This window comes from Hevea brasiliensis, chromosome 14 (genome assembly GCF_030052815.1).
Source record: "Hevea brasiliensis isolate MT/VB/25A 57/8 chromosome 14, ASM3005281v1, whole genome shotgun sequence".
In the NCBI taxonomy this organism is placed as follows: domain Eukaryota; kingdom Viridiplantae; phylum Streptophyta; class Magnoliopsida; order Malpighiales; family Euphorbiaceae; genus Hevea; species Hevea brasiliensis.
In genome coordinates this window covers 28,178,270-28,250,358 of record NC_079506.1, presented here as the reverse complement: position 1 = coordinate 28,250,358, position 72,089 = coordinate 28,178,270, and the positions used below count along the sequence as shown (strand labels likewise).

Below are 72,089 nucleotides of genomic sequence, written 5' to 3'. Positions count from 1 at the left end.
AAAACTGAAGAGAGAGATCTTCAGATTACAAAACCTTTTGAGACAATTTCTCTTCTGTCTCAAAAATCCTTACAAAAATACCGTGAAAAACAATACAAATACATCCACATAGGTTTAGTCCAAGTTGGAATTAAACCGCTTACAAAAGAAGGGTTGAACACCTCAATCCTAGCAGTTCTTAGAGATACTAGGTTCATAAACTTCCAGGACTCCTTGCTTAGTTCAGTCGAGTCTAGCCTGTGCAATGGACCAATATCTTTTGATTGCTATCCAAATTTTACTGTTTCCTTAAGTGACAGTAACATTACAAAATCTCTTGTTTTACAAATTAAAACTCACAATTACAAAATGCTTGAAGGATCTATTCCTCTTGCACTGATTTACAAAATTCATTACAAAGCTATGATTTCTGCTTTTGCAACAAAACATAAGTTTCAAAGCAAAAGAGGAGAAACTTTGCTTTTACAAACTGATCTTACAAAATCCAATACTGTAATCCCTAGATCTATCTAATGGAAGGACATAACCCTACCAGAAGAATGGATTTTAGAAGGTGCAGTGGAACCAGAATCTTCAAAATTAGTTGAGCCAAACGTTCAACTTAGGCAAGTAACCCAGTATGACGATGGAAGAGTCAGCCTTAGCTTTAACAGAAGCCTTAGGTTTTCAGATGATTCCTCAACTTCCAGGACTGTTGACATAGGAAGAGTGTCTCGTATACCTTCTGTCATTTGTTTGCCTATTACAAAACCAATTGAAATTCAAAATATGGAGCCTAGGTATTCTACCTCAGATTTACCTAGCTCTTCTAGGTTCTCTACTCCAGAAATACCTAGATCCACTTTACAAAACGTGAATTACTCTACAAATGTTCCACACCCAGTTTATACAAATTTACAAAACGAGTCTGTTCTGGATGAAACCCAAACAGAGTCAGAACCTACTTCTCCTACCTTTTCAGCCATTACAAAAAATGTAAACCATGAACTTAATGTGCTTGAAAAAGAATTTGAAGTAGACAGACAGTATTTGCATGATGATTTTTATTCTCCTAAAAATCATAAAAAGCAAATATGGTTTTTCAAAAATTTCACTGGTCGAAGGGAAGAAATTCAAAAGAAATATTATGACTTTGTACACCAACACAGAGTTCATATTCTTTTCTTTGATTGGTTTGAGATGTATGCTAAAGAGCACAACATTTCATATCCGTTTTCAAAAATTCCAAAAACTTTCAAAAAATCAGTTCCAGTTTCAAAACCTTCTCCAATTACAAAACCTAAACAACAGGAGCCAGAAGATAATCGATCAGAGTTCATTGCAGCTCTAAAAGATCTTCTAAAGAAAGCAGAAGAAAAATTGTCTGCTAAGCAAACAGAAAGAAAGCATGCATTAATCACATTCATTAGAAACAAAGTTCCTGAATGGGAAATTTCAGATGGTAGAAAAATACAGTCTGAACATCCTCCTCTTAGGATAGTAAAAATTCCCCACTTGGAACAAACAGTAGAAGCAGCCCCTTACAAAATTCCAAATGAAAGTGATTCTGTGAACATAAAAAACATTGTTTTACAGAATAACTTTACAAATGCCCATTTGCATACCATTGGTAAGCAATTACAAAAAATGGAACAAAACCAACAGGCTACAGTTTCCCAAGTTTCAAAAAATAGTCAAAAAGATTTACAAAATAACAACAATTCTGAGTTCATTCAGGCTTTGAAAGACATGAAGACTAGGCTAGAAGCTTCGACTTCTACTCCAGTAGCACCTGAAACACCTCAAACTTCCCAAAGGAGTGTCAATATAATTGAGGAAGATTCAGATTCAGATGTCCAAAGCCAGGAAAACCAGCCCATCCAAACTGAAGAAATTCAGTCTTCAAAACCCTTACAAATCAACAGACTTTATTGGCCGCGGGTAACAACACCCCTTCCAATAACAGCTCCAGACTTAGGCATAGAAAATAGATCTGAAATCCTAACCCAGTCTAAATTCAATGCCTCTACTGTCTATGAATGGAATATAGATGGTATGTCTGAATACAACATCTTGAATTTGCTCCAGCAAATGACCATGGCAGCAAATGCTTACAAAACCCAAACTGGAACCCCAGACAGAGCTATTGCTGAACTCCTCATTACAGGATTCTCAGGGCAACTCAAAGGATGGTGGGATTATCATCTCATGAACCTACAAAAATCTGAGATTCTAGAATCCATACAAACTCAAGAAGATGGCGTGCCAATTCTTGATGAGTTAGGCCAACCAATCCCAGATGCAGTAGCCACCTTGATAGTGACAATCTCCTTACACTTCGTAGGTGACCCATCTCATCTTAAGGATAAAAATGCCGAACTCCTTTCAAACCTTAGATGCAAAAAACTGAGTGATTTTCAGTATTACAAAACCACTTTTCTTACTAGGGTAATGCTTAGAGAAGATTCTAGTCAGCCCTTTTGGAAAGAAAAATTCCTTGCTGGACTTCCGATCCTTTTAGGAGAAAAGGTTAGGAATAAAATTAAGGAAGCCTTTGGAAATCAAATCCCGTATGATAAATTAACCTATGGTGAACTAGTCGGTCTCACTCAAAAGAAGGTTTAAAAATCACAGATTTGAAATTACAAAAACATTTGAAATGGGAAATGAAAAACTCGTCAAGAGTTAGGATCTTTTCTGCAAACAATTTGAAATAGGAACCAAAACCCTACTCCATTTGTGGAGGAAGTTGTAGCAGAAAACCTTACAAAAATCATCCCAAAAATACAAGAACTCTTCAAAACCAGAAAAGATTCCTATTACAAAAACCTTCAAAAAGACTAGCAAACCTAGTCCTCAATCCAAAACAAAGTTCAAAAATTGGACTTGTTACAAATGTGGTAACAAAGGCCACACCGCAAATTTTTGCAAATTAAACAAAAACTTCATGAGTTGCAATTAGAAGAAGAAGTTATTAATAAGATAATCGCTCTTTTGATTGAAATCGAAGGTGAGTCCATGAATTCAACCCACGTAAGAAGGATTACAAATTGATGAATTAATCACAAGTTCAGATTCTCAAATGAGAAAATGAATCATTTACAAAATCAAAATTGAAAATCAATGTTCTTTCAAAAGACCGTAAGTTTCTCTTAGAAATCCTTACACAAAGTTGAAGATTCTCAACTACAACAGAATTTTTAGGAAAACTTTTAAAAACCTTTGAAGAACAACCAATACAAAAACCTTCTATTCGCATACATTTCAAAAAACACATATGACCTTACGGCCATATTGGGTAGAAAGAAGACTTCAAAACAACCAACTGCTTTACCCAAAGCCTCCAGAAGAAATAACAATGTTAAGATTGAACTTAACGAGCTTAAGGAAAACAGTACAGGACTTAGAAACACTTCAAATATTACTTTCAAAACAAATCAATGAAGAAGTCGAAAAAGAAGATGAAGAAAATACTTTAGAAATTCAAAGTCTTGAAAAACCTACAAAGGATTTTCTCTTTATTCTTAATGAGATTTCTTTCAGAAAATATTTGATTAGAATTTCGATAGTTTTTTCAAAAGATTTCAGGATCGATACAATTGCCTTATTTGATACAGGTGCAGATATAAATTGTATTAAAGACGGCATTGTTCCAGAAAAATTCCAAGAAAAACTATCAAATCTTTCACCGCAAACAATTCCAAAATCAAAATTAATTACAAAGCAGAGGCTTCAATAGCGGTTCAAATCTTCTTCTACAAACTTCATTTGTTTTAATAAAAGATATCAGTCATAGTGTCATTTTAGGGACTCCTTTCATTAATTTGATTACTCCCTACAAAGTCAACTATGATAGTATTTCTTTTAAAACAAAAAATCAAAATCTTGTTTTTCCTTTTGTTGAAAAACCCAAAACAGAAAATCTGAATATCATAAAGGCTTATTCCATTTTTGATAATCAAATAAATGTTTTGGAACAGGAAACAAGACCGCATTTACAAAAAACACGATTCTTTTTAAACAAGCTTATTTTCAAAAATCAATTTGATTACTGCTTATTACAAACTAACCCTCATGAGTTTTTGCAGATGACAGAATCACCCAACAATGGAGATTTAGTCCATTTTGGACCAATAATCCTCTCCAAAACTCCTGCTCAGAAATTCAGAATTAATGTAGCTGTAATCGCATATGTTCCTCGAGAGGCACCAATGTTTATTAGATAATCTTTGGACTCTAATACAAAACAAACGATTGGGAGTTTCAGCTCTCAATGCACTTTGTGTTGAGTTTGAAGAAGCTAATAATTATGTGGCTGACCTCCTTAGCAGAATTAAATATCATGAGGATCATATCATGGTAGCTCAATCATTCATTGAGTTTTTACAAAACCAAATTTTATACAATTCCATTACATCCGAATTAGTCCATCGATCCATCCACTTCTAACCAAAATCATCACCTTGAATTACAAAAACAGGAATTTGAAGGCCTAGGATCCCCACTGGATTCTAGTGTAAAAATTCAAAGACGAAGGACTGAAGGCCTAGAATCCCCACTGGATTCTAGTGTAAAATTACCCTTGGCCCCACTGGTCAATGTGAAAATTATCACCACAAAGGAAGTCCTCTTTGCTTCACTTGGTGCCAATAGGTCCTTAGCACATTTCCAAACCCGTTGTCTTTCAAAGAAATTCAGGCAACAAGTTCTCAATGGTCTTCCTCAAGAGATCCGCGAGCAGATCCTACAAAATATCATCCAGTCCAGAATCAAAGAACAGCTGGATGTTTTCCAAAAAGGTCTCAACTTTACAAAAAGCAATCAGCAAGGTCAAAATGGATGGTCATGGGAATGGGAGTACTACCCAAAACCCCGTTTCATCGCACTCAGACCGTCACAACTGCGACCTCTGTGCTATCCAAATTGTGAACACAAATTAGATTTCAAAGATTCCCGCTTCAAAACCACTCAGATGTCTGATACCCGGTATCTAGACGCCCGAGAACTATTCAAATGGGGTATGTTAGCTGGAGTTCGAGTTACAAAATTTGATTGTGAAATGATAAGGTTTTTGGGAAATAGAGTCCTTCAAGAAGTCAGAAGACTATTATTACTCCAGAAACCTGTCAACTTACAAATAATTTCAACACCTCCAGAAGTATTAGCAAATGGAGAGCTCCAACAAGCAATCCATTACTTCTACCTGGATACAAAACTTCCTCCTCTCTATCATCTTCCAGATTGGCCATGCAATCATGAAGATTATTTCGTCCAACTCAACAAATGGCGAGCAAAGACAGTCGTTGACAACTGGCTAAAATATAGATATCCAGAGTATATACTAGTCCATACAGGTACATATTCTCGGATATTCGTTCATTACGAACATTTGCCGAATCCAAAACCCTTTCACATTGAAACCCAGTATGAAAATTACATGGTTCAATATGAAAGCTACTACGACTTATCTTCTGTCTCGTCCGATGACGAAACAAGTGATGATGAGGAAACATGGCACAACCTACAAAATATGTTGGAAGGCTAGCACGAGTGGTCCAAGCTCCACTCCGATAAAAAAAAAAAATAAAAAAAAAAAAAAAAAGAAAAAGAAAAAGAAAAGATTTAAGACCGGCAAAAGAAATTTATGGCGGCAAAATTATCTATCTTGCTCTTTATTCTCTTTTCTACTTTTAATTTTTACCTTTCTCTTTATTTTCTTTTTATAATCATTTTTACTTTGTTTTCTTTACTTTATTTCAAAACCAGACAGGACACTGTTCACCTGTCATATCTTGTACTGTTCACTTTTTACTGTTCGCATGTGAAGGAGACAAGAATCACTGTTCACACGTGAAGGCATCAAGTGGCAGACACTGTTCAAACTTTCCAAAATTACAAAACTGCCCCTGGACCCTTCTATTTAAGGAGGCATTCATCCAAGGCAAAGAAAGAGCTTTCTTTGGAACTTCAGAGCTTTTACAAAGGAGCCAAAGCCTCTCCAAGCTTCTCCATCCCCAAGCATCTCAAGTCCTAGAGAGTTCTCACCGAGGTTCAGAAGGAGCAAGAAGGTCGATTCACTTCCCATCTAGCCCTACCTCTACCTCACCTACAAACTTACAAACCCTTGTATTTCCTTGTAGTAGATCTTAGGAAGCTCATGTGCTGAGCAACCTTTGTAAGTCCTACCCGGAATTACATCTCCAAACCTTTGTACAAATCTTACAAAAATTTATAAGATTTTGAAGTAAGTTTTCTTCAATTTCTTTTACAAAGTTTCAAATTTATTGCTTTAGCATGCATATGGTCGGTTTAACCGCCTGATCTGCATAAATATACGTATATATGTTCATAACGGACTGGCTCTGTCGCCTATTGAATATATACATGTATATTCATATTTAAATTTACAAATTTAATTTTCTTTTTGTTAAGTATATATATTCTTAACGGACTGGCTCAGCCGCCTATAGGATATATATATATTTAATCTTTAATTTACAAGTTTAATTTTCATTTCTGAAGATTTCCTTTCTTTGTGCATTTTTGTTTATTTCTTTAAGTTATTTATATATTGTTCAAGATCTAGATTATGGTTTCTTCCCTGTTAGCTCATCCCCCTTTCGATTCTTGGGTCTCCTTGGTATCAGAGCCTGGGGGGGAAAAGGTTCTATTTAAGGTTCGGATTCACATTTAAACATTTTGAGAGGTTGGTAAGATGATCTTAAGGTGATAAGAAAGCTTCTTTAGAGGTGTAAATAGGCCTGGGTTGTAAGTCCCGTGTTTAGCCGAGAGGGCGTTTTAGGGCAGTGATTCCTGGTGCGGTTACCTCACTTAACTCAAAAGATCAACCTGGTAAAATTCTTTAAGTATGAATCCAATTTTCTGTAGGACAGTTTCTTCTTCAAACTCTTCTACCTCGTCCTCCGAGTCGAGAAAGATAGTTAATAGTGAAGAAATAATAATTGAAAATTTTGAAAAATGTATAGATAATTGGGAAATTCCAAAAGTACAAAAAGATCAAATCTATCAGACTACAAAACTCAATTTTTTCAAAACTGATTTCACAATCAAAACTGAAGAGAGAGATCTTCAGATTACAAAACCTTTTGAGACAATTTCTCTTCTGTCTCAAAAATCCTTACAAAAACACCGTGAAAAACAATACAAATACATCCACATAGGTTTAGTCCAAGTTGGAATTAAACCACTTACAAAAGAAGGGTTGAACACCTCAATCCTAGCAGTCCTTAGAGATACTAGGTTCATAAACTTCCAGGACTCCTTGCTTAGTTCAGTCGAGTCTAGCCTGTGCAATGGACCAATATCTTTTGATTGCTATCCAAATTTTACTGTTTCCTTAAGTGACAGTAACATTACAAAATATCTTGTTTTACAAATCAAAACTCACAATTACAAAATGCTTGAAGGATCTATTCCTCTTGCACTGATTTACAAAATTCATTACAAAGCTATGGTTTCTGCTTTTGCTACAAAACATAAGTTTCAAAGTAAAAGAGGAGAAACTTTGCTTTTACAAACTGATCTTACAAAATCCAATACTGTAATCCCTAGATCTATCCAATGGAAGGACATAACCCTACCAGAAGAATGGATTTTAGAAGGTGCAGTGGAACCAGAATCTTCAAAATTAGTTGAGCCAAATGTTCAACTTAGGCAAGTAACCCAGTATGACGATGGAAGAGTCAGCCTTAGCTTTAACAGAAGCCTTAGGTTTTCAGATGATTCCTCAACATCCAGTACTGTTGACATAGGAAGAGTGTCTCGTATACCTTCTGTCATTAGTTTGCCTATTACAAAACCAATTGAAATACAAAATATACAGCCTAGGTATTCTACCTCAGATTTACCTAGCTCTTCTAGGTTCTCTACTCCAGAAATACCTAGATCCACTTTACAAAACGTGAATTACTCTACAAATGTTCCACACCCAGTTTATACAAATTTACAAAACGAGTCTGTTCAGGATGAAACCCAAACAGAGTCAGAACCTACTTCTCCTACCTTTTCAGCCATTACAGAAAATGTAAACCATGAACTTAATGTGCTTGAAAAAGAATTTGAAGTAGACAGACAATATTTGCATGATGATTTTTATTCTCCTAAAAATCATAAAAAGCAAATATGGTTTTTCAAAAATTTCACTGGTCGAAGGGAAGAAATTCAAAAGAAATATTATGACTTTGTACACCAACACAGAGTTCATATTCTTTTCTTTGATTGGTTTGAGATGTATGCTAAAGAGCACAACATTTCATATCCGTTTTCAAAAATTCCAAAAACTTTCAAAAAATCAGTTCCAGTTTCAAAACCTTCTCCAATTACAAAACCTAAACAACAGGAGCCAGAAGATAATCGATCAGAGTTCATTGCAGCTCTAAAAGATCTTCTAAAGAAAGCAGAAGAAAAATTGTCTGCTAAGTAAACAGAAAGAAAGCATGCATTAATCCTGTTACTGTTAGAAACAAAGTTCCTGAATGGGAAATTTCAGATGGTAGAAAAATACAGTCTGAACATCCTCCTCTTAGGATAGTAAAAATTCCCCACTTGGAACAAACAGTAGAAGCAGCCCCTTACAAAATTCCAAATGAAAGTGATTCTGTGAATATAAAAAACATTGTTTTACAGAATAACTTTACAAATGCCCATTTGCATACCATTGGTAAGCAATTACAAAAAATGGAACAAAACCAACAGCTCTGATTTCCCAAGTTGAAACGGTTTGATACAAAATTGAAAACCCACTTTTCAAACCATTCCAAGTTTCCAAAAACAGTCAAAAAGATTTACAAAACAACAACAATTCTGAGTTCATTCAGGCTTTGAGAGATATGAAAACTAGGCTAGAAGCTTCGACTTCTACTCCAGTAGCACCTGAAACACCTCAAACTTCCCAAAGGAGTGTCAATATAATTGAGGAAGATTCAGATTCAGATATCCAAAGCCAAGAAAACCCATCCAAAGCGAAGAAATTCGATCTTCAAAACCCTTACAAATCAATAGACTTTATTGGCATGGTAGCAACACCCTTCCAATAATGACTCGGACTTAGGCATAGAAAATAGATCTGAAATCCTAACCCAGTCTAAATTCAATGCCTTTACTGTCTATGAATGGAACATAGATGGTATGTCTGAATATAACATCTTGAATTTGCTCCAGCAAATGACCATGGCAGCAAATGCTTACAAAACCCAAACTGGAACCCAGACGAGCTATTCTTTGAACTCCTCATTGCAGGATTCTCAGGGCAGCTCAAAGGATGGTGGGATTATCATCTCACGAACCTACAAAAATCTGAGATTCTAGAATCCATACAAACTCAAGAAGATGGCGTGCCAATTCTTGATGAGTTAGGCCAACCAATCCCAGATGCAGTAGCCACCTTGATAGTGACAATCTCCTTACACTTTGTAGGTGACCCATCTCATCTTAAGGATAAAAATGCCGAACTCCTTTCAAACCTTAGATGCAAAAAACTGAGTGATTTTCAGTATTACAAAACCACTTTCCTTACTAGGGTAATGCTTAGAGAAGATTCTAGTCAACCCTTTTGGAAAGAAAAATTCCTTGCTGGACTTCCGATCCTTTTAGGAGAAAAGGTTAGGAATAAAATTAAGGAAGCCTTTGGAAATCAAATCCCGTATGATAAATTAACCTATGGTGAACTAGTCAGTCTCACTCAAAAAGAAGGTTTAAAAATGCATGGGATTTGAAATTACAAAAACATTTGAAATGGGAAATGAGAAAACTCACAAGAGTTAGGATCTTTCTGCAAACAATTTGAAATAGGAACCAAAACCCTACTCAGCATGTGGAGGAAGTTGTAGCAGAAAACCTTACAAAAAATCATCCCAAAAATACAAGAACTCTTCAAAACCAGAAAAAGATTCCTATTACAAAAAACCTTCAAAAAAGACTAGCAAACCTAGTCCTCAATCCAAAACAAAGTTCAAAAATTGGACTTGTTAGAAATGTGGTAACAAAGGCCACACTGCAAATTTTTGCAAATTAAACAAAAAACTTCATGAGTTGTAATTAGAAGAAGAAGTTATTAATAAGATAACTGCTCTTTTGATTGAAACTGAAGGTGAGTCCAGTAATTCTGAACCCACAGAAGAAGGATTACAAATTGATGAATTAATCACAAGTTCAGATTCTGAAACAGAAAATGAACTATTTACAAAATCAAAATTGAAAATCAATGTTCTTTCAAAAGACCAGAAGTTACTCTTAGAAATCCTTACACAGGTTGAAGATTCTCAACTACAACAGGAATTTTTAGGAAAACTTTTAAAAACCTTTGAAGAACAACCAATACAAAAACCTTCTATTCATACATTTCAAAAAACACATATGACCTTACGGCCATATTGGGTAGAAAGAAGACTTCAAAACAACCAAGCTGTTTGATCAAAGCCTCCAGAAGAAATAATAGCAAGTTAAGATTGAACTTAACGAGCTTAAGGAAAACAGCACAAGACTCGAAACACTTCAAATATTACTTTCAAAACAAATCAATGAAGAAGTCGAAAAAGAAGATGAAGAAAATACTTTAGAAATTCAAAGTCTTGAAAAACCTACAAAGGATTTTCTCTTCATTCTTAATGAGATTTCTTTCAGAAAATATTTGATTAGAATTTGATAGTTTTTCAAAAGATTTCGGATCGATACAATTGCCTTATTTGATACAGGTGCAGATATAAATTGTATTAAAGACGGCATTGTTCCAGAAAAATTCCAAGAAAAAACTACTGAAATCTTTCAGCTGCAAACAATTCCAAAATCAAAATTAATTACAAAACAGAGGCTTCAATAGCCAGTTCAAATCTTCTTCTACAAACTTCATTTGTTTTAATAAAAGATATGAGTCATAGTGTCATTTTAGGGACTCCTTTCATTAATTTGATTACTCCCTACAAAGTCAACTATGATAGTATTTCTTTTAAAACAAAAAATCAAAATCTTGTTTTTCCTTTTGTTGAAAAACCCAAAACAGAAAATCTGAATATCATAAAGGCTTATTCCATTTTTGATAATCAAATAAATGTTTTGGAACAGGAAACAAGACCGCATTTACAAAAAATACGATTCTTTTTAAACAAGCTTGTTTTCAAAAATCAATTTGATTACTGCTTATTACAAACTAACCCTCATGAGTTTTTGCAGATGACAAAATCACCCAACAATGGAGATTTAGTCCATTTTGGACCAATAGTCCTCTCCAAAACTCCTGCTCAGAAATTCAGAATTAATGTAGCCAGAACTGCATATATTCCCTCAGAGAGGCACCAATGTTTATTAGATAATCTTTGGACTCTAATACAAAACAAACGATTGGGAGTTTCAGCTCTCAATGCACTTTGTGTTGAGTTTGAAGAAGCTAATAATTATGTGGCTGACCTCCTTAGCAGAATTAAATATCATGAGGATCATATCATGGTAGCTCAATCATTCATCGAGTTTTTACAAAACCAAATTTTATACAAATCCATTACATCCAGAATTAGTCCATCAGATCCATCCACTTCTAACCAAAATCATCACCTTGAATTACAAAAACAGGAATTTGAAGGCCTAGGTTCCCCACTGGATTCTAGTGTAAAAATTCAAAGACGAAGGACTGAAGGCCTAGGACCCCCACTGGATTCTAGTGTAAAATTACCATTGGCCCCACTGGTCAATGTGAAAAATTATCACCACAGTGAAGTCCTCTTTGCTTCACTTGGTGCCAATAGGTCCTTAGCACATTTCCAAACCCGTTGTCTTTCGAAGAAATTCAGGCAACAAGTTCTCAACGGTCTTCCTCAAGAGATCCGTGAGCAGATCCTACAAAATATCATCCAGTCCAGAATCAAAGAACAGCTGAAGTTTTCCAAAAAGGTCTCAACTTTATAAAAAGCAATCAGCAAGGTCAAAATGGATGGTCATGGGAATGGGAGTACTACTCAAAACCCCGTTTTCACTGCACTCAGGACCGTCACAACTTGCGACCTCTGTGCTATCCAAATTGTGAACACAGCTTAGATTTCAGCATTCCTCGCTTCAAAACCACTCAGATGTCTGGTACCCAGTATCTAGACGCCCGAGAACTATTCAAATGGGGTATGTTAGCTGGAGTTCGAGTTACAAAATCTGATTGTGAAATGATAAGGTTTTTGGGAAATAGAGTCCTTCAAGAAGTCAGAAGACTATTATTACTCCAGAAACCAGTCAACTTACAAATAATTTCAACACCTCCAGAAGTATTAGCAAATGGAGAGCTCCAACAAGCAATCCATTACTTCTACCTGGATGCAAAACTTCCTCCTCTCTATCATCTTCCAGATTGGCCATGCAATCATGAAGATTATTTCGTCCAACTCAACAAATGGCAAGCAAAGACAGTCGTTGACAACTGGCGAAAATACAGATATCCAGAGTATATACTAGTCCATACAGGTACATATTCTCGGATATTCGTTCATTACGAACATTTGCCGAATCCAAAACCCTTTCACATTAAACCCAGTATGAAAATTACATGGTTCAATATGAAAGCTACTACGACCTATCTTCTGTCTCGTCCGATGACGAAACAAGTGATGATGAGGAAACATGGCACAACCTACAAAACATGTTGGAAGGCTAACACGAGTGGTCCAAGCTCCACTCCATAAAAATAAAAAAAAAAAAAAGAAAAGAAAAGAAAAGAAAAGAAAAGAAGAAAGAAAAGAAAAGAAAAAGAAAAAGAAAAAGAAAAGAAAAATTTAAGACCGGCAAAAGAAATTTATGGCGGCAAAATTATCTATCTTGCTTTCTCTTCATTTTTACTTTTTAAAATTTTGCACTTTTACTTTTCTTTTTGTAATCATTTTACTTTGTTTTCTTTTACTTTATTTCAAAACCAGACAGGACACTGTTCACCTGTCATATCTTGTACTGTTCACTTTTTACTATTCGCATGTGAAGGAGACAAGAATCACTGTTCACACGTGAAGACATCAAGTGGCAGACACTGTTCAAACTTTCCAAAATTACAAAGCTGCCCCTGGACCCTTCTATTTAAGGAGGCATTCATCCAAGGCAAAAAAAAAAGAGCTTTCTTTGGAACTTCAGAGCTTTTACAAAGGAGCCAAAGCCTCTCCAAGCTTCTCCATCCCCAAGCTTCTCAAGTCCTAGAGAGTTCTCACCGAGGTTCAGAAGGAGCAAGAAGGTCGATTCACTTCCCATCTAGCCCTACCTCTACCTCACCTACAAACCTACAAACCCTGTACTTCCTTGTAGTAGATCTTAGGAAGCTCATGTGTTGAGCAACCTTTGTAAGTCCTACCCGGAATTACATCTCCAAACCTTTGTACAAATCTTACAAACTTTATAAGATTTTGAAGTAAGTTTTCTTCAATTTCTTTTACAAAATTTCAAATTTATTTCTTTAGCATGCGTATGGTCGGTTCAACCACCTGATCTGCATAAATATATGTATATATATTCATAACGGACTGGCTCTGCCGCCTATTGAATATATACATGTATATTCATATTTAATTTACAAGTTTAATTTTTAATTTTGTTAAGTATATATATTCTTAACGGACTGGCTCTGCCGCCTATAGAATATATATATTTCTTTTTAATTTTTCATTTCTGAAGATTTTCTTTCTTTGTGCATTTTGTTTATTTCTTTAATTATTTATATATTGTTCAAGATCTAGATTATTGCTTCTTCCCTGTTAGCTCATCCCCCTTTCGATCTTTGGGTCTCCTTGGTATCAGAGCCTGGGGGGGAAAAGGTTCTATTTAAGGTTCGGATTCACATTTAAACATTTTGAGAGGTTGGTAAGATGATCTTAAGGTGATAAGACAGCTTCTTTAGAGGTGTAAATAGGCCTGGGTTGTAAGTCCCGTGTTTAGCCGAGAGGGCGTTTTAGGCGATGATTCTCAAAGTGCGGTTACCTCACTTAACTCAAAAGATCAACTGGTAAAATTCTTTAAGTATGAATCCAATTTTCTCAGAGGATGCTTTCTTCTTCAAACTCTTCTACCTCGTCCTCCGAGTCGAGAAAGATAGTTAATAGTGAAGAAATAATAATTGAAAATTTTGAAAAATGTATAGATAATTGGGAAATTCCAAAAGTACAAAAAGATCAAATCTATCAGACTACAAAACTCAATTTTTTCAAAACTGATTTCACAATCAAAACTGAAGAGAGAGATCTTCAGATTACAAAACCTTTTGAGACAATTTCTCTTCTGTCTCAAAAATCCTTACAAAAACACCGTGAAAAACAATACAAATACATCCACATAGGTTTAGTCCAAGTTGGAATTAAACCGCTTACAAAAGAAGGGTTGAACACCTCAATCCTAGCAGTCCTTAGAGATACTAGGTTCATAAACTTCCAGGACTCCTTGCTTAGTTCAGTAGAGTCTAGCCTGTGCAATGGACCAATATCTTTTGATTGCTATCCAAATTTTATTGTTTCCTTAAGTGACAGTAACATTACAAAATCTCTTGTTTTATAAATCAAAACTCACAATTACAAAATGCTTGAAGGATCTATTCCTCTTGCACTGATTTACAAAATTCATTACAAAGCTATGGTTTCTGCTTTTGCTACAAAACATAAGTTTCAAAGTAAAAGAGGAGAAACTTTGCTTTTACAAACTGATCTTACAAAATCCAACACTGTAATCCCTAGATCTATCCAGTGGAAGGACATAACCCTACCAGAAGAATGGATCTTAGAAGGTGCAGTAGAACCGGAATCTTCAAAAATAGTTGAGCCAAATGTTCAACTTAGGCAAGTAACCCAGTATGACGATGGAAGAGTCAGCCTTAGCTTTAACAGAAGCCTTAGGTTTTCAGATGATTCCTCAACATCCAGTACTGTTGACATAGGAAGAGTGTCTCGTATACCTTCTGTCATTAGTTTGCCTATTACAAAACCAATTGAAATACAAAATATTCAGCCTAGGTATTCTACCTCAGATTTACCTAGCTCTTCTAGGTTTTCTACTTCAGAAATACCTAGATCCACTTTACAAAACGTAAATTACTCTACAAATGTTCCACATCCAGTTTATACAAATTTACAAAACGAGTCTGTTCAGGATGAAACCCAAACAGAGTCAGAACCTACTTCTCCTACCTTTTCAGCCATTACAGAAAATGTAAACCATGAACTAAATGTGCTTGAAAAAGAATTTGAAGTAGACAGACAATATTTGCATGATGATTTTTATTCTCCTAAAAATCATAAAAAGCAAATATGGTTTTTCAAAAATTTCACTGGTCGAAGGGAAGAAATTCAAAAGAAATATTATGACTTTGTACACCAACACAGAGTTCATATCCTTTTCTTTGATTGGTTTGAGATGTATGCTAAAGAGCATAACATTTCATATCCGTTTTCAAAAACTCCAAAAACTTTCAAAAAACCAGTTCCAATTTCAAAACATTCTCCAATTACAAAACCTGCACAACAGGAGCCAGAAGATAATCAATCCGAGTTCATTGCGGCTCTGAAAGATCTTCTAAAGAAAGCAGAAGAAAAAATATCTGCTAAACATGCAGAAGAAAAATTGTCTGCTAAGCAAACAGAAAGAAAATTGTCTGTTAATCCTGTTACTGTTAGAAACAAAGTTCCTGAATGGGAAATTTCAGATGGTAGAAAAATACAGTCTGAACATCCTCCTCTTAGGATAGTAAAAATTCCCCACTTGGAACAAACAGTAGAAGCAGCCCCTTACAAAATTCCAAATGAAAGTGATTCTGTGAACATAAAAAACATTGTTTTACAGAATAACTTTACAAATGCCCATTTGCATACCATTGGTAAGCAATTACAAAAAATGGAACAAAACCAACAGGCTACAGTTTCCCAAGTTGAAACAAAGCCGGATACAAAATTGAAAAACCCAATTTTCAAACCATTCCAAGTTTCAAAAAATAGTCAAAAAGATTTACAAAATAACAACAATTCTGAGTTCATTCAGGCTTTGAGAGACATGAAGACTAGGCTAGAAGCTTCGACTTCTACTCCAGTAGCACCTGAAACACCTCAAACTTCCCAAAGGAGTGTCAATATAATTGAGGAAGATTCAGATTCAGATGTCCAAAGCCAGGAAAACCAGCCCATCCAAACTGAAGAAATTCAGTCTTCAAAACCCTTACAAATCAACAGACTTTATTGGCCGCGGGTAATAACACCCCTTCCAATAACAGCTCCAGACTTAGGCTTAGAAAATAGATCCAAATCCTAACCATCTAAATTCAATGCCTCTACTGTCTATGAATGGAATATAGATGGTATGTCCGAATACAACATCTTGAATTTGCTCCAAAGAATGACCATGGCGAGCAACTGCTTACCAAACCCAAACTGGAACCCCAGACAGAGCTATTGCTCAACTCCTCATTGCAGGATTCTCAGGGCAACTCAAAGGATGGTGGGATTATCATCTCACGAACCTACAAAAATCTGAGATTCTAGAATCCATACAAACTCAAGAAGATGGCGTGCCAATTCTTGATGAGTTAGGCCAACCAATCCCAGATGCAGTAGCCACCTTGATAGTGACAATCTCCTTACACTTCGTAGGTGACCCATCTCATCTTAAGGATAAAAATGCCGAACTCCTTTCAAACCTTAGATGCAAAAAACTGAGTGATTTTCAGTATTACAAAACCACTTTTCTTACTAGGGTAATGCTTAGAGAAGATTCTAGTCAGCCCTTTTGGAAAGAAAAATTCCTTGCTGGACTTCCGATCCTTTTAGGAGAAAAGGTTAGGAATAAAATTAAGGAAGCCTTTGGAAATCAAATCCCGTATGATAAATTAACCTATGGTGAACTAGTCAGTCTCACTCAAAAAGAAGGTTTAAAAATCTGTCAGGATTTGAAATTACAAAAACATTTGAAATGGGAAATGAGAAAAACTCGTCAAGAGTTAGGATCTTTCTGCAAACAATTTGAAATAGGAACCAAAAACCCTACTCCAGACTGTGGAGGAAGTTGTAGCAGAAAACCTTACAAAAAATCATCCCAAAAATACAAGAACTCTTCAAAACCAGAAAAAGATTCCTATTACAAAAAACCTTCAAAAAAGACTAGCAAACCTAGTCCTCAATCCAAAACAAAGTTCAAAAATTGGACTTGTTACAAATGTGGTAACAAAGGCCACACTGCAAATTTTTGCAAATTAAACAAAAAACTTCATGAGTTGCAATTAGAAGAAGAAGTTATTAATAAGATAACTGCTCTTTTGATTGAAACTGAAGGTGAGTCCAGTAATTCTGAACCCACAGAAGAAGGATTACAAATTGATGAATTAATCACAAGTTCAGATTCTGAAACAGAAAATGAACTGTTTACAAAATCAAAATTGAAAATCAATGTTCTTTCAAAAGACCAGAAGTTACTCTTAGAAATCCTTACACAGGTTGAAGATTCTCAACTACAACAGGAATTTTTAGGAAAACTTTTAAAAACCTTTGAAGAACAACCAATACAAAAACCTTCTATTCTGCCTTCTGTTTCAAAAAACACATATGACCTTACGGCCATATTGGGTAGAAAGAAGACTTCAAAACAACCAACTGCTTTACCCAAAGCCTCCAGAAGAAATAACGGTGTTAAGATTGAACTTAACGAGCTTAAAGAAAAACAGGCACAGGACTCAGAAACACTTCAAATATTACTTTCAAAACAAATCAATGAAGAAGTCGAAAAAGAAGATGAAGAAAATACTTTAGAAATTCAAAGTCTTGAAAAACCTACAAAGGATTTTCTCTTCATTCTTAATGAGATTTCTTTCAGAAAATATTTGATTAGAATTTCGATAGTTTTTTCAAAAGATTTCAGGATCGATACAATTGCCTTATTTGATACAGGTGCAGATATAAATTGTATTAAAGACGGCATTGTTCCAGAAAAATTCCAAGAAAAAACTACTGAAAATCTTTCAGCTGCAAACAATTCCAAAATCAAAATTAATTACAAAACAGAGGCTTCAATAGCCAGTTCAAATCTTCTTCTACAAACTTCATTTGTTTTAATAAAAGATATCAGTCATAGTGTCATTTTAGGGACTCCTTTCATTAATTTGATTACTCCCTACAAAGTCAACTATGATAGTATTTCTTTTAAAACAAAAAATCAAAATCTTGTTTTTCCTTTTGTTGAAAAACCCAAAACAGAAAATCTGAATATCATAAAGGCTTATTCCATTTTTGATAATCAAATAAATATTTTGGAACAGGAAACAAGACCGCATTTACAAAAAACACGATTCTTTTTAAACAAGCTTGTTTTCAAAAATCAATTTGATTACTGCTTATTACAAACTAACCCTCATGAGTTTTTGCAGATGACAGAATCACCCAACAATGGAGATTTAGTCCATTTTGGACCAATAATCCTCTCCAAAACTCCCCGCCGTAAATTGAATTAATGTAGCCAGAACTGCATATGTTCCCTCAGAGAGGCACCAATGTTTATTAGATAATCTTTGGACTCTAATACAAAACAAACGATTGGGAGTTTCAGCTCTCAATGCACTTTGTTTTGAGTTTGAAGAAGCTAATAATTATGTGGCTGACCTCCTTAGCAGAATTAAATATCATGAGGATCATATCATGGTAGCTCAATCATTCATTGAGTTTTTACAAAACCAAATTTTATACAAATCCATTACATCCAGAATTAGTCAATCAGATCCATCCACTTCTAACCAAAATCATCCCCTTGAATTACAAAAACAGGAATTTGAAGGCCTAGGATCCCCACTGGATTCTAGTGTAAAAATTCAAAGACGAAGGACTGAAGGCCTAGAATCCCCACTGGATTCTAGTGTAAAATTACCATTGGCCCCACTGGTCAATGTGAAAAATTATCACCACAGTGAAGTCCTCTTTGCTTCACTTGGTGCCAATAGGTCCTTAGCACATTTCCAAACCCGTTGTCTTTCGAAGAAATTCAGGCAACAAGTTCTCAATGGTCTTCCTCAAGAGATCCGCGAGCAGATCCTACAAAATATCATCCAGTCCAGAATCAAAGAACAGCTGGATGTTTTCCAAAAAGGTCTCAACTTTACAAAAAGCAATCAGCAAGGTCAAAATGGATGGTCATGGGAATGGGAGTACTACTCAAAACCCCGTTTTCACTGCACTCAGGACCGTCACAACCTGCAACCTCTATGCTATCCAAATTGTGAACACAGCTTAGATTTCAGCATTCCCCGCTTCAAAACCACTCAGATGTCTGGTACCCGGTATCTAGACGCCCGAGAACTATTCAAATGGGGTATGTTAGCTGGAGTTCGAGTTACAAAATTTGATTGTGAAATGATAAGGTTTTTGGGAAATAGAGTCCTTCAAGAAGTCAGAAGACTATTATTACTCCAGAAACCTGTCAACTTACAAATAATTTCAACACCTCCAGAAGTATTAGCAAATGGAGAGCTCCAACAAGCAATCCATTACTTCTACCTGGATACAAAACTTCCTCCTCTCTATCATCTTCCAGATTGGCCATGCAATCATGAAGATTATTTCGTCCAACTCAACAAATGGCGAGCAAAGACAGTCGTTGACAACTGGCGAAAATATAGATATCCAGAGTATATACTAGTCCATACAGGTACATATTCTCGGATATTCGTTCATTACGAACATTTGCCGAATCCAAAACCCTTTCACATTGAAACCCAGTATGAAAATTACATGGTTCAATATGAAAGCTACTACGACTTATCTTCTGTCTCGTCCGATGACGAAACAAGTGATGATGAGGAAACATGGCACAACCTACAAAATATGTTGGAAGGCTAGCACGAGTGGTCCAAGCTCCACTCCGATAAAAAAAAAAAAAAAAAAAAAAAAAGAAAAAGAAAAAGAAAAAGAAAAGATTTAAGACCGGCAAAAGAAATTTATGGCGGCAAAATTATCTATCTTGCTCTTTATTCTCTTTTCTACTTTTAATTTTTACCTTTCTCTTTATTTTCTTTTTATAATCATTTTTACTTTGTTTTCTTTACTTTATTTCAAAACCAGACAGGACACTGTTCACCTGTCATATCTTGTACTGTTCACTTTTTACTGTTCGCATGTGAAGGAGACAAGAATCACTGTTCACACGTGAAGGCATCAAGTGGCAGACACTGTTCAAACTTTCCAAAATTACAAAACTGCCCCTGGACCCTTCTATTTAAGGAGGCATTCATCCAAGGCAAAGAAGGAGCTTTCTTTGGAACTTCAGAGCTTTTACAAAGGAGCCAAAGCCTCTCCAAGCTTCTCCATCCCCAAGCTTCTCAAGTCCTAGAAGGTTTCTCAGGAGTTCAGAAGGAGCAAGAAGGTCGATTCACTTCCCATCTAGCCCTACCTCTACCTCACCTACAAACTTACAAACCCTTGTACTTCCTTGTAGTAGATCTTAGGAAGCTCATGTGCTGAGCAACCTTTGTAAGTCCTACCCGGAATTACATCTCCAAACCTTTGTACAAATCTTACAAAAATTTATAAGATTTTGAAGTAAGTTTTCTTCAATTTCTTTTACAAAGTTTCAAATTTATTGCTTTAGCATGCATATGGTCGGTTCAACCGCCTGATCTGCATAAATATACGTATATATGTTCATAACGGACTGGCTCTGCCGCCTATTGAATATATACATGTATATTCATATTTAAATTTACAAATTTAATTTTCTTTTTGTTAAGTATATATATTCTTAACGGACTGGCTCTGCCGCCTATAGGATATATATATTTAATCTTTAATTTACAAGTTTAATTTTCATTTCTGAAGATTTCCTTTCTTTGTGCATTTTTGTTTATTTCTTTAAGTTATTTATATATTGTTCAAGATCTAGATTATTGTTTCTTCCCTGTTAGCTCATCCCCCTTTCGATTCTTGGGTCTCCTTGGTAACAGAGCCTGGGGGGGAAAAGGTTATATTTAAGGTTCGGATTCACATTTAAACATTTTGAGAGGTTGGTAAGATGATCTTAAGGTGATAAGACAGCTTCTTTAGAGGTGTAAATAGGCCTGGGTTGTAAGTCCCGTGTTTAGCCGAGAGGGCGTTTTAGGGCAGTGATTCCTGGTGCGGTTACCTCACTTAACTCAAAAGATCAACCTGGTAAAATTCTTTAAGTATGAATCCAATTTTCTGTAGGACAGTTTCTTCTTCAAACTCTTCTACCTCGTCCTCCGAGTCGAGAAAGATAGTTAATAGTGAAGAAATAGTAATCGAAAATTTTGAAAAATGTATAGATAATTGGGAAATTCCAAAAGTACAAAAAGATCAAATCTATCAGACTACAAAACTTAATTTTTTCAAAACTGATTTCACAATCAAAACTGAAGAAAGAGATCTTCAGATTACAAAACCTTTTGAGACGATTTCTCTTCTGTCTCAAAAATCCTTACAAAAACACCGTGAAAAACAATACAAATACATCCATATAGGTTTAGTCCAAGTTGGAATTAAACCACTTACAAAAGAAGGGTTGAACACCTCAATCCTAGCAGTCCTTAGAGATACTAGGTTCATAAACTTCCAGGACTCCTTGCTTAGTTCAGTCGAGTCTAGCCTGTGCAATGGACCAATATCTTTTGATTGCTATCCAAATTTTACTGTTTCGTTAAACGACAGTAACATTACAAAATCCCTTGTTTTACAAATCAAAACTCACAATTACAAAATGCTTGAAGGATCTATTCCTCTTGCACTGATTTACAAAATTCATTACAAAGCTATGATTTCTGTTTTTGCAACAAAACATAAGTTTTAAAGCAAAAGAGGAGAAACTTTGCTTTTACAAACTGATCTTACAAAATCCAATACTGTAATCCCTAGATCTATCCAATGGAAGGACATAACCCTACCAGAAGAATGGATTTTAGAAGGTGCAGTGGAACCAGAATCTTCAAAATTAGTTGAGCCAAATGTTCAACTTAGGCAAGTAACCCAGTATGACGATGGAAGAGTCAGCCTTAGCTTTAACAGAAGCCTTAGGTTTTCAGATGATTCCTCAACATCCAGTACTGTTGACATAGGAAGAGTGTCTCGTATACCTTCTGTCATTAGTTTGCCTATTACAAAACCAATTGAAATACAAAATATTCAGCCTAGGTATTCTACCTCAGATTTACCTAGCTCTTCTAGGTTTTCTACTTCAGAAATACCTAGATCCACTTTACAAAACGTAAATTACTCTACAAATGTTCCACATCCAGTTTATACAAATTTACAAAAGCAGTGCATTCAGATGAAACCCAAACAGAGTCAGAACCTACTTCTCCTACCTTTTCAGCCATTACAGAAAATGTAAACCATGAACTTAATGTGCTTGAAAAAGAATTTGAAGTAGACAGACAATATTTGCATGATGATTTTTATTCTCCTAAAAATCATAAAAAGTAAATATGGTTTTTCAAAAATTTCACTGTTAGAAGGGAAGAAATTCAAAAGAAATATTATGACTTTGTACACCAACACAGAGTTCATATCCTTTTCTTTGATTGGTTTGAGATGTATGCTAAAGAGCATAACATTTCATATCCGTTTTCAAAAACTCCAAAAACTTTCAAAAAACCAGTTCCAATTTCAAAACCTTCTCCAATTACAAAACCTAAACAACAGGAACCAGAAGATAATCGATCAGAGTTCATCGCAGCTCTAAAAGATCTTCTAAAGCGAGAAGAAAAATATCTGCTAAACAAGCAGAGAAAAAATTGTCTGTTAATCCTGTTAATGTTAAGGATTCAAAACAACAGGTTTTTAAGGAACAAAACCCTCAAGAAACCTCTGAATTACAAAACAAACCCCTTCCAAAATTAATCCCAGAATTACAAATGAAAAGTGAATTCAAAAAATCTGAATCCACTGATAAATCATTACAAAAAGAAGAATTAGTTATTCAAGATTTGAGTACTAATCCTTCAACTTCCCCTTCAAACTCCAACCAGGAGTCTGAAGAAAACGCACCTTTACAAAAAGACGGATTAGTTAATAATTCATCCAATTCAGATTTTAAAATTGAATCTGAAGAAAATACAAAAAATGTTCACATGCTTTTAAAAAATCAAGAATTAGTCTTAGATGTTTTAAAGCATGAAGAAAATCCTGAAAATCAGAAAAAACTACAAAACCCTCCAGTCCAATGCCTCCAAAGAGAAATAAAAATCACTAAGAATGAGCTTAAACAGCTTAAGGAGAAAAAGGCACAGGACTCAAAAGCAATCCAGCTTTTGTTTTCAAAACCCCAGGAAGAATCTGAGAAAAATAAAGAAAATAGTTTGGAAACTCAAAAACCTCCAGAAGATTTTCTTTTCATCCTCAATCAGATCACCTCCAGAAAATATTTGATACAAATTACCATTGTTTTTTCAAAAGATTTCAAAATCAATACAATTGCCTTATTTGATACAGGAGCAGATTTGAACTGTATTAAAGAAGGAATTGTTCCAAAGAAATTTCACGAAAAAACCACAGAAAAACTTTCAGCTGCAAATAATTCAAAAATGGCTATTAGCTATAAGACAGAAGCCTCCATAGCTAATGGTGATTTTCTTTTCAAAACCTCATTCGTAATTGTTCAAGATATTCATCATAGTGTAATCTTAGGGACTCCTTTCATTAACTTGATAACTCCCTACAAGGTTAACGATGATAGTATCTCTTTCAAAACTACAAAACAAACTCTTGTTTTCCTTTTCGTTACAAAACCAAAAACAAGAAATCTCAATATTATAAAAGCTTGTTCCATTTATAATAACTAGATTAATGTTTTAATAGAGGGAAAAAAGCAACACTTGTTGTATTTACAGCAAGATGTTTCTTTAACAAGAATTGAAAAACAATTACAAAATGATTTGGTGAAAAAGAAAATTTGGTTCAAAACCCAAATTGAAAGAGAAATTTGTTCTGATTTACCAAACGCCTTTTGGAATCGAAAACAACATATGGTAGATTTACCATATGAAAATGATTTCAATGAAAAACAGATACCTACAAAAGCCAGACCAATCCAAATGAATGCTGAACTAGAACAACACTGTCGTTCAGAAATTTTGGATTTAAAGAAAAAATGATTAATTACAGAATCTAGATCTCCTTGGAGTTGTGCAGCTTTTTATGTGAACAAAAATTCAGAAATAGAAAGAGGCACTCCTAGATTAGTAATTAATTACAAACCTTTGAATAAAGCTTTGAAATGGATCAGGTATCCAATTCCAAACAAAAAAGATCTTTTACAAAAACTTCATTCTGCATTTGTGTTTTCCAAATTTGATATGAAATCAGGATTTTGGCAAATACAAATTGATCCAAAAGATAGATACAAAACCGCATTCACAGTTCCCTTTGGACAATATGAGTGGAAAGTCATGCCTTTTGGCCTGAAAAATGCCCCATCAGAATTCCAGAGAATTATGAATGAAATCTTCAATCCATATTCAAAATTTTGCATAGTCTACATAGATGATGTTCTTGTGTTCTCGGAGTCAATTGAACAACACTTCAAACACTTAAGAACATTCTTCTCTGTTACAAAACGAAATGGCCTTGCCGTTTCAAAATCAAAGATTTCTCTTTTCCAAACCAGAGTTAGGTTTCTAGGTCATTACATATCCCAAGGAACCATTACTCCAATAGAGAGAAGTCTAGAATTTTCAAACAAATTTCCAGACAAAATCTTAGATAAAACCCAGCTGCAAAGATTCTTAGGTAGCTTGAATTATGTCTTAGATTTTTGTCCGAATATTAACCGTCTAGCAAAACCCTTGCATGATAGGTTAAAGAAAAACCCTATTCCATGGACAGATCATCACACTGAAGTGATCCGTCATATCAAAAAACAGATCCAAACCATTCCTTGTCTGCATTTGGCAGATCCATTAGCCCCTAAGGTCGTCGAGACAGATGCCTCAGAGTTAGGTTATGGTGGAATTTTAAAACAAGTTCAAAACGGAAAAGAACAAATAGTTCAATTCCATTCTGCACATTGGAATGATTGTCAAAAGAAATACTCTACCATCAAAAAAGAGATTCTTGCAATTGTCATGTGCATACAAAAATTTCAAAGTGATTTATTAAATCAAAAATATTTGGTTAGAATTGATTGCAAATCAGCCAAAGAAGTTTTGCAAAAAGATGTTCAAAATCTTGCATCAAAACAAATTTTTGCACGATGGCAAGCAATTTTAAGTATTTTTGATTTTGAAATTGAATTTATAAAAGGAGATACAAATTCCATCCCAGACTTTCTAACCAGAGAATTTCTTCAAGACAGGCCAATGCCCAGAAAGAAAAATACCAAGGCTGAAGCCTCAGCCTCTACAAAACCAAACCCTACAAAACCTATCATCTCTTCTGCAAAACCTATTCAAACTTGGGCAGACATGGTCGAAGCAGAAGAAGAAGATCAAACAAAATTTATTGAATCTCAGGCTCCAGAAACAGACAGCCAGATTCAAAAATGGATAGAATCACTGTCCAAAACTCCTGAAGTTCTTCAGGCTCTACAAAACATAACTCAGGCCAATCAGGCCCAGAAAGGTAAATCTACAAAACCTATTTCCAAAACCCAGGGGAAAGGAGAGTCTTCCTCTCAAAAAACCCTTTCTCAAAATTTTCAAAACATTTCTCAAGCCCATGAGATTTTACAAATAGATTTTCAAACCGATGTTTCCCAACCAAATTCTTCTCAAATAGTTTTGTCTCAAACAAAATTAAAAAAGAAGTCTTCGGAATGGATTACAAAAACCCATTTTCAAAATGTTTTGATCATAGAGGATGAGTTCTTACACCAAGATGCCTCTATGGCAATTTCAAAAGCCTTTACAAAAGGATGGTATTACAAACCTTGGGATCTTTCCAAAACCCAAGCCTACTACCAGGCAATACTTGAATTTACTGGCTCAGCAAAATTCAAACATTTTTATCTAAAAGAAAATCATGCTGATCCGGCTTATTCAACCTGCCACATTCAAAACATCCTTAATCCTTCTGATTGGGGACAAGACCTTACAAAACCAAAAATCTTCCCATTATCATTCCAAAACAAGATTGACCATTGCCAACATTTCAATTACTGGGATTACCAACAGGCATGGTACAATACCTTTCTCATACAAAATCACAAGAATAGTCATTCATGGCTGTTCTATTTCCAAAAAACATTTGATCCTTCCAAAACCCCTTCATGGTTTGCTCAGTGGTGGAAGTATTTTGGTGCACTACCTGAAATTCTTACACCAGAAATATCAGAGAGTTTAAACCTTTTCAAAACCCATTACAAACCCTCACCCAAAGAGAAAAGGTTTCCTCCTCTTCTCTTGTTCTCTTCAAAATTCTTTTTACCTTGGGTTCTTATCTGGTTCTTTGAATTTCGACCGCAAGATGGACTGAATACAATCATCAGAAGGTTCAAGGTAAAATGGTGGGATTCATTTAATATCCCAGAAACAATTACAAACCAAGGAGTAAAAACCTGGCTTAAGGGAAAAAACCTTTTGCCACCAACTCCTATACAAAACTTTTCAAATCAATTATTTTTGGCCCAAAGATCACATGCTATGGCAAGATTAGCAGGAGCTAAAAATGATGAAGAATATTTTGCAATAATGGAACAATTATTGCAAAACAGAACCAATTCATCTGCAGCCAATTCTGACTCAGAACCCATCATAGACTTGGGAGATGATGATGAAGAAGGTTGTGGTACCTCTTCACAAATACAAAATCTGTTGTAAAAAGAGTGGTCCCAGCTCCACTCCATAAAAAAAAAAAAAAAGAGGAGAAAAGAAAAGAAAAGAAAAAGAAAAAAAAAAGAAAAGAAAAGAAAAAGAAAAAGAAAAGAAAAATTTAAGACCGGCAAAAGAAATTTATGGCGGCAAAATTATCTATCTTGCTTTTTACTTTTTAAAATTTTGCACTTTTACTTTTCTTTTTGTAATCATTTTACTTTGTTTTCTTTTACTTTATTTCAAAACCAGACAGGACACTGTTCACCTGTCATATCTTGTACTGTTCACTTTTTACTATTCGCATGTGAAGGAGACAAAAATCACTGTTCACACGTGAAGACATCAAGTGGCAGACACTGTTCAAACTTTCCAAAATTACAAAGCTGCCCCTGGACCCTTCTATTTAAGGAGGCATTCATCCAAGGCAAGAAAGGAGCTTTCTTTGGAACTTCAGAGCTTTTACAAAGGAGCCAAAGCCTCTCCAAGCTTCTCCATCCCCAAGCTTCTCAAGTCCTAGAAGGTTTCTCGCCGAGGTTCAGAAGGAGCAAGAAGGTCGATTCACTTCCCATCTAGCCCTACCTCTACCTCACCTACAAACTTACAAACCCTTGTATTTCCTTGTAGTAGATCTTAGGAAGCTCATGTGCTGAGCAACCTTTGTAAGTCCTACCCGGAATTACATCTCCAAAACCTTTGTACAAATCTTACAAAAATTTATAAGATTTTGAAGTGAGTTTTCTTCAATTTCTTTTACAAAGTTTCAAATTTATTGCTTTAGCATGCATATGGTCGGTTCAACCACCTGATCTGCATAAATATACGCATATATGTTCATAACGGACTGGCTCTGCCGCCTATTGAATATATACATGTATATTCATATTTAAATTTACAAATTTAATTTTCTTTTTGTTAAGTATATATATTCTTAACGGACTGGCTCTGCCGCCTATAGGATATATATATTTAATCTTTAATTTACAAGTTTAATTTTCATTTCTGAAGATTTCCTTTCTTTGTGCATTTTTGTTTATTTCTTTAAGTTATTTATATATTGTTCAAGATCTAGATTATTGCTTCTTCCCTGTTAGCTCATCCCCCTTTCGATTTTTGGGTCTCCTTGGTATCAGAGCCTGGGGGGGAAAAGGTTCTATTTAAGGTTCGGATTCACATTTAAACATTTTGAGAGGTTGGTAAGATGATCTTAAGGTGATAAGACAGCTTCTTTAGAGGTGTAAATAGGCCTGGGTTGTAAGTCCCGTGTTTAGCCGAGGAGGCGTTTTAGAGGCGATGATTCTGAGTGCGGTTACCTCACTTAACTCAAAAGATCAACCTGGTAAAATTCTTTAAGTATGAATCCAATTTTCTGTAGGACAGTTTCTTCTTCAAACTCTTCTACCTCGTCCTCCGAGTCGAGAAAGATAATTAATAGTGAAGAAATAATAATTGAAAATTTTGAAAAATGTATAGATAATTGGGAAATTCCAAAAGTACAAAAAGATCAAATCTATCAGACTACAAAACTCAATTTTTTCAAAACTGATTTCACAATCAAAGCGAAGAGAGATCTTCAGATTACAAAACCTTTTGAGACAATTTCTCTTCTGTCTCAAAAATCCTTACAAAAACACCGTGAAAAACAATACAAATACATCCACATAGGTTTAGTCCAAGTTGGAATTAAACCGCTTACAAAAGAAGGGTTGAACACCTCAATCCTAGCAGTCCTTAGAGATACTAGGTTCATAAACTTCCAGGACTCCTTGCTTAGTTCAGTCGAGTCTAGCCTGCGCAACGGACCAATATCTTTTGATTGCTATCCAAATTTTACTGTTTCCTTAAGTGACAGTAACATTACAAAATCTCTTATTTTACAAATCAAAACTCACAATTACAAAATGCTTGAAGGATCTATTCCTCTTGCACTGATTTACAAAATTCATTACAAAGCTATGGTTTCTGCTTTTGCTACAAAACATAAGTTTCAAAGTAAAAGAGGAGAAACTTTGCTTTTACAAACTGATCTTACAAAATCCAACACTGTAATCCCTAGATCTATCCAGTGGAAGGACATAACCCTACCAGAAGAATGGATCTTAGAAGGTGCGATGAGAACCGAATCTTCAAAAATAGTTGAGCCAAGCGTTCAACTTAGGCAAGTAACCCGTATGACGATGGAAGAGTCGGCCTTAGCTTTAATGAAGCCTTAGGTTTTGGATGATTCCTCAACATCCAGTACTGTTGACATAGGAAGAGTGTCTCGTATACCTTCTGTCATTAGTTTGCCTATTACAAAACCAATTGAAATACAAAATATCCAGCCTAGGTATTCTACCTCAGATTTACCTAGCTCTTCTAGGTTTTCTACTTCAGAAATACCTAGATCCACTTTACAAAACGTAAATTACTCTACAAATGTTCCACATCCAGTTTATACAAATTTACAAAGCAGTGCATTCAGATGAAACCCAAGCAGTCGAACCTACTTCTCCTACCTTCTCACCATTCTGAGAAAATGTAAACCATGAACTAAATGTGCTTGAAAAAGAATTTGAAGTAGACAGACAATATTTGCATGATGATTTTTATTCTCCTAAAAATCATAAAAAGCAAATATGGTTTTTCAAAAATTTCACTGGTCGAAGGGAAGAAATTCAAAAGAAATATTATGACTTTGTACACCAACACAGAGTTCATATCCTTTTCTTTGATTGGTTTGAGATGTATGCTAAAGAGCATAACATTTCATATCCGTTTTCAAAAACTCCAAAAACTTTCAAAAAACCAGTTCCAATTTCAAAACATTCTCCAATTACAAAACCTGCACAACAGGAGCCAGAAGATAATCAATCTGAGTTCATTGCGGCTCTGAAAGATCTTCTAAAGAAAGCAGAAAAAAAAATATCTGCTAAACAAGCAGAAGAAAAATTGTCTGCTAAGCAAACAGAAAGAAAATTGTCTGTTAATCCTGTTACTGTTAGAAACAAAGTTCCTGAATGGGAAATTTCAGATGGTAGAAAAATACAGTCTGAACATCCTCCTCTTAGGATAGTAAAAATTCCCCACTTGGAAAAAAAGTAGAAGCAGCCCCTTACAAAATTCCAAATGAAAGTGATTCTGTGAACATAAAAAACATTGTTTTACAGAATAACTTTACAAATGCCCATTTGCATACCATTGGTAAGCAATTACAAAAAATGGAACAAAACCAACAGGCTACAGTTTCCCAAGTTGAAACAAAGCCGGATACAAAATTGAAAAACCCAATTTTCAAACCATTCCAAGTTTCAAAAAATAGTCAAAAAGATTTACAAAATAACAACAATTCTGAGTTCATTCAGGCTTTGAGAGACATGAAGACTAGGCTAGAAGCTTCGACTTCTACTCCAGTAGCACCTGAAACACCTCAAACTTCCCAAAGGAGTGTCAATATAATTGAGGAAGATTCAGATTCAGATGTCCAAAGCCAGGAAAACCAGCCCATCCAAACTGAAGAAATTCAGTCTTCAAAACCCTTACAAATCAACAGACTTTATTGGCCGCGGGTAACAACACCCCTTCCAATAACAGCTCCAGACTTAGGCATAGAAAATAGATCTGAAATCCTAACCCAGTCTAAATTCAATGCCTCTACTGTCTATGAATGGAACATAGATGGTATGTCTGAATACAACATCTTGAATTTGCTCCAGCAAATGACCATGGCAGCAAATGCTTACAAAACCCAAACTGGAACCCCAGACAGAGCTATTGCTGAACTCCTCATTGCAGGATTCTCAGGGCAACTCAAAGGATGGTGGGATTATCATCTCACGAACCTACAAAAATCTGAGATTCTAGAATCCATACAAACTCAAGAAGATGGCGTGCCAATTCTTGATGAGTTAGGCCAACCAATCCCAGATGCAGTAGCCACCTTGATAGTGACAATCTCCTTACACTTCGTAGGTGACCCATCTCATCTTAAGGATAAAAATGCCGAACTCCTTTCAAACCTTAGATGCAAAAAACTGAGTGATTTTCAGTATTACAAAACCACTTTTCTTACTAGGGTAATGCTTAGAGAAGATTCTAGTCAGCCCTTTTGGAAAGAAAAATTCCTTGCTGGACTTCCGATCCTTTTAGGAGAAAAGGTTAGGAATAAAATTAAGGAAGCCTTTGGAAATCAAATCCCGTATGATAAATTAACCTATGGTGAACTAGTCAGTCTCACTCAAAAAGAAGGTTTAAAAATCTGTCAGGATTTGAAATTACAAAAACATTTGAAATGGAAAATGAGAAAAACTCGTCAAGAGTTAGGATCTTTCTGCAAACAATTTGAAATAGGAACCAAAAACCCTACTCCAGACTGTGGAGGAAGTTGTAGCAGAAAACCTTACAAAAAATCATCCCAAAAATACAAGAACTCTTCAAAACCAGAAAAAGATTCCTATTACAAAAAACCTTCAAAAAAGACTAGCAAACCTAGTCCTCAATCCAAAACAAAGTTCAAAAATTGGACTTGTTACAAATGTGGTAACAAAGGCCACACTGTAAATTTTTGCAAATTAAACAAAAAACTTCATGAGTTGCAATTAGAAGAAGAAGTTATTAATAAGATAACTGCTCTTTTGATTGAAACTGAAGGTGAGTCCAGTAATTCTGAACCCACAGAAGAAGGATTACAAATTGATGAATTAATCACAAGTTCAGATTCTGAAACAGAAAATGAACTGTTTACAAAATCAAAATTGAAAATCAATGTTCTTTCAAAAGACCGAAGTTACTCTTAGAAATCCTTACAGTTGAAGATTCTTAACTACAGAATTTTTAGGAAAACTTTTAAAAACCTTTGAAGAACAACCAATACAAAAACCTTCTATTCGCATACATTTCAAAAACACATATGACCTTACGGCCATATTGGGTAGAAAGAAGACTTCAAAACAACCAACTGTTTGATCCAAAGCCTCCAGAAGAAATAACAATTTGTTAAGATTGAACTTAACGAGCTTAAGGAAAAAGAGGCACAGGACTCAGAAACACTTCAAATATTACTTTCAAAACAAATCAATGAAGAAGTCGAAAAAGAAGATGAAGAAAATACTTTAGAAATTCAAAGTCTTGAAAAACCTACAAAGGATTTTCTCTTCATTCTTAATGAGATTTCTTTCAGAAAATATTTGATTAGAATTTCGATAGTTTTTTCAAAAGATTTGAGGATCGATACTGATTTGCCTTATTTGATACAGTGCGGATATAAATTGTATTAAAAGCGGCATTGTTCGAGAAAAATTCCAAGAAAAACTACTGAAATCTTTCAGCTGCAAACAATTCCAAAATCAAAATTAATTACAAAACAGAGGCTTCAATAGCCAGTTCAAATCTTCTTCTACAAACTTCATTTGTTTTAATAAAAGATATCAGTCATAGTGTCATTTTAGGGACTCCTTTCATTAATTTGATTACTCCCTACAAAGTCAACTATGATAGTATTTCTTTTAAAACAAAAAATCAAAATCTTGTTTTTCCTTTTGTTGAAAAACCCAAAACAGAAAATCTGAATATCATAAAGGCTTATTCCATTTTTGATAATCAAATAAATGTTTTGGAACAGGAAACAAGACCGCATTTACAAAAAACACGATTCTTTTTAAACAAGCTTGTTTTCAAAAATCAATTTGATTACTGCTTATTACAAACTAACCCTCATGAGTTTTTGCAGATGACAGAATCACCCAACAATGGAGATTTAGTCCATTTTGGACCAATAATCCTCTCCAAAACTCCTGCTCAGAAATTCAGAATTAATGTAGCCAGAACTGCATATGTTCCCTCAGAGAGGCACTAATGTTTATTAGATAATCTTTGGACTCTAATACAAAACAAACGATTGGGAGTTTCAGCTCTCAATGCACTTTGTGTTGAGTTTGAAGAAGCTAATAATTATGTGGCTGACCTCCTTAGCAGAATTAAATATCATGAGGATCATATCATGGTAGCTCAATCATTCATTGAGTTTTTACAAAACCAAATTTTATACAAATCCATTACATCCAGAATTAGTCCATCAGATCCATCCACTTCTAACCAAAATCATCACCTTGAATTACCATTGGCCCCACTGGATTCTAGTGTAAAATTACCATTGGCCCCACTGGTCAATGTGAAAAATTATCACCACAGTGAAGTCCTCTTTGCTTCACTTGGTGCCAATAGGTCCTTAGCACATTTCCAAACCCGTTGTCTTTCGAAGAAATTCAGGCAACAAGTTCTCAATGGTCTTCCTCAAGGGATCCGCGAGCAGATCCTACAAAATATCATCCAGTCCAGAATCAAAGAACAGCTGGATGTTTTCCAAAATGGTCTCAACTTTACAAAAAGCAATCAGCAAGGTCAAAATGGATGGTCATGGGAATGGGAGTACTACTCAAAACCCCGTTTTCACTGCACTCAGGACCGTCACAACCTGCGACCTCTGTGCTATCCAAATTGTGAACACAGCTTAGATTTCAGCATTCCCCGCTTCAAAACCACTCAGATGTCTGGTACCCGGTATCTAGACGCCCGAGAACTATTCAAATGGGGTATGTTAGCTGGAGTTCGAGTTACAAAATTTGATTGTGAAATGATAAGGTTTTTGGGAAATAGAGTCCTTCAAGAAGTCAGAAGACTATTATTACTCCAGAAACCTGTCAACTTACAAATAATTTCAACACCTCCAGAAGTATTAGCAAATGGAGAGCTCCAACAAGCAATCCATTACTTCTACCTGGATACAAAACTTCCTCCTCTCTATCATCTTCCAGATTGGCCATGCAATCATGAAGATTATTTCGTCCAACTCAACAAATGGCGAGCAAAGACAGTCGTTGACAATCGCGAAAATATAGATATCCGAGTATATACTAGTCCATACGGTACATATTCTCGATATTCGTTCATTACGAACATTTGCGAATCAAAACCCTTTCACATTGAAACCCAGTATGAAAATTACATGGTTCAATATGAAAGCTCTTGTGACACCCCTTACGTATACGATATGCCGAGTAAGTAATGCCACACAGTGTCTGGCACACTCTAATATTCCTCAATTAATTTAGACAATGCTTTTGCATATAATTTATGAAATACAATTTATTTAAACCATTCATCAAAAGTATCATTCATTTAAGGTTCCGAAAATTTTAAGGAAAATCCAGCGGAGTACCGGCTAAAAATGGAGAAAACCGTTCTTCGGAACCTGTTAAAAACACTTCCAATAAACAAATTCATTCATTCTCAACTTCAATATCATCACAAAACTCAATATCAAGATTTCAACAATTTTTCGATTTGTGTTTCAACAACCTTTTCATTTCTCAACATCCATTTCTCATATACAAGCAATAAATACATGCTCAAATCTTGCATTCATAGTCATAACTTTCATTATTTACATAAACATCAAAATATATTACATGAGTTCAAATACATATGAGAAAATACAAATCTGCTACAAAATATCAAAATGACAAAATGACACCTAGTGCCCCTACCGATGCAATGCGGTAGTGAGGTGACACGGACAGCGGAAGCGTCGGATGGACTCACCCGATCTGTGGTCTCACGGGCTCACGGTCGGAATCTCCGGTACCTACGCGTGGCAAAGCAACGCTAAGCAATAATGCTTAGTGGTGCAATAATATAATAGAAGAAAATAGCAAGAAAATAAATGTGTATACAATGTGTATGCTTTCTTTGTTTGATCTTGGTATATTCATTAATTCATTAACTTTGTTCACTTTTATTCATTTGGTTGCCCCAAGTAACCTACACTAGACATCGGATCGATAACGGGTAAATCGGCGGGTACCTAGTACCTCGGGCGTCACACCATCGGTCACATATGCATCTCCGGTGTGCAATGAGCGGCTAACAAGTGTAAATAATATCGTGCACCAGGCCAAGTCTCAATACAAAGTCAGAATGGCTAAAAGCCATGAAATCACGAAATGGCATTTTTGCCATGTGCAGTACTGCTAACTGAACCCTATTGGCATGCCAAACTATCCAAACCAATCTTGTTAGGTATACTAGGGCATTTGAAACTTTTAAATTTTTCAATTTGTGAATTTCAACTTTTTTTGGTGTCACTATTCATCATTGGTCAACAAAAATGTTGACTTTTTGAATAAAAAGGTGTACATTGACTTTGGCACTCCCAACATACCACATTTGGTGTTTAAAACTTGTTGGCATTAAGTGTTTTTACCATTTCTAAGCATTAAACCAAAGGAGCAGATTTTTCAGATTTTGTACCATAACTTCACTGTTCCATTGGACACTGTTACTGTTGGAATTTGAAGAAATGTAAAACATAAAAGTTGTTCCTTATTTTGTCTAGATGAATTTCCTTTTTTGAATCACTCCATTTGGAGTTTTGTAGCTCCAGATATGGCCCAAAAACCCAAGCTGTCCGGATATGCATTCTGCAGAATTTTACCATATCTACAGTGCATGAACAGTGACTTGAGTCACTTGGTTGAATGGGTTCTGGCCATAATTTGGGGTAGGTTCCTTCATGAAAGTTGTTTGTCTATGTCTTAACTTGTTGCTGTAAAAATTTCAGACCAATTGACCAAATCTACAGTGACTTATGGCCAAATGAACAGTTACTGTTCATTTGGCAAATTCTGCAGAATTCAGTGCAGGGCATCCGGATTGTGGCTGAGTTTTGACCCTTTTGCTTTGGTCTTTTGGGCATGGTTTCTTCAGCAAAAATGTGCCATTATAAGCCTAGTTTCATGTCCAATTGGCCAAACACCAATTGGACCAACACAGCCAAGGTTATGGCTGTGTAATTGGACTGAAATTTCAGTCCATTGCTGCACTCACAAGGCAGCCAACCATTTCAGTTTGTAACACTTTAATGTACCTCAAATTATGGTCAACATACCTCAAATGGTCACTAATTGACCATTAGAATGTTCTTTAATCATTCCATAAGCCAAATCAAATTTTTCACTCCCAAACCCTAGCTAAATTTCAAAGTTTTCACAATTACCCTTATTAACTCTTTCATTCTCTATATATATATAAGTATACACTTTAAATCTAAGCTCTAGTTCACTTTAAGTCCATCAAACATTCTATTTCTATTCCTTAACTAGGGCAGCCAAAATTCATATACTCATACACATGAGTTTTTGTTCAATTAAATTACAATTCTTACTAAGTTTCAAGTCACAAATCATGAAATTAAAGAGTTTTATGTATATAGTTGCACTAACCTCTTTAATGGCAGAATTTTCCAAGATTAAACTTCACTTTCTTTTCTTTTCTTGGCTGCCAAACACTCCTCCTTGGTGTGGGTATAATTTTTAGTGAAGAGAGGATAAGGTTTTGAGGTGAAATAAGGTGAGGTTTGGGAGCTTTAGTGAGCTTTCATGGTGGTTTGGGTGGAAGGGAAAATGGGTTACGGGAATATGGAAGAGAATTGCAGAAATGGTGTTTTGTTTTTACTTCATTTTAGTTATATTTATCTCATTTTAATTGGCTTGTCAATTTCTAATTGGTGGGAAGCTTTTAAATGACCTCATATGATGTCAAAATTGACATTTATTCTCATTTTTCTTTTCTTTTCTTCTCTACTCATTTTCACTTTAATTTTTAGTAATATTTATTCATATTTTATGTCATATTAATTATTTACTCAACTGGACAAGTCGGCCAAAAATCACCTCGGAAGGCGAAATGACCAAAATGCCCTCCGTTTGGCTTAACGGGTCAAAATCATCTGTACCGATTGAAAATTTTTTCTAGGTATTTTCTTGGCATTCTAATGCCATGGGAACCTCAATAACCCTTCTCTGGAGTCCCAAAAATTATTTTATAATTTTTCCCCTGGGTCTAGGGCTCTTCGTTGCGAGAACCGCAACTTCCCTCCGGTTACCCATCGCTAGGGCACCGGCTCATTTGACTTGGTTGTATTTTATTTCTAAAATTTTTACTAAATTTTTCTTATTAATATTTGAGTTAATTAGGGTTCCTGACTTTAGTTTAAATATTTTTCCGGACGTTCTAGCTGTCCGGACCGACACCGGTCACCGGAACAGTAGGATGTACGGAGTGGTTATCGGGAGGGTGTTACAACTCTTCCCCTCTAATTTAAATTTCGTCCTCGAAATTTACCTGATGCAAACAGTTGAGGGAACTGTTGCCTCATCGTTTCTTCACTTTCCCAAGTTGCCTCCTCGGTGTTGTGGTGCCTCCAAAGCACTTTCACCAGTGGAATCTGTTTGTTCCTCAACTCTTTCACTTCCCGAGCCAAGATTCGTAGAGGTTCTTCTTCATATGTCAAATCCGGTTGTATTTCAATTTCTTCTCTGGAGATGACATGTGAAGGGTCTGAGCGGTATCTTCTGAGCATGGATACATGGAATACATTGTGGATCTTGTCCAGCTCTGGTGGTAAAGCTAGCCTATAGGCCACTGGACCCACACGTTCAATGACTTCATATGGGCCAATGAACCTAGGGCTTAACTTACCTTTCCTTCCAAACCTCAATACCTTCTTCCATGGTGACACCTTGAGGAACACTTTGTCGCCAACCACATATTCTATTTCTTTTCTCTTGGTCGGCATAAGATTTACATGCATGCGAGGCAACCTTCAAGTTGGCTTTGATTATTTTCACTTTTTCCTCACTGTTTCACAGTGCAGCCCTACCATTTGTCTTCTCCCAATTCAGTCCGGACTGCTGAGTTCTACATTTTCTCCCATACGATTGCTTCATACGGGGCCATTTGAATACTAGCTTGGTAGCTATTGTTGTATGCAAATTGCGATGGGAGGTATCTATCGACTTCCCTCAAACTCAATGACACAACTCCTCGGATATCCTCAAGGACACGACAAGTATTTCATGTTATTGTTATCATTTCAATTCAATATTTGTATCAATTTCATGGGTTTCAATTGTTTACAGATTACTCTTTACGATTGCCCATCCGTCCGAGGATGGAAAGTCATCTTGAAATGGAGTTGTGTACCCAAGGATTCATGCAATTTCTTCCAAAATCTCGATGTAAACCTTGGGTCTCGATCGATATGATGGAAAGTGGGATTCCATGCGATCTAACTATCTCACCGATATACAATTACGCTAACCTCTCTAGTGAGTAGTCGGTCCTAGCGGCGAGAAAGTGTCTTGACTTTGTCAATCTATCCACTATTACCCATGCTGCATCATGTATCCTCTGGGTGAGAGGCAGACCACTTACAAAATCCATTGTGACCCGATCCAATTTCCATTCAGGTATACGTATAGGCTGTAGCAAACCTGATGGAACTTGATGTTCTGCCTTGACTTGCTGACATGTCAAGCATTTAGTCACATAGTCGGCTATGTCTTTCTTCATACCAGCCACCAATCAAGCTTGGTCATGATACATCTTTGTACTTCACAGGTGCATAGCATATACACCGTGTGTGCCTCTTTTAGAATCTTGGCCTTCAATTCCCCATCATCCAGTACACACAGTCTTCCTTTATGTCTGAGACACCCATCTGCTTTCACCCCATAGTCAGTTGCTTTTCCCTCTGAGATCTTGCTCATAATAGCCATTAACTTTTCATCTGTCTTTTGCCTATCTAGTATCTGCTGTAGCAGGTTTGGCCTCACTTGCAACTCAGCCAAAATAGCTCCATCTCGAACCAAGGATAGACGGGCATTCAAAGATCTCAGAGCTGTCATGGATTTTCTGCTCAAAGCATCAGCAACTACATTTGCCTTCCCAGGATGGTAATCAATTACACAGTCATAATCCTTCAGGAACTCAATCCATCGCCTCTGTCTAAGGTTGAGCTCCTTCTGGGTTAGCAAATATTTCAGGCTTTTGTGGTCTGTGTAAATGTAGCACTTTTCCCCATACAAGTAGTGCCTCCATATCTTTAGTGCGAAGATAATTGCTGCAAGCTCTAAATCATGGGTAGGGTAGTTCTGCTCATGTGGCCTTAGCTGCCTGGAAGCATAGGCGACCACCTTCCCCTCTTGCATCAATACACACCCTAGCCCATTATGTGAGGCATCACTATAGACCACAAAGTCCTTTCCGGACACCGGTGTGCTGCTGGTGCCTCTGTCAACATAGCCTTCAATTTCTCAAAGCTGTCCGACACTTGTCATTCCAGTCAAATCTGACATTCTTGTGTAACAACTTGGTCATTGGAGCAGCTATTAGGGAAAATCCCTTCACAAATCTTCTGTAATACCCAGCTAGCCCCAAGAAGCTTCTGACCTCAGTTGTATTTCTGGGAGGCTTCCATTCCATCACTGCTTCTATTTTCTTAGGATCCACCCTAATCCCATCAGCTGACACTATGTGTCCAAGGAATGCAATTTCACTCAGCCAAAAGTCACACTTGGACAACTTAGCATACAGCTTCTTTTCTCTCAGGGTTTGCAGAACAATCCTCAAATGCTCATCATGTTCTTCCCTGGTCTTGGAATACACCAAAATATCATCAATAAAGACCACTACGAACCGATCTAGGTATGGATGGAAGATACGGTTCATAAGGTCCATGAATGCATTGGTGCATTTGTTAAGCCAAAGGGCATCACGAAACTCATAATGCCCATACGGGTCCTAAATGCGATCTTGGGCACATCTACATCCTTCACCCTCGGTGATGATACCTCGATGCGAGATCAATCTTAGAAAATACTCTGCTCCCTTCAATCGATCAAAGCAGATCATCAATTCTAGGCAACGGATATTTGTTCTTCACAGTCACTTTATTCAACTGCCGGTAATCAATACAAAGTCTCAAAGTCCCATCCTTCTTTTTCACGAACAGCACTGGAGCTCCCCATGGTGACACACTGGGGCGTATGAACCCTTTATCTAGCAACTCTTGCAATCGAAGTTTTCAACTCCTTCAATTCGATGGGTGCCATCCTATAAGGAGCAATGGAAATGGGTGCTTTGTACCGGCGTTGTCTCAATAGCAAATTCAACTTCCCTTTACGGTGGCAAACCGTGCAACTCTTCAGAAATACCTGCAGGAAGTCTCTCACGTGGGTATGTCACTCGTGTTTGGCTTAGCACGCCTAGTATCCACCACATGTGCTAGGTAGGCTTCATGACCTTTTTCATCATTCTCCTTGCAAATGGCTGAGATGACATTGGACAGGAAATCTGTCCTTTCCCCCACAACTGTGATCTCATTACCCTCTGAAGTTTTTAGAGAAATTCTCTTCAATTTGCAATCAACTATTGCCTGATAACATGACAACCAATCCATTCCCAATATCACGTCAAACTCATGGAAGGGCAACTCAATTAGGTCTGCCAAGAATTCATACCCCTGAATCCTCAACGGGCAACCCTTGTATACTTTGTTCACTACCACACTGTGGCCCAATGGATTAGTGACCAGAATGTCTTGGTCACTCTCCCCTACCAATATCCCCCTTTCTACGGGTAGGTTGATGCAAATGTAAGAATGAGTGGATCCTGGAACCAACAAACCATGCACAGGAGTATTGTAGAGGTATAACGTACCCCTGATGACGTCCGGGGCATCTTGTTCCTCCTGAGCTCTCAATGCATAATTTACGCGGTGGTGCATTATTTGGCCTCTCTGGCTCGGATGTAGGCCTGCGAGATGGTCCCACGGCCAGTTTACGGACCTTCTACCCCTTGGTGGTGCGGAGCGGTGCATCTACTTGTGTCGGAGCAGCTGTAGTAGTTCTGCGTGGGCAGTTTCTCAGCTGATGTTCTGTCGACCCACATCTCAAGCAGGCACCAGTCACTCTCCAACACTCCCCCTTATGCCATCTTTGACAGTGTGGACATGCAGAAGATGTTGGGGCTGGTCCCCTGAACCCCATCCCTGGAGAGCTGCCCACTGATGGTGTGGACTGACCTCTCCTAGGGGTGAATCGTGGGCCCCTGAGGCCCGACCACGGCCTGTGGTGAGCCGAACTCTGTGCGGGAGGACCCTTGAACTTCTTCCACGATGCAGAGCTGAACTCGGACCCGGTCCCTCTGCTGTCTCTCTCTTCTAGTCCACTCACTAATTCTCACTTTTTCAACTCTTATTGCAGCTTCCACTAGCTTGCTAAATTCTGTGATTCCCAAGGCAGTGAGCTGTATCTTGATATTGTCATTCAATCCCTCTTCAAATCTCTTGCACCTTTCAGCTTCGTTAGGGACTATTTCCCTTCCATAGCGGCTTAACCGAACAAACTCCTTCTCATACTCGGCCACTGACAACTGTCTGCCTCGAGTTAATGAATTCCCTTCTTCTCTCTTCGGTATACTGATCCACATATTTCTTCTTGAACTCGAGAGGAAGAAGTCCCAAATTCTGACTTGGCTGCACTTCACTGGACACAGTGTCCCACCAACCGAAGGCATCGTCTTGTAACAAGGATATAGCGACTTCTAAGTTACGCTGCTGGGTGCGATGGAGTTGTTTTAAGACTCTGCTGTTTTGTTCAACCAATTCTACCGCACATGAGTCATCTTCTCTCTTGCCATAAAAATCCACGCCCCAAATTTTCTTAACCTCTCCAAGTGTGATTTACTGTGTGGAGCCGTGGTGGTGGTGGTGGTCTTTGGCATTACTCGGCCATTTGTCTAAAGAAATCGGCCATTTGTTGAAACATGGCCTGTGGAGGTGGCGGGTTACGCTTGGCGGAGCGCGATTCTCTCATGCCCCAGTCTCATTTGCTGCAGTGGAGCATGACTCTCCACTTCCTCCTCGACGGCTCTCGAGATGACGGGTCCATATCCTATTCGAATAAGAAAGATAAACAGATCTGCATTAGTGTCACCTCGACTCTTACAAATGCAATGCATGGTATGGACTCAATCTAGGACCAGAAACGCCTAAACCGTGCTCTGATACCACTAAATGTGACACCCCTTACCCGTGTACAGTATACAGAGTAAGTAATGCCACCACAGTGTCTGGCACACTCTAATATTCCTCAATTAATTTAGACAATGCTTTTGCATATAATTTATGAAATACAATTTATTTAAACCATTCATCAAAAGTATCATTCATTTAAGGTTCCAAAATTTTAAGGAAAATCCATGTAGATCTGGCTAAAAATGGAGAAAACCGTTCTTCGAAACCTGTTAAAAACACTTCCAATAAACAAATTCATTCATTCTCAACTTCAATATCATCACAAAACTCAATATCAAGATTTCAACAATTTTTCAGTTTCAGGTTTCAACAACCTTTTCATTTCTCAACATCCATTTCTCATATACAAGCAATAAATACATGCTCAAATCTTGCATTCATAGTCATAACTTTCATTATTTACATAAACATCAAAATATATTACATGAGTTCAAATACATATGAGAAAATACAAAAATGCTACAAAATATCAAAAAGACAAAAAGAAACCTAGTGCCCTACCGATGCAACTGCAGTAGTGAGGTGACACGGACAGCGAAGCGAATCGGATGGACTCACCCAGTCTGTGGTCTACTGGGCTCACGGTCGGAATCTCCAGTACCTACGCGTGGCAAAAGCAACGCGCTAAGCAATAATGCTTAGTGGTGCAATAATATAATAGAAGAAAATAGCAAGAAAATAAATGTGTATACAATGTGTATGCTTTCTTTGTTTGATCTTGGTATATTCATTAATTCATTAACTTTGTTCACTTTTATTCATTTGGTTGCCCCAAGTAACCTACACTAGACATCGGATGGATAACGGGTAAATCGCGCTGGGTAGCTAGTACCTCGGGACGTCACACCATCGGTCACATATGCATCTCGGTGTGCATGAGCGGCTAACAAGCTGTAAATAATATCAGGCACCAGGCCAAGTCTCAATACAAAGTCAGAATGGCTAAAAGCCATGAAATCACGAAATGGCATTTTTGCCATGTGCAGTACTGCTAACTGAACCCTATTGGCATGCCAAACTATCCAAACCAATCTTGTTAGGTATACTAGGGCATTTGAAACTTTTAAATTTTTCAATTTGTGAATTTCAACTTTTTTGGTGTCACTATTCATCATTGGTCAACAAAAATATTGAATTTTTGAATAAAAAGGTGTACATTGACTTTGGCACTCCCAACATACCACATTTGGTGTTTAAAACTTGTTGGCATTAAGTGTTTTTACCATTTCTAAGCATTAAACCAAAGGAGCAGATTTTTCAGATTTTGTACCATAACTTCACTGTTCCATTGGATACTGTTACTGTTGGAATTTGAAGAAATGTAAAACATAAAAGTTGTTCCTTATTTTGTCTAGATGATTTTTTTTTTTTGAATCACTCCATTTGGAGTTTTGTAGCTCCAGATATGGCCCAAAAACCCAAGCTGTCCGGATATGCATTCTGCAGAATTTTACCATATCTACAGTGCATGAACAGTGGCTTGAGTCACTTGGTTGAATGGGTTCTGGCCATAATTTGGGGTAGGTTCCTTCATGAAAGTTGTTTGTCTATGTCTTAACTTGTTGCTGTAAAAATTTCAGACAAATTGACCAAATCTACAGTGACTTATGGCCAAATGAACAGTTACTGTTCATTTGGCAAATTCTGCAGAATTCAGTGCAGGGCATCCGGATTGTGGCTGAGTTTTGACCCTTTTGCTTTGGTCTTTTGGGCATGGTTTCTTCAGCAAAAATGTGCCATTATAAGCCTAGTTTCATGTCCAATTGGCCAAACACCAATTGGACCAACACAGCCAAGGTTATGGCTGTGTAATTGGACTGAAATTTCAGTCCATTGCTGCACTCACAAGGCAGCCAACCATTTCAGTTTGTAACACTTTAATGTACCTCAAATTATGGTCAACATACCTCAAATGGTCACTAATTGACCATTAGAATGTTCTTTAATCATTCCATAAGCCAAATCAAATTTTTCACTCCCAAACCCTAGCTAAATTTCAAAGTTTTCACAATTACCCTTATTAACTCTTTCATTCTCTATATATATATAAGTATACACTTTAAACCTAAGATCTAGTTCACTTTAAGTCCATCAAACATTCTATTTCTATTCCTTAACTAGGGCAGCCAAAATTCATATACTCATACACATGAGTTTTTGTTCAATTAAATTACAATTCTTACTAAGTTTCAAGTCACAAATCATGAAATTAAAGAGTTTTATGTATATAGTTGCACTAACCTCTTTAATGGCAGAATTTTCCAAGATTAAACTTCACTTTCTTTCCTTTTCTTGGCTGCCAAACACTCCTCCTTGGTGTGGGTATAATTTTTAGTGAAGAGAGGATAAGGTTTTGAGGTGAAATAAGGTGAGGTTTGGGAGCTTTAGTGAGCTTTCATGGTGGTTTGGGTGGAAGGGAAAATGGGTTACGGGAATATGGAAGAGAATTGCAGAAATGGTGTTTTGTTTTTACTTCATTTTAGTTATATTTATCTCATTTTAATTGGCTTGTCAATTTCTAATTGGTGGGAAGCTTTTAAATGACCTCATATGATGTCAAAATTGACATTTATTCTCATTTTTCTTTTCTTTTCTTCTCTACTCATTTTCACTTTAATTTTTAGTAATATTTATTCATATTTTATGTCATATTAATTATTTACTCAACTGGACAAGTCGGCCAAAAATCACCTCGGAAGGCGAAATGACCAAAATGCCCTCCGTTTGGCTTAACGGGTCAAAATCGTCTGTACCGATTGAAAAATTTTTCTAGGTATTTTCTTGGCATTCTAATGCCATGGGAACCTCAATAACCCTTCTCTGGAGTCCCAAAAATTATTTTATAATTTTTCCCCCGGGTCTAGGGCTCTTCGTTGCGAGAACCGCAACTTCCCTCCGGTTACCCATCGCTAGGGCACCGGCTCATTTGACTTGGTTGTATTTTATTTCTAAAATTTTTACTAAATTTTTCTTATTAATATTTGAGTTAATTAGGGTTCCTGACTTTAGTTTAAATATTTTTCCGGACGTTCTAGCTGTCCGGACCGACACCGGTCACCGGAACAGTAGGATGTACGGAGTGGTTATCGGGAGGGTGTTACAGCTACTACGACTTATCTTCTGTCTCGTCCGATGACGAAACAAGTGATGATGAGGAAACATGGCACAACCTACAAAATATGTTGGAAGGCTAGCACGAGTGGTCCAAGCTCCACTCCGATAAAAAAAAAAAAAAAGAAAAAGAAAAAAAAAAAAAAAGAAAAAGAAAAAGAAAAAGAAAAGATTTAAGACCGGCAAAAGAAATTTATGGCGGCAAAATTATCTATCTTGCTCTTTATTCTCTTTTCTACTTTTAATTTTTACCTTTCTCTTTATTTTCTTTTTATAATCATTTTTACTTTGTTTTCTTTACTTTATTTCAAAACCAGACAGGACACTGTTCACCTGTCATATCTTGTACTGTTCACTTTTTACTGTTCGCATGTGAAGGAGACAAGAATCACTGTTCACACGTGAAGGCATCAAGTGGCAGACACTGTTCAAACTTTCCAAAATTACAAAACTGCCCCTGGACCCTTCTATTTAAGGAGGCATTCATCCAAGGCAAAGAAGGAGCTTTCTTTGGAACTTCAGAGCTTTTACAAAGGAGCCAAAGCCTCTCCAAGCTTCTCCATCCCCAAGCTTCTCAAGTCCTAGAAGGTTTCTCGCCGAGGTTCAGAAGGAGCAAGAAGGTCGATTCACTTCCCATCTAGCCCTACCTCTACCTCACCTACAAACTTACAAACCCTTGTACTTCCTTGTAGTAGATCTTAGGAAGCTCATGTGTTGAGCAACCTTTGTAAGTCCTACCCGGAATTACATCTCCAAGCCCTTTGTACAAATCTTACAAAAATTTATAAGATTTTGAAGTAAGTTTTCTTCAATTTCTTTTACAAAATTTCTTTAGCATGCATATGGTCGGTTTAACCGCCTGATCTGCATAAATATACGTATATATATTCATAACGGACTGGCTCTGCCGCCTATTGAGTATATACATGTATATTCATATTTAAATTTCAAAGTTTAATTTTTATTTTTGTTAAGTATATATATTCTTAACGGACTGGCTCTACCGCCTATAGAATATATATATTTCTTTTTTAATTTTCATTTCTGAAGATTTCCTTTCTTTGTGCATTTTGTTTATTTCTTTAGTTATTTATATATTGCTCAAGATCTAGATTATTGCTTCTTCCCTGTTAGCTCATCCCCCTTTCGATTTTTGGGTCTCCTTGGGGTTTTCTACTTCAGAAATACCTAGATCCACTTTACAAAACGTAAATTACTCTACAAATGTTCCACATCCAGTTTATACAAATTTACAAAACGAGTCTGTTCAGGATGAAACCCAAACAGAGTCAGAACCTACTTCTCCTACCTTTTCAGCCATTACAGAAAATGTAAACCATGAACTAAATGTGCTGAGCAACCTTTGTAAGTCCTACCCGGAATTACATCTCCAAAACCTTTGTACAAATCTTACAAATTTATAAGATTTTGAAGTAAGTTTTCTTCAATTTCTTTTACAAAATTTCTTTAGCATGCATATGGTCGGTTCAACCGCCCGATCTGCATAAATATACGTATATATATTCATAACGGACTGGCTCTGCCGCCTATTGAGTATATACATGTATATTCATATTTAAATTTCAAAGTTTAATTTTATTTTTGTTAAGTATATATATTCTTAACGGACTGGCTCTGCCGCCTATAGAATATATATATTTCTTTTTTTTAATTTTCATTTCTGAAGAACTCAGAATTGTTGTTATTTTGTAAATCTTTTTGACTATTTTTTGAAACTTGGAATGGTTTGAAAATTGGGTTTTGTAATTGGAGAATGTTTTGAAATTGGAACTGGTTTTTTGAAAGTTTTTGGAGTTTTTGAAAACGGATATGAAATGTTATGCTCTTTAGCATACATCTCAAACCAATCAAAGAAAAGGATATGAACTAAGGAGATTGTCACTATCAAGGTGGCTACTGCATCTGGGATTGGTTGGCCTAACTCATCAAGAATTGGCACGCCATCTTCTTGAGTTTGTATGGATTCTAGAATCTCATATTTTTGTAGGTTCGTGAGATGATAATCCCACCATCCTTATATATATATATATATATAAATAAGAAATTAACAATTTATTTTATAGATAGTAATAAATATAAGATATAATTAATATGAATAAAAATTATATTTATAATTTCATTTTAGTTTATGTTTTTTATTTTATTACTGTATAGAATTTAAAAATTTTTAAATATGTAAAATTTCATTTACGATAGACTACCTTTTAATATCTTAATTATTGTACCTATAATTATTATACCTATTGAATTTATATACATATTTATGAATTAAAGATTTAAAAACTACTAGTTAAGATTCTAAACTTGTAATAATCATAATTAACACAGGGTATAATTAAAAAGAATTTATTTTAAAAAATATAAAATATTTTAGACATTAAAATATAAGCTATTTCAATTTTCATTTTAACTAATCTCTTGTTTTCTTTTAATTATTAGTATATATAAAATATTTGAAATTTAAATAAAATATTTAAAATTAATTTTATTAGATAAAGCCTAATTTTAACTTATCTTATTAGTTAAACTTATCTCATAAAAGGATTTGTCCACATAATTTTTTTCATAAGAATAGATGAAATATTCTTAATAATAGGTTGTCAATTACCTTTTTTTTTTTTTTTTTTAATTCTAATTGAAGATTGAACCTAAAATGTTACAGCTTTGAGATAGCAAAATTCAATTTAAGTAACTTGTATTCACTAATAATTAACACTTGGCACAATTAAAAATATAATTTTATTTACAAAATATGAAATATTTGGAATTAAAAAAGATAAATATTTGAAATTTCATTTTAAATTTTTATTTTTTTAATTTTAAATTTAATTATTGATGTTAGATAATGCATAACTTAACAACGTTATCTTAATATATATATATATATATATGTGTGTGTGTGGTTTAAACGAAAATAACTAACTAGATTAAAATTTTGATTCAAAATTTTAATTCGATTAATTATTTTGTTTCGGACCAAATATTACTAAATTAGTATATATTGATATACAAATAAATATAATAATTAATTTTTTGTCAATATATAAAAAATAAATAAATAATTTAACCGGTTAAAATTCATTTAATTTAGTAAATTATTACTGTCTGGTTGATGACCAGTTGTTATCTAAAGTCACATAAGTTGTATGTCGGAGTGTGAGTCTCCTCTAGTTAGTGAAATCACTGAAATCTTGATTTAATGGATCAATGCACAAAAGATAATGTCTTCATAATCTCTTACGCTAGTAAACAAGAGAAATTATTAGGTGTATCTAGTAATTATTTTTTAGTCTCATGGTTTATCTAATAATTAACCCATAAATAAATGCATAAGCAATAAGGAAAGTTGGCCAATATCTTAAAACCTTTTGCACGCTTTGATAAGTTATTAAATTTCTTTTTTTTTTGGTAGAACGATAAATTATTAATTTAATAAATTATAGTCCCGCTCATACTTGTCAAATACTCAAATCTCAAGTCCCACTAAATTAAAAAATTTAATAATTTAGAAATAAATTTTAAATCATAATTATTAATATTATGGATAAATTATTTCGGAGTCATTAGAAATTTTAATTATTTATAAATTTATTTCTATATTTTGGCGAGTTGATCCCAAATTATTTCCTTAAATTTATGATTATTTACAAATAATTAATCCACGTGTCTCTCTCCCTTGTCTCTCTCCATCATGTCTCTCTCCCTCTCCCATCATGTCTCTCTCCCTCCACAGTTTCTTTTCCTCTCCCACTCCTGTCAAAGATAATCTAACGTTTCTCTGCAAATATGAGAGCAAAAAATCCATTTCTACCCAAAATAAGCAACTAAATTGAAAAGTGAGAGAGAGACAGAGAGAAAGAGAGAGAGATTTTGAACGCCAGGTGACTGTAATCCAAAATTGTAGCAAGGCAACTCAACAAAAGTTACTATTTTTCTGCTCCCAAGATTCATACGAACAAATCATTTGGACATTATCTTCGAAGGAGCAATTAGGAATTGAGATTTGTAGCAAATTTTAAGTGAGAAAAGAAGGTGAATGGATTATTCAACCTAATCAATTTGTTTGTCCCAAAATGTGTGCTTCCATAAATTATGGGTCAAGCTACTCTATTTCGAGATCTTCATCGACTTGATGCATACATTTTGCATAGTCATTTAGGTCTAATTTTATAACCATTTTTATTTGATTATTAGTCATTTTTAGCTAATTTCACTAGTTAATTAGTTAGTTTTTCATAGTTGTCAATTTTGCATTAATTTGTAATTTTTTACTTTGTCTTGTAGGAAAAATGGTGTTTTTGAAGGACTGAAGAGAATTTTGCCATTGAGGAGTGTCTTCTACAGCCAAAGATGTCAAAAATGGGTTTTCAAGCTGAAATATGCATTGACCAAACTGTGCATAACTTGCCGCATAAGCTATGCAGATCTGCATAAGGGGAAAGATCACTGTTCCAGAACCAGCCGAAATGTGCATAAGGAGACTGCATAGCTTATGCACATTCTCGCCCCCCTTATGCACCTTCACGGAATTGTGCATAACCTATGCACCAAGTCATGCAGTTTCGCATAAGTGTTCCAGAACCATAAAATCGCATAAGGGACGCATAACTTATGCATCCACTTATGCAATCCCATAAAGAGTTCATTAATGAGTCAAGGTGAGATTCCCTCAAATAATTCCTCCTAGAACATACCATTTTAGGGCTCCATGTCAGAAAAATGCTATAAATAGTCCCATTTTCCCATTTTAGAGAAGAGAAGAAAAGGAGCAGAAAAGGAAAGAAGAAGGGAGGCAGAATTTGAGGAGTCACTTTCACCTTCCACACCATTTTCAACCAAGATTTGCATATTTCTTTCTTTCCTTACATTTTTCCTACATTTCTAGTGTTTAATTTCTTGTTTCTTAGCTTAGATTAAAGCTTATTTTCACATAAACTCATATTTTCTTGTAAGCATTATGGATAGTGAGTAGTTTACCTTTGATTCTGGAGTAAGGGTTGTAATATTTGAGATATTTTGTGGATTTTGATTGGGTAATCCATATTTTGTGGTCTTAATGAGTTTTATTCATTTCTTGTATGCTTAATGACATGCTTAGTGTAGGATCCCATTAAGTGATGTTCTTAATCCATGGTTGAAGCACCGAAAGGAGAAGGCCCTGTGATAGATAATCAAGAAATTGGACTTAATTAACTTAGATCTAGAAATAGGCTAAGGATTAAGAGGACTCACAGATTAATTAAAGAACTTAATGGGTCTTAATTAATTCTAACTCCACGAAAGTAGGATTAGTTTGATTAAGGCACTCTTTGTCTCACTCGAAAGGGAATTCAAAGGATTTAAGAATTAATCTCCTTAAAACCCATAAGTTTTATAAGATTGGATAACCAATTTAAAATCCCAAAATAGCTCGAATATGAAATCCCGAACTCCGGAATCGCCTTTTTACCATTGTTAATTTCTAATCGAATTTAATTACTTGCCATTTTGAATATTGCCATATTTGAACTTGCTTATTTCAATTTGATGCAATTCTAGTTTAATTAATACATTGTTGAATAGAATATTAATTTTGCATATTTAGATTTCATACTCCATTACCCATCAATTCATTACTTCAATTTCAAAAATACTTCAATTTACTCAACTTTTTATATCAAAAATTCAATCATTAACACAACTCCTCGTGGGATCGATATCTTTTCTATACTACTTGTACGGCCCGTGCACTTGCGGTAGGGACGCATCAAGTTTTTGGCGCCGTTGCCAGGGAGTTGTTTGTTTGAGATTGAATTCTTGATTATTTTAGTTGTTTATAGTTTTATTTTTGTTATCTTTTCATTTTGTGTTTGTTTGTTCTTTTTCAGGTACTTTTAATCTTTTATGAGAAGAGCTAGAAGCACAAGTGATACATCCTTATTATTCAATCCTGAAATTGAGAAATTTTGTAAAGCCAACAAGAAAGAAACCAGAAAAAGAAAAGAAGCCTTGAGAGAAACTGAATTAGAAGAAGTCATGGCTGATGAAAGAATTAGAATTGGTGTTAATGCTGGAAATGATCAAAACAATGAAAATGCAGCCCAAGGTGAAGAAGTTGTTAATGCTAACGTGCCTAGGGGAAGTATGATGGATCATGCTTTTCCTCGTTTTGATGACTTGAGAGAGAGCATAGCAAGACCAAGAATTGATGCAAATAGCTACAAGATGGATTTTGGAGTTCTTCAAATGATTCAGAATTCTCAATTTGGAGGACATCCTTCTGAAAATCCACACACACATCTGAAGAAATTTGCTATGATCTGTGACATGCAAAAACAACCTGGAGTGTCTGATGATGCAGCAAGATTGAAGCTATTCCCATTCTCTTTGAAAGATAGAGCATTGGATTGGCTTGATTCTTTACCTCACAACTCCATTACAAATTGGGAGCAACTCACTGATGCATTTCTTGCACAATATTTTCCACCTGGAAAAACTCAAGAGTTGAGGAATCAAATGACAGCTTTTAGACCAAGAGAGGATGAAACTCTATATGAGTCATGGATGAGATGGAAAGAATTAGAGAGATTATGCCCACATCATGCCATTCCGAAATGGATGATAAACCATAATTTTTACACCAATGTCACTCCTGCAATTAGAGGGATTATTGATGCTCAAACAGGAGGAGAATTTATTATGAAGCATGAAGATGAAGCTTATGAGCTATTGGAGAAAATTGCAAAGAATACTCATCTTTGGAGTAGTCCAAGAGGACCAGCTCCAACTCAAAAAAGGCAAGCTGCTGGAATGTATGATCTTGATCCATTCAACATGATTAATGCAAAGTTTGATGCACTTACAAATGTCCTTGCTAAGAAGATGGAAGATTTGAGTATGTTGGTTAGTTCATCATCATCAGCTGGAAGTTCACAATAAGTGGCTTATGCAGAGGAAACTACCAGCTGTGGAGTAGATTATGGAGAACAAGCAGCATATGTTGGTAATTATGGAAACAAACAAATGGGGAATCCTTACTCTCAAACTTACAATCCAAATTGGAGGAATCATCCCAACTTTTCATGGGGAAATCAGCAAAATCAAGTTCAAAATCAGAATTTTCAACCACAACAGCAAAGTCAAGTTCCATATCAGCAAAATAGGCAACCATTGCCTAATTTTCAGCAGAAAAATATGAACCCTCCACCAAAACAGCAAGAACGAAATTCCACCACTGAAGCTTTATTGCAACAAATTCTTGCCAACCAAAATAAGCATGATGAGGAGATGAGAGAGATGAAAGCAAGGCTGGAACAGATGCAAACACATAACAGAATGCTGGAAAACCAGATTGCACAACAAGCATCTTCCTCAAGTGCTAAGTCTTTTGGAAAACTTCCAAGTCAACCAGAAAACCCAAGAGAGCAATGTCAAGCTATTACTTTAAGAAGTGGAAAAGTTATAAATAATGAGAAGAGTGAAAATTATGAGAAGAGAGAAAATGAGAAAAATACTGATGAGAGTGAAAAACAAGTGAGTGCAGAAAAATGTAAGGAGGAATTTGAAGAGAAGGAAGAGAAATATATACCTCCTGAACCCTACAAGCCACAACTTCCCTTCCCACAAAGATTTCACAAAGCCAAGCTTGATAAGCAATTTGGGAAGTTCTTAGAGGTTTTGAAGAAACTTTACATAAATGTGCCTTTTGTTAATGCTCTTTCACAAATGCCCTCTTATGCAAAATTCTTGAAAGAAATTCTCTCAAACAAGAGGAAACTTGAAGATGATGAAACTGTAGCTTTGACAGAAGAATGTAGTGCTATCCTCCAAAGGAAACTTCCTCCAAAGCTCAAGGATCCAGGGAGTTTTTCAATTCCATGCCACATTGGGGAATCATGTTCTGTAAAAGCTTTATGTGATTTAGGGGCTAGTGTTAGCCTTATGCCCCTTTCCATCTATGAGAAGCTCAACATGGGAGATCTTAAACCAACCCACATTTCTCTTCAGTTAGCTGACAGGTCAATTAAGTATCCTGAAGGGATTTTGGAGAATGTGCCTCTGAAGGTTGGGAAGTTCTATATACCTGTTGACTTTGTCATCTTAGACATGGAGGAAGATTTTAATATCCCACTCATCTTGGGAAGGCCTTTCCTGGCTACAGCAGGAGCATTGATTGATGTCAAGGGAGAAAAATTGACTCTTAGGGTTGGTGAAGAGCAATTGGTTTTTAATATTAATAACACTATGAAAAAGCATCATTCTGAAGCTGATACTTGCTTGAGAGTTGATATCATTGATGAGCTGGTTGAAGAACACTTCAGAAAGAAATATCCAGAAGATCCACTTGAAAATTATTTGGTTCATGGAGGAGGCATAGACTATGACAACCCTCATGTAGCTGCATATGCTCAACACTTAGAGGGAAGTCCACCATTCATTTCTGCTCCAGTTTTTCAACTCACACAAAAGGAAAAAGTCGAATTTAAGCAACCATCATTCAAGGAAGAAGATGCACCTAAGGTAGAACTTAAGCAACTTCCTTCTCAGCTCAGGTATGAATTTCTTGGCACTAATAACACTTATCCAGTAATTGTAAATGCAAATTTGAGTACTTTAGAGGCTGATAAGTTGTTAAGAGTGTTGAGGCAATTTAGAAAAGTCTTAGGATACACCATAGATGACATTAAGGGAATAAGCCCACACTTTTGCATGCATAGAATCATTTTGGAAGAAAATTGTAAGCCATCTATTGAACATCAGAGGAGGTTGAACCCAAATATGAAAGAAGTTGTTAAAAAGGAAATTTTAAAGTTGCTTGATGCAGGGATTATATATCCCATCTCAGACAGTACTTGGGTGAGCCCAGTACATGTTGTCCCAAAAAAGGGTGGAATGACAGTTGTCAAAAATGAAAATAATGAATTAATTCCCACCAGAACAGTGACTAGTTGGCGAATGTGCATAGATTACAGAAAATTAAATGTTGCCACTAGAAAAGATCATTTTCCACTTCCCTTCATTGATCAGATGTTGGAAAGACTAGCTAGGCATTCTTACTTTTGCTATTTAGATGGATATTCAGGTTTTTTTCAAATCCCTATCCATCCAAATGATTAAGAGAAAACCACTTTTACTTGTCCATATGGAACCTTTGCTTATAGGAGAATGCCATTTGGATTATGTAATGCACCAGCCACTTTTCAAAGGTGCATGATGGCAATCTTCTCAGATTTCATCGAAGACATAATGGAGGTTTTTATGGACGATTTTTCTGTTTATGGATCTTCATTTGATATATGCTTGGCTAACCTTTCTAAAATTTTGTAGCGATGTGCAGATACTGACCTTGTGTTAAACTGGGAAAAGTGTCATTTTATGGTTCAGGAAGGGATAGTGCTTGGACATTTGGTGTCTAACAGAGGAATAGAGGTTGATAAAGCCAAACTTGAAGTGATAGAGAAGATGGCTCCTCCTACCAATGTCAAGGGAATTCGAAGTTTTCTAGGACACGCCGGGTTCTACAGACGCTTTATCAAGGATTTTTCCAAAATAGCTAAACCTTTGTCTAATTTGTTAAGTAATGACACACCATTTGTATTTGACCAAGAGTGTTTGGATGCCTTTTGCAGGTTGAAGCAAGCTCTTATCACTGCACCAATCATGCAACCACCTGATTGGAGCCTACCTTTTGAAATTATGTGTGATGCTAGCAACTATGCAATTGTTCTTGGTCAAAGAAAGGACAAAAAGGCTTATGCTATTTATTATGCTAGTAGAACACTGGATGAGGCTCAAACAAATTATGCAACAACTGAAAAGGAATTTTTAGCAATTGTCTTTGCATTGGAAAAATTCAGACCTTACATTATTGACTTAAAGGTGGTTATATTTTCAGATCATGCAGCCATCAGGTATTTACTCCGTAAAAAGGAGGCTAAACCTAGGCTCATTAGGTGGATTCTGATGCTACAAGAGTTTGATTTGGAGATTAGAGATAAGAAGGGAGCTGAAAATGTAGTTACTGATAATCTTAGTAGGTTGAAATTGGATGGCGAAGAATTGGATGAAATCCCTATTGATGAGTTTTTCTTGGATGAACAACTTTTCTCTCTTGTTGCTAAACTACCTTGGTATGCAGACTTTGTGAATTATCTATCTTGTGGAGTTTTACCTCTAGGTATGACATGGCAACAAAAGAAAAAGTTTTTGCATGAGGTGAAGTTTTATAGATGGGATGATCCTTTACTCTTCAGGAGATGTTGTGATGGTTTAATAAGGAGGTGTATTCCTGAAGAGGAGACACAGAGTATTTTGCATCATTGCCATGCTTCTTATTATGGAGGACATTTTGGAATCTCTAAGACAGCTAGTAAAATTTTGCAAGCTGGTTTCTTTTGGCCAAATCTTTTTAAGGATGTGAGGAAATTTGTGTTGGATTGTGATAAATGTCAAAGGAGTGGAAATTTGTCAAAAAGAGATCAAATGCCCCTAAATAATATTCTTGAAGTGGAATTATTTGATGTTTGGGGAATAGATTTTATGGGGCCATTCCCTCCTTCATATGGTAATAGATACATCTTAGTTGGGGTTGACTATGTGTCAAAGTGGGTGGAAGCTATTGCAACTCCAACTAATGATGCTAGAGTGGTAGTGAAATTCTTAAAGAAATTTGTCTTGAGCAGATTTGGAGCTCCTAGGGCTATAATTAGTGATGGGGGTTCCCATTTTTGTAATAAGCAATTTGAGAGCCTAATGAGAAAATATGGTGTAGTGCACAAGATAGCTACCCCATACCACCCTCAAACTTCAGGACAAGTTGAAATTTCTAACAGAGAGCTCAAGCATATTTTGGAGAAAACAGTGAACAATTCTCGGAAAGATTGGTCTATCAAACTAGATGATGCTTTATGGGCATATAGGACTGCCTACAAAACCCCTATAGGAACTACTCCCTTTAGGTTGGTGTATGGTAAGTCTTATCATTTACCTGTGGAGCTAGAACATAGAGCATATTGGGCCATTCAAACCTTGAATTTTGATCTTAAGCAAGCTGGTGAGAAAAGGTTGTTACAACTTAATGAGCTTGAGGAATTGAGGATGGATGCTTATGAAAGTGCCCGTATTTACAAAGAAAGAACTAAAGTTTGGCATGATAAGCATCTGAGGAAAAAGGAATTCAAAGAAGGTGATTTAGTTTTGTTGTTCAACTCAAGATTGAAATTGTTCCCTGGAAAACTCAAGTCAAGGTGGACTGGTCCATATAGAGTTTCTAAGGTTTTCCCTCATGGAGCAATTGAAATTTGGAGTGAAAAATCTGGGAATTTTAAGGTCAATGGGCATAGATTGAAACATTACATAACTGGAGACCCAATAATAGGAGCAAGCTGTTACAAGCTCTCCAATCCTCACCTCTTTTCAAAGGAAATTCATGAAGAGTCCAGCTAAGGACTATAAATTAGCCCTCTTGGGAGGCATCCCAAGTCCTTTTATTTTGCTTTTGCTAATTTTCTTTCATTTTCATTGATTTAGTTTTTATCTTAAATCTCCCCAAATTCAATTTTTGACATTGTTAAATCTTGTCCCTTGTAGATGTAATTCCATGAAGAAAGGCTGATGAACTGTTGGGGAAGTAATTCTTAACTTGAAAATTTTGTCCTTCAAAAGAACTGATTGGTTTTTGCTGCATAACCTTTGCAGAGTCAGAATCTGGTTTATGCAGAGGAAAAGTACATTCTGCAGCAAAAAGGGTGTCTGCAGCAAATGGCTTGTGTTTTTGGTGAGGTTGGGTGTGTAACTTTTTAATACTTGTGCTTATAATGTTAATATGGTGGTAAGTGAGTCATTTTTGCAGTTTTGAGCTTCTTTGGGTTGTAGAATTCAAGGTAGAAATGCTGCATTTTCTTGGCAAAACTTGGAGAGTTCATTTATCATTTGTGGTTAGATGCAACTTTATGCAGATTTTATAGAGTTTTATGTGCTAAATGTTGATTTGCAGAATTTGACTCAAAATGGCATAGTTCTCAAAGGTCTTTTATGTAGGATCCATTTTTACATGCTTGCGTGATGCATTTTTGATGAACTTTGTATATATTGATGTGTTTTTGGTGAAAATTTCTCATGGTTTATACTTCATGGAATTATATTTCTTCATTCTAGGGTATTTTTCACCCTTGCAAATCATGTTCCATTGCAATCTTAATCTTGTTGAATTGTGCATAAGCAACTGCATAGCTTATGCAATCCTGCATAACCAAAATTCTTGCCATTTTTCACCCTTATTGCAAGTGCATAAGGAGAGTGCATAGCCTATGCAGTTCTGCATAACCTCATTTTGTCAAATTTCATATCTGTCAAAACTTGCATAAGGTGAGTGCATGACTTATGCACATTTGCACATCTTCAAATTCTGCATTTTCTCTCTCTGCCGAAGTCTGCATAAGGAGGGTGCATAACTTATGCACTTCCGCATGACCAAAAACTTTGAATCTCCAAACCTGCCGAGGGGTGCATAAGCAGAGTGCATGACTTATGCACTTCTGCATAACCAGAAACCCAGAAAAACCAAACCTGCCGAGGGGTGCATAAGCAGAGTGCATGACTTATGCACTTCTGCATGACCTGATTCTCTGAAAAGCCAAACTCACCGAGAGGTGCATAAGGGGAGTGCATAACTTATGCACTCCCGCATGACTTCACTTCCCAAATTTCAAAAGCTGCCGAGACATGCATAAGCAGAGTGCATAGCTTATGCACTTCTGCATGACCTCATGCTCTGAATCTCAAAACCCACCGAAGAGTGCATAAGCAGAGTGCATAGCTTATGCACATCTGCATGACCACCAACCCAAACTCCAAAAATTGCCGAAGAGTGCATGAGCAGAGTGCATGACCTATGCACTTCTGCATGACCCGATTTTCTGAAAAACCAATTCTGCCGAGAGGTGCATAAGGGGAGTGCATAACTTATGCACTCCCGCATGACTTCACTCCCCAAACACCAAAAGTTGCCGAGACCTGCATAAGCAGCATTTATGGCCTATGCACTTCTGCGTGACACATTTTTCTGAACTTCAAAACAGGGCAACACTTGCATAAGCTGGTGCATAAGCTATGCACATGCACTTTCCCCTTATGCAGTCTTTTACAAAACCCGTTTAAATCAAATTTTTTTTCCTTTCTCTTTCCCACCTTCACCCCGATAAACCCTGTTCACTGTCCTTTTTTTTTTCTCTCACAATCCTCATCCCGGTATAACTCCTCCTCACACCTTCTTCTCCGTTTCGATTCTCACTACACTTGCCCTAATTCTCATTCTTCTTCGATTTTCTTCATTTCCGCCCTTATCTCTTCCATCTTCTCCATCGGCAATGGAGTCACCTCCCCATTCCCGTCCAGCTTCTCCTCTCGAAGTCTCGCCATTGTCAACGATACCCCCCACTCCCAATTCTCCTCCACAAGCGACACCCCCACCACCTCCCCCAACCACGTACAAACGTAAAATCCAGTCAAAATCTATGCGACCCATGTCCTCTGCCCCTCCTCTGTCCAAACGCAAAGACCCACCCACCCCATTGTCGGAATCGCCACCCAAAAAGCCAAAAGCTCCAGCCTCTACACCCTCTTCCAGTAAAAAGACAATTTCGGCAGCCTCACATGTATCAAAGCTACCCTGGCCTCTTCCTGATACAATTCAAAAAGCAGCTTTTAAGCGACTCAAGGATAGAAGGGTACAACCCACTAGGTATATATCTGCCGATTCTCTACAATCCCTTGGTTTATTTGACAATGTAGTTGCATATCTTGATGGGATGGGTTGGATGGAATTTGTGCATAAACAGGAGATAGTTTATCCAACTCTAGTTTTGGAGTTTATTTCTTCATTCTCTGCTACCCTTAAATTGCATGATGTAGACCATAAACCAATTATGAAATTTAGATGCTTGGGGCAAAATAGAGAGCTGTCATTGGACCAATTTCATAGCATTTTTGGTTTTGCAATTGATGGGTTATTTAGAGTACCACATACTGGAGTAGAGGTAGCCAACAAGGGCATTTGGAATGCTGCCCAATTTTGGAGAATCATCACAAACCAACCTCAAACTTTCTCTGCTGGAAGATCAAAAACATCCCAAATACTTGACCCTGCACTTAGGTTTATTCATAGGCTAATTGCTAGCACCATATTGGGCAGAGGGACTAGTTCTGGTGCTGTGGGAAAATCTGAACTATTTATGTTATGGTGTGCATTTCACAAAGTTAAGGTTTCTCCTGGTTATTTCTTTTGTGAGCATGTGCTGCATATTGCCACCAAATCCATAGGTGACATTGTCTTGGGTGGGCTCATCACTCATCATCATAGCCAAGCATTTTGGTTTTAATCTGCAGAGCACTCAATACCAGCACTTGTGGACACTTTATATTTTGATACTGCACACTTAACCAAAACAGGGTTCAATTTGTCATATTTTGATACTGCCCAACCTGCAGCCGAAACTGAGCCCCTTGCACAACCAGAAACCCAACCTTTCCCATCCGTCCCACAGCACCCCACTACACCTACCCCACCCCTCGGCTGCACACAGACATCCCAAAGACCTGCTCACCATACCTCCTACAATTTGAACCTTCCTCTTCCACAGCCCCTCCTGCATTCAACACTAAAGCCTTATTCACCTATCTTGACAGGCTTAGTGATGATATATATTTTGTGGATAGGAAGCTTGACACTGGTCTTGATACACTCAAGGATCGTCATGATCACCTATTTGACCTTGTCATGGAAACCAGGGACAAGCAGAAAGAATTGAAGGAAATGGTGAAGCAACTCATGATCTTTTTGGGCATGCCACCCCCACCTCCATCACCTCCTCCAGCACCATCATTTCGACAGCCGGCAGCAGCCACCAGCCCTTTAGCAACATCTTTGGACAAAGGCAAAACAATAGACCTAGACTAGCTTCTGTTTTACTTTTGTTCAATCTTGTAGGACCTTTTCTTTGTAAATATGTTCAAACATTTATAGTTTGTTTTGAATTATGTTTGTTTGTTTTGAATTAGTTTGTTTTAAATTATGTTTTTTCTTGAAGTTTTATTGGATAGCTATTACATTAGTCTTCTTTGATTTTCATTGCACTTATTACCCTTTTGTACATATTTGCCCATACTCTGTATATATTTTAATGCTTCTACTGCTGGTTGTACATTTCCCCTTGCCAATCCTCATGCAGCAACTTTTGTATACACTGCACAGGCTATGAATTTCCTTATGCAAATATTTTGCATAGCCTGTGCAACCCTTTCTGCTACTTATGCAGAACTGCACAGGGTGTATTCCCTTTATGCAAATGTCCTGCATAGCCTATGCAACCTATATTGCCACTTATGCAGAACCGCACGGCTTATGCACCCTACTTATGCACATGTTCGATGAGACTTAACTCTGCATAACCTGTGCAGCTTCTTATGCATCCCTTTATCTTGAATTCTCATCTGCTCCATACCAGGTAACTCTTTCTTTTTGCTCTTAATCTTTACAATTCCTGGTAATTATTATCTGCTTTGACTTTTGATAATGCATTGCATGAGACATTGAGGACAATGTCCAATTTTGAGTTTGGGGGTGCACATTCTGATTTTTTCTTGATTTTTGTTTCATTTTTCACATTTTGAGTATAGGAACATCTCATTCCATTTCATTTTCATATATTGTAAATATTTTACATATATTTCCACACATACATATACATAACACATTTACACACACATTATACATCACTTAGAAATTGTACACATTGCATACAAATAGACTTCCTCCATTTAGTTAATGCATTACTCATTTTTAGGAATCATGCATCATGCATTAAATTCTTTTGCCAAATCCCTTGAGTATTGAAAAGTTGCCTATGAGAGTGATTTGACTTACCTTTAGTTGGGTTTGTGGATTGAAAGTTTCCTAAAAGATGCAAGGTTTTGAAGTGTTATCCCTTGCCTATATCTTCTTAGCCAAAAAGCCACCCAACTAGTCATTTGGAGAAGGAAGTGTTTAGAGGGAGTTATTGGATATAAGGTAGTCAAATGATGTCTCACCAATCCTAGAACAAATTTTCTAAACCTTTCAAGGCGAAATACCAGCTTGTACTTGAAAAGAGAGATGATTAGGCATTCTTTGATTTAAACCTTCTCATTTTAAACCTTTGGCCTTTTTTTTCCTACCCTTGCAAACCCCTTTGAACCTTTTTATTCCTAATTTTTCTTGAAACCCTTATTGCTACCTAGCCAATGAACCAAACACTCCAACCCTTTTCATGAGAATAATATTGAATATTAGGTACACTTTCTAAAAATAATAGAAATAAAAATAAAAAAAAAGAAGAAAAAAAATATACAATAAAAGGGAGAAGAAGTGCTTGTCATCTTGTAAAAGTGCTAGTATATGTGCTTTTTACTATTGCCATTCAAAATGAAAGAAATCCACCCAAAATATTAAAAGAAATGAGTTTGGGGGTGGCAAATTTTAGGGACAATCATCTAAAGAAAATACAAAATGCAAGTTTAAAAAATCAAATGTCCCTCATTTTTATGTGTTTTGTAAACTATGCTAGCACTTGACAATTCTCATTGTGTATTTCTCTCCTCCACTTATATATATATAAAAAAGAAGAGAAAAAGAAAAAAATGTAATAAAATAAAAAAGGTGTACCTTATGTTGTCAAAATTGAAAATATTCTCATGCTTTGAATCCTTTTTACCCATCTTTCTTCTTAGCCTCATTTTAAACCCCATGGCCCCATTACATCCCTAAAAAGACCTTTGATCTCTTGATAGTACTAGCTACATTAGTGGAGATGGGAGTAGGGAATTTGCCTATGGGATTGGAAAACTATTCATCTATTCATTCAATTCTATCATTCCATGTTGAGATACTTTGGTTATTGATTGTCCATGAATTCCTTTTGAGCATGACTATCTCTTTTGATTTGTTGGTTTGTGGATTTTGAATGATAATTGACTTGATGGCTAAGCGGTGAAAGCTTGGATAAGCATTAAATTCTTTGCATTTTGAAGGATGGGTATATGGATTGCTGGTATGGCTGAAGGTGTGTTAAGTTACTTTAATAGGTGATTTTCATAGTTCTTTGGATAAGGCACCCCTAAAATTTTTGCATCACATTTTAAAGTTTGCTTGAGGGCAAGCAAAAGCTTGAGTTTGGGGGTATTTGATGCATACATTTTGCATAGTCATTTAGGTCTAATTTTATAACCATTTTTATTTGATTATTAGTCATTTTTAGCTAATTTCACTAGTTAATTAGTTAGTTTTTCATAGTTGTCAATTTTGCATTAATTTGTAATTTTTTACTTTGTCTTGTAGGAAAAATGGTGTTTTTGAAGGACTGAAGAGAATTTTGCCATTGAGGAGTGTCTTCTACAGCCAAAGATGTCAAAAATGGGTTTTCAAGCTGAAATATGCATTGACCAAACTGTGCATAACTTGCCGCATAAGCTATGCAGATCTGCATAAGGGGAAAGATCACTGTTCCAGAACCAGCCGAAATGTGCATAAGGAGACTGCATAGCTTATGCACATTCTCGCCCCCCTTATGCACCTTCACGGAATTGTGCATAACCTATGCACCAAGTCATGCAGTTTCGCATAAGTGTTCCAGAACCAGCCGAAAACTGCATAAGGGACTGCATAACTTATGCAGTCCACTTATGCAGTCCCATAAAGAGTTCATTAATGAGCTGGCAGGAGATTCCCTCAAATAATTCCTCCTAGAACATACCATTTTAGGGCTCCATGTCAGAAAAATGCTATAAATAGTCCCATTTTCCCATTTTAGAGAAGAGAAGAAAAGGAGCAGAAAAGGAAAGAAGAAGGGAGGCAGAATTTGAGGAGTCACTTTCACCTTCCACACCATTTTCAACCAAGATTTGCAGATTTCTTTCTTTCCTTACATTTTTCCTACATTTCTAGTGTTTAATTTCTTGTTTCTTAGCTTAGATTAAAGCTTATTTTCACATAAACTCAGATTTTCTTGTAAGCATTATGGATAGTGAGTAGTTTACCTTTGATTCTGGAGTAAGGGTTGTAATATTTGAGATATTTTGTGGATTTTGATTGGGTAATCCATATTTTGTGGTCTTAATGAGTTTTATTCATTTCTTGTATGCTTAATGACATGCTTAGTGTAGGATCCCATTAAGTGATGTTCTTAATCCATGGTTGAAGCACCGAAAGGAGAAGGCCCTGTGATAGATAATCAAGAAATTGGACTTAATTAACTTAGATCTAGAAATAGGCTAAGGATTAAGAGGACTCACAGATTAATTAAAGAACTTAATGGGTCTTAATTAATTCTAACTCCACGAAAGTAGGATTAGTTTGATTAAGGCACTCTTTGTCTCACTCGAAAGGGAATTCAAAGGATTTAAGAATTAATCTCCTTAAAACCCATAAGTTTCATAAGATTGGATAACCAATTTAAAATCCCAAAATAGCTCGAATATGAAATCCGAACTCCTAATCGCCTTTTACCATTGTTAATTTCTAATCGAATTTAATTACTTGCCATTTTGAATATTGCCATATTTGAACTTGCTTATTTCAATTTGATGCAATTCTAGTTTAATTAATACATTGTTGAATAGAATATTAATTTTGCATATTTAGATTTCATACTCCATTACCCATCAATTCATTACTTCAATTTCAAAAATACTTCAATTTACTCAACTTTTTATATCAAAAATTCAATCATTAACACAACTCCTCGTGGGATCGATATCTTTTCTATACTACTTGTACGGCCTGTGCACTTGCGGTAGGGACGCATCACGACTCGATAAAAAAGTTTCAACTGATAGGCGAATCTTTAACTAGGAAATTTACTTAGTGAATTGGCTATGCTTAAAGATCTTCAGGATCTACAACTACAAGATCTCAAGTGGGAACATCATCTCCTACTGCTAATAGGTATGCGATCAAAGAAGCTCTAGACATGCAAGATATGGATATGAAAGATGATATGCTTGAATCAAATCACATATTTGAACATGGAAAATTTACTAGTGGGCCCCCTTCCTTGCTTTATGGAGGATCAACAAGAGTGCACCTAGCAAATGTAGGAATGGAGACAGCGCTAACGGGGCAAGGTTAGAGGGTTCGGGTTGGAACGAAGACTTTTCCACCAAAAAGTGGGGGAGGATGAATTTAGGCGCGCAGATTTTTCTTTTTATTTTTCTATTTTTCATTTTAATTTATTATTATATAAAATAAATTTATTTATTAAAAATAATATTTTTAAACATAACTTTCATAATATATTTATACTTTTTTTTACTAAAATTATGATATTTAAATACATAAATATACAAAAATAAATTATTTTTTGATAAAAAAATAATAATCTAATATTGTGCCTGGTACAAGGATTTGAGTGGGAAGAAGGCATCCTCCTCTCTGCCCCACACACTATTGGGGTCTACAAAATTGAATGAGTTCAGGATGGGTTGAATCGAGTTCAGAAACTTTTGCCATCTCTAGCCAAGAGTGTGGTTAGTGTCACCTTCCACATAATAATTGTGCCTTTGTTGGGGCAAAGAAGAAGCAAATGTATAGGGTAGTTTTGGAAAAATTCTATAATACATTCATACGAGTCTTATGTAAATCCCATTATAATCAATAATTAGAGTATATTCATAGCCTTGAGGATTGTTAGGTTATGCTCCTATGTGAATGCCATTAATGATGACTAAAATAGCCGTTAATAGTACAATTTTAACAATCGATTATTGTAGCTTTGTTATTAGTATTAACAACTAGTTAAGTTTAATGACAGAGCCTATAATGACTTAACTACCAACCTTTGTGGTCGTTAATTAGTATTAATGACCACTTTTTAATTTTTAACGAGGATTTTTCCTCTTGTTAAAAACCATTTGTCTTGTAGTGGATGTTATATTATCCTAACATATAGCAAATGAGCTCTCGAAGTATACATTGATCACACAATCTATTTGTAGAATTTGAAATGAAAGTTGACCTATCATGTGCGAGTGGAAAATGTTAGAAATATTTTCTAGCTCACCTATGTGGGTCAACCCGAGTCCATTTGAATTAAAATCCAAAAGACATGTACATTGCCAAAAGGTGAAAAAATCCAAAAGTTATGTCTATTGGTTAAAAGATGTAACCGCATGAAGAGATGCGACTCTTCTTAATAGTTCCATGCATTAAGAGATGCATCTTTTGGTTAAAAGGTTAGCATACTTTGACTAGTGTATATAAGAGCCTTGCAAACTTCTATAACAATGGCAATAAAAAAAAATCTCTTTTCTACCATGGCGGAAGACCCGAGTGCTAGCTCCAAAAGATTACAAATTTCTTTTTCTAAGGTTAGTTCCATTATTGAACCAAATTGGTCTAAGCTTCAACCTGAACTTCTGAGATTGATACTTTCAAAGCTATCTTTTGCTCAATTCATTCGCTTCAAGGCTGTTTGTTCTTCTTGGAATTCCATTGCAAAATCATATGTCTCTTCTTTACGTCAAGTACCATGGCTCCTCCTCCCTGGCAACCAAGAACATCATGCTTATTGCTTCTTTAGTCTTGAGGACAATAAAACATATCAGATCAAGAACATTGGTAATCTGTTCGGTAATGATGCTTGGTGTGTTGGGTCATCTCATGGGTGGCTAGTGCTTTTAGATGATGAAGCAAAACCCTTCCTCCTCAACCCCTTTTCACAAGTTCGAATTCAGTTGCCTACAATTGAGAGGTTCATGTTTCAAGTTAATAAATCCTACTTCATCCAACACTTGAGAAAGGTTTTTATCACCAAAGCTATATTGCTGTTAGATCCATCTCATGACAACAGCTATGTAGTTGTACTAATTTTCGGTTACCTCTCAAGGCTTGCTTTCTGTAAGAAAGGAGATTCAGGTTGGACTATTCTTAGTGGTGCATCTCAAGGCTATTGTGATATCATATACATTAATGATCTTTTTTATGCATTAACGTCAGATAGTTCCATTGAAGTCTGGGACTTTCATGCTTCTTTGCCAATAAAGAAAAGGGAAATCCACCCTTCAACCACAAGAGAAATGTTGGAAGCTACAAAGTGTTTCGGAAATTTACATTCTTGCCAAACTTACTTGGTGGAATCATCCGCGATCTTTTCTTGGTGCTAAGGTATATAGGGAATTTTGTTAATAAAGAAGGTGAAGTTGTTGATGAAGCATATCTTCCGATGGTGTGACACCCGACCTTTGGTTTGCCGTATCAAACACTTATGTTTCATGTTTGCAAGTTGGATTCAGAGAGCAAAAATGGGTGGGAGTAGACAATTTGAAGGATGAGGTATTGTTTTTAGGGAAACCATTCAATGTCACTCTTGGCTCGGTATTGTTCAGATTTGAAAAGAATTCTATTTATTTTACGGACGATAATTGGAATCAGATGAATGAGGATGACTTGTATGGAGGCCATGATCTTGGCAAGTTCAGCTTGGAAGAAAAGATTGTGAAACCATTTTATGCATGTGATTTAAGGAGGATTGATCCACCACCTTTTTGGATAGTTCCAAATCCATGGTGAGAGACATATATGATTTATAGTAATATATATGTGGAGCAACCTGTTTTTAATTAGTTATTGTTGTCGATGGTTTGACTAATTGTACTAATGTTGAAATATTTTTTTTCTTCCAAATTAAAGCTTAATGTTTGTCATAATTAAAATGGGCATTTTCTATCATCTCTATTTTGTGCTTGATTCTACTATGAATATTGATTGTAATTAAGAAGCGTTGCTTATTATTATTTTGTATTTGAAAATATGCTGTGGACAAACACTAATTTGCTCTAAAAGTACAGTTCTAGAAATTATTGAGAATAAAAAAAAATTGAAAAGGAGATGATACTCACCAATAAAAAAAAAAATGAAAAGGGGATGACACTCACCGATAATCACCTATAAAATCACAATTTCATGTCAAATTTTAAATTCATAAATCCACATTTAAGAAAAAAAAAACCTTTATTTTTCAAAACCCATTTTTATATAGTAAATATTATTTATTAAACTCAATGACAATTTTATTTTTTTTAATAGTTCAAGTTCTTCAACACTTAAAAAGTTAATTAATGTATGTCCATAAATTTTAAATTAATTATTCTATCAGAACACTTTAAAATAATAACAATAATAATAAATTGGGCACGTACATCAAGTACAGGTAGGAATTGGGCCTTGAAACCTGCTAATATGCTAAGAAGACAAGATATGACATGCAACAGTATTAAAATTATCATTATTATATATCCTTAATTAAATAATCCTCAAATAAATTATTATATATTTAATAAAAATTATTATTTTGATTACATATACCATCACATTTAAAACACTTCCACCAATGTATATATTAGATGTTTTATGCTATGATAAGTAGTTTAAATCAAATTATCTATTTTTTGTTTATAATTAGATCATTTTTATTTTATTCATTCATCTCTTTTCATTATAGAAATAAAAAAAATTTTCAATAATTAAAAATAGAATAAAAAATATAAATTAATAAATTATATTTTTATATAGATAAAAAAATTAATATAAAAAATGGAAAGATCATAATAATATTGACAGAGTGTAGATATTGGCCATTAGATGAGCTACACACGCAACTCTTCAACTCCATGATTTTTTTACGAACTCCATTAGTTAACCTTCAAAATTTAATATTTTATTGAAAGAAAAATTTGTACCATGTAAACTATTCTTCCAAAAAAAAAATCTCAATAATAAAGCACTTAATAATTTCATTAAACGAGGGAAAACATCACAAAAATTCAAGATGAAAAATAAAGAGGAGAAAAAAAAAAGGTAAAACCTCTCTCCCTAGAAGTTTTTGGTTGTGATGAAACTAAAAACATATCTTTAATGTTTGATGTGCATATTTAAAATTATTTCCTCAATATTAATTATGAGAATTAAATTTTAATAACAAATCTGTTCTAATTGTTTATTGTTTATAAGTAACTGATAAATAGTTAATATACTTAACAAAAGAATAACTAATAAACATATTTATTGTTAAAATGACTAAAAATGATATTAAATGAGATATGTGATGAAATTTTAAAAATTAAAGAGGGATAATATGATAAAATACTTGGCTAAATTAACTTTATAAATACTGGACTTATAAAAACTAAAAATAAAAAGTTAGTCGTCCTAGTTTATATATATATAAACTTATTTTATAAACCCAACAAAGGTTGAAACAAATAGTAAGCTTATTTTTAGAGTTTATAAATTAATTTATAAGTTAAGACAAACACATTCTAAAATTAAAATTGAAATTATATTGATTCAAGATTTCAATCGAATTGGCATTGCTCAGTTCAATTTTAAACCATAATCAGATTTTTTAAAAAATAATAAAAGAATAATTAAATTTTATTAAAACCGAATTCAACCATTTAATATTAATCTCTTAAATCTTTAATCAAAATAGCTAATTTTTCACCCAAACCAAGCTTATACCCACACCCAAGTATGGTAAGTTTAGGTTTTTCCATTAAGCGCTTGTTTGGTTTAACTGTTAGATGCAATTGATAGCTGATATCAGCTATCAATTGCATCTAAGTCAGTACATAATTATACTTTCTGCTTTAAGTATATTTGTTTTTTAAAATAATATCATATTATTTTACTTAAAAAAATTTCAATTTTAAAAAATTTATATTATTTTTGTAAATTTCATATAAAATAATATTTTATTTCATAGCAATTATTTAAGAAAAATCACTAAACAAATATTCAGATGGTAAAATTTTACAAAAAATAAATATATATAAATTTATTTTTTAAAATTAATGTAATAAAATTATTTTAAATTATTAATAATGAGTGGTGTTATCCAAGGGCGGATATATATATATATATATATATATATATTAAGAAAAATTTCATCCAAAAGTTATAAATAACCCACTTAAAAATTAATAATAAAAATATTCATTCATTTCAAGAACAAAATAATTATATAAAGCTGTAGTATGATCATATAAAATAATGACAAATTTAAAAGATTTTTATTTTTGAATGATATGCTTTCAATAAAGAAAAAAGCACAACAAAAAATCTTTATATATATATATATATATATATATATATATATATATATATATATATATATATATATATATATATATATATATATATATATATATCATTAATTTACGTATAAAATTGACATTAATATTACTTATTACAACTCCAAGCATTGAAAGAGCATTTTTTGTAATAGAATGGACTAGTACAGCAAAGTGGGATTAATTAAATTATTTAATAATTATTAAGAAAGTTGTTTTTGATAGAATTGATAATAAAGAGATCATGCAAAAAATAAAAATTCATCAATAACAATTATGAATTTAAACTTATAGTGAGATTTTTTTATTTTTATGAAATTATTTTTCTTTAATATTTTTTACTTTATTGTTGTTATATGTAGAAATTTTATTTTATTTTTCTTAGTAAATAGTTTTGAATTTAAAAAAAAAAAAATTGACCCACTGACTAAAGTTTTTATCCCCAACCCTGGTGTCATCAATACTCTTATTATTAATTGAAAAATAATATTTTATTATATTATTTTATAAAAATATTATAATTTTATAATTTATTTTTTTCGTGAAGGGTTGTATTTTTGTTAATTTAATATATATTTTGTGAAATGATTATTTTATAAAAAAAAATAAATATTACTTTATATAAATGCAAAAAATAAAATATTAAATATTTTTAACACTAAAAAACATAAATTTACAACTAATTTTTGTAATTAACTGAAATCGGTTGTAATAGGAACCGATTTTACAATCGATTTGTGGTTCCCATTTTTTTAATAAAATACTTATTTTAGAAAATTCAGCAAATGATTCAAGAATATGTTGCTAAGTCGAGTGCTATTAGCAACCAAATTATATTTATTTGCTAATCAATATTAGAAAAATCTTGAATATATAATTAGTAACCGATTTTAAAATTTAGTAACTAATTGCACCGATTGCGAATCGATTGTTAAATTTTAAGAGGGAAATTTCCACTCATTTTTTTTTTTCAATTTTTCAATGATTTGTGAATCGGTTACTAACAGCAACTGATTTTTGGAATCAAATGAGATCGATTACTATTAGCAATAGATTGTGAATCAGTTATAAATTTTTTCTCTCAAAAATTTTTGCCTAATTTTTTTTTATTTGTAACTGATTTATAAATCACTTTCTAGTAGTAACCGATTTTTGAAATTGAATGAAATTAGTTGCTATTAGCAACTGATTTTGCAACTAAAAATAAAATTGATTGCAAAATTTTTTCCCCAAAAATTCTCTCTACTTTTTTTTTAAAAAATTTGAACTCAACTGAATCAATCGTTATCAATTATTAATTCACTTATATAAACCACTACTCACATCCTTTTCCCACTACTTTTTTTTTTTGCTTTTTCTTTTATTTTCTCTCTTTTTCTTCTATCATCTTTTTTATTATTATCTATTTTGTTTATCATTTTTTTCTATCTAATCTATTTTCTTTATTATCTTTTTCTTTCTCATTTTTTTTCTTTATTTTCTTTTTCTTTCTCATCTATTTTATTCTTCATCATCTTTTTATTTCTCTTTTTTCTTCTTCATCTACTTTTTCTGTCTCATTTTTTTATTTAATTTATTTTTTATTATAATTTGCTTTTTTATAAATATTTGTTGTTAGTAAATTATTTGTGGCACTAATTAATTTTTTTTATTAATTTTTTGTTATTATTTTGATTAATAATTATTATTAGTATAATGTTTTTATATTAATTTTTTAGTACAAAATTTTAATTAATAAATTATATTTTAGTAATTTTTAGAATAATTTATTTATAAGAATTTTTATGTTATTTAGAAATTTAATTTTTTTTAAGAATTAGCAATAGAAAATCAGTTGCTAAATTGTCAAATTAAAGGCACTATTTTTTTTTAGAACCGATTATTTATCAATTATTATTAGCAATCAATTTTGATTGCTAAATCAGTTGCTACAAGCAATCGATATTTTTTAATAAAAAAAATTTATTTTTTAAAATTATTTTAGCAACTGATTCAATTTTCGGTTGATAAATTCATTGCTAATAGTAAACAATCTATTAGTCAATTGTAACATGATTTAGCAACCAGTTTTATTGCAACTGTCTAAATCGGTTGCTAAATAAGTTGCTAAATTGATTAACAACCAATTTTATTTGATTAACAATTGATTTGTTCAGTTGCTAATTCTTTTTTTTTTAGTGTAATATAAAAAAATGAGTCTTATTTTGTTTTCATTAAAATAACAATATAATTTACTTCCCTAATATATAAAAATATGAAACTATTTTCAGAAAAAAATGAAAATATAATTTATTTATTTATTGAGCAAGTATTCTTCGAGTTTTTTTTTTCTTATTAGAGAATTTCAATTAAAGGTCAAATTTATAAGTTTTATATTTTCTTTGGCTTATAAATCTGTCATATGACTACTTAAAATAAGTCATAAATAAGACAATCTTACTTATAACTTATTTACTTATTTTAAAACTATATTTTGACCAAATAAAATACTATATTATGCTAATAATTTTTAAAAAAATCAACACTATCCTTATTTTAACAATCACAATGCTCAATAATGCATCCTTTTTTGTCATTTTGAGAAATTAAATTTTTTTTAAGCAACTTTTAACCAAACACTTAAAAACTATTTAAAAGTTAATTTTAAATAATCTCACCAAACAACTAACTACTTATTTTTAAATTAACTTATAAATTAAAAAATATATTCTAAATCAAAAATTAAAAATAAGTAGCCAAATCAAATACCACATATATATATATATATATACATATATATATATATATATATATATATGAAAGCTAAAGACTCAAAAATGGTTATCAAGAACTTGACACTTGTATTCATAATAAATTGACACATGGCTTAATAAAAACTAATAATTATATTAAAATAAAGAAAAATATTTTGTTACTAAAAATAAGATGATTTAACGAAATTTTACAATTCATCTCATTAATTTTTTGTAAAATGATTTTTCTTTTTGTAAATTAGTCAATTATGAAAAATTTATTAACTTGACGGAAAAAATAAAATTTCTTCACAAAAGAACACATATAATATTTTTTTAATAATGTTAAAAAATATTATAAATAAAATTAAATAAGGTATACATACTTATTATTTCATATTTATCATCTATTATTTTAATTAAAATTTAAGATATTGTGAAAATTATAATA

The 72,089-nt window shown here is 34.7% G+C and overlaps 1 non-coding gene and 1 pseudogene across 1 annotated transcript; one reads left to right on the top strand and one right to left on the bottom strand.

The window, feature by feature from the left end:
- Positions 1-51,247: 51,247 nt before the first annotated feature.
- On the bottom strand, positions 51,248-51,355 carry LOC131173683 (small nucleolar RNA R71). Its single transcript, XR_009143997.1, has one exon. It is a non-coding gene; the product is annotated as a small nucleolar RNA R71 (small nucleolar RNA).
- A 13,735-nt stretch (positions 51,356-65,090) lies between these two features.
- LOC131172926 (putative F-box protein At4g17565) lies at positions 65,091-66,492 on the top strand (annotated as a pseudogene).
- The last annotated feature ends 5,597 nt before the right edge of the window (positions 66,493-72,089 follow it).